The sequence below is a fragment of the Martes martes genome, assembly GCF_963455335.1.
Source record: "Martes martes genome assembly, chromosome: 2".
NCBI classification, from domain to species: domain Eukaryota; kingdom Metazoa; phylum Chordata; class Mammalia; order Carnivora; family Mustelidae; genus Martes; species Martes martes.
In genome coordinates, this window is record NC_137889.1 from 37,322,887 (window position 1) to 37,383,834 (window position 60,948).

Here is a 60,948-nt window from a genome sequence, read left to right on the forward strand (position 1 = left end):
CTTTAAATAATCTCTATCCCTTTCTGTCTCTCATTTCTTTCTGGGACTCCCATGATGCATATGTTGGTCCCCTCGATGAGGTTATGTTTGCTTTTCTTTCTTTTTTTTTTTTTTTTTCTGTTCTTTGGCCTCAATAATTTCCATTGGCCTGTCTTCAATTCGCTGAATCTTTCTTCTGCTGTTCAAATCTGCTTTTGAATCTGCCAGTGAATTTTTCATTTCAGTTACTGAATTTTTCATCTCCAGAGTTTCCTTTTTGGATTCTTTTAAAGTTTTCCCTATCTTCGCTATTTCCATTCTGTTCACACATCATTTTCTTGACTTTCTACATATCTTCTTCTAGTTCTTCGAGCACCTGTAAGACAGTTTTTTTAAGTCTTTGTCTAGATTACTAGGTCTTTTTCAGGGACAGTTTCTATTATTTTTTCCTTTGAATAGGTCATAATTTCCTGGGGGGGTTTTGTATGCCTTGTAATTTTTGCATTGAACACTGGACTTTTGAAACTAATAATGCAGTAACTGTGTAAATCAGACACCCCTTTTCCCCAGAGTTTGCTGTTTTTTGTTATTGTTTGTGTTTATCGGTTTTGGTTTTTTGTTTGTTGTAGGCTGTCTCAGTGCCAAGGAGTGACCTGAGGTATAAACTTAATGTCTTCTCAGGTCTTTTCTGAGCCTTTCTCTGGGCATGCACAGTCACTTTCTAGTATTCCCAACATATGAGATTATTTTTGAATGTCCTAGTTTTTAAGTCTAGCTCCCAAGTAGGGAAAAAATGAAAAACAAATGGGGAAAGAAAAGGCAACAGCCCTTTAAGTCCCTTGGAAGTCACCTCAAACAGAGGGAAAGGGCTTGCAACAGAGAGGGGAGGTTCAATAATGGCTGTCTGCCTCTTTACACCTCTGGGATCAGAAGAACCAATCAGCAGTCAGAGCACAGAACCCCCTGTATTTAGAGAATTTGGGTCTTTTTTACCCACACGTGGAGTGCAAGCTGCTCCAGGAACACTTGTACAACTACCTACAACATGGCTAGGAGTGAAGGATGGATAACTGCTACTGAACTAAGAGCCGAAACTGACCAAAATTAACTGTGATTTACCATGCAAGGGTTCCCTAGAAGTTGTAAGCCTTCAACAGACTCCAGGGTTCCAAAATAGTTACGAAAGACAGATTCTGCCAGTGTAATTACTATCTAGGAAGAGAGACAGATTCCTGATGCTTCCTACTCTACCATCTTCCCAGAATCCTCTGAGAACTGATTTTTTTAATCTGTCTAATAAACCAGCTCTGAAAATACTCTCACTTGTCAAAACAACTTCATTTTTTAAAAAGCAAAATCAGTATCCTTTATTTACAACTTGGTTTCAAATAACATAGTTGTTTCTATGTTAGAACAGCTCTTCCATGGCTGAAAAACAATTACTGAGTGCTGTGAAAACTAATAAAGGAAAACCTCAGTGAAGTGGAGTTGGGAAGCCAGAAGAGAGCAGCACCATGCAACATCAATTATCAACACCAATAGAAGAGTTCCTAATGGGAAAGAATCATCAATTCCAAGTCCCAATAGGAAAAGATGTACATTGCATCTCCCATAAGACCTCTCTTACCCCTGCAGCTCACCCAGTGGGAAACTGTCATCACCTTGGACTCTTACTTTTCTCCACTAGACTTTTGTTCAAACAACCCCTCCCAGCTTTCTCCTCCATAATATAACATTCCTCTCCTTGCTTTGGACATGCTTGGTGGACATGCTTATGGTTTCACCCTAGCTTGACATGCTCCTAAATTGCAGTTTTCTGTTACTCTTAAGTAAGCACATTTTTGCTGGTAAAATAACTGTTTTCGGTTTTTTTTTTTAAGATTAACAGGGTATTCAAAGGACTGTACTACAGATTCTGAAGGCAATAATGATCAAATATTTACTATGAGTCATACTATTCTATGCCTTCAGTAGGATAGACTTGTAAATCTTCACAGCAACTTTTTTTTTTTTCTCAGTAACTTTATTTGCTTACAAATTCTTCTAGCTTGTTAAGGAAAACTATTCAAAATAAATTCACACAGTTACCTAAGCCTTGTTTTTTGTCCCAGTTCTATTGGGTTCTATGAGAATAAAAGTAAATGACTATTTCTGCCAGCAAGGAATTTACAATGAATCCTGAGAGAACCCCCCAAGTGTAAATCTGAAAATATGAGATTGTTTGACTCAGGAAAAAGATTGTCTAAAGAGCCAGGACTATGATGTTTGAAAGGAAATTATTTGCTTGGGTTCAAAGCTTTGTATATGAGAGGATTTTTAAGCCTCATAAGTGGGGTATTCCTTGGGACCCAAAGTTGTTCCCAGCTCCAATATAAATTTTTTTAAACTTCAAGTTCCTGCTTCTGTTATCTCTGAAGCTGCAATTTTCCTCAAGTATAATTCTGGCCATTTCGTTGCCTCTCTTAAAAAGCTTTAGTGGCGGGGCACCTGGGTGGCTCACTTGTTAAGCGTCTGCCTTCAGCTCAGGTCATGATCCCAGGGTCCTGGGATCAAGCCCCGCATCAGGCTCCCAGCTCAGCGGGAAGCCTGCTTCTTCCTCTCCCACTCCCCCTACTTGTGTTCCCTCTCTCACTCACTGTATCTTTCTCTGTCAAATAATAAATAAAAATCTTAAAAAAAAAAAAAAAAGCTTTAGTGGCTACACACTGCCTACAGAAAAGGAAGGGAGTAAAGGAGGTTAATATTTTTTATGCACCTGTGTCCAGGACAATGTATATGAACTGCTCTCCACAAACTACCTCGTTTAATCTTCTTACTCACATTGTCTCCCAGTTGAATCACCCTTTCTGGTTGAATCACCCTTTCTCTTTCCCTAAATCATTTCTAATCTTTTTATACTCACAGTTTTTCTATTTTCTGTTCATTAAAATCCCACCAAAATTCTTTGGAGAATTAAGTAAGGTATAAATAATTTTATATTAGGAACACTGGCACAAACAAGATGATTTAAGCATGACTGCAATCTCATTTCCTGAATAGATCATGAAAACATGATGAGAAACGGCATATGGCTCATCTAATTTCATTTGTTAGCAAACGCGGCGTGTGTGCACCCACTTGGCTGCTTTTGCAGGCGTGGCTGCCGTCAACCTCCAGACAAGGCAGTTGGCCTTCAGTCTTGGTGAGGCTGCAGTCCACCTCCGTCATTTTTATAATAGATCACCAACTTCGCCATCTCCTGGTATCTAAAGCTTTCTGATCTGCAGTCAACACTATCACATGTGTACACTTGCATGAACTCAGTCGTGAGTAACAGACTGCCAACCATGGGGTGTCAACAGTTTAATAAACAAAACAAGAGAGATACTGAGGGCCATATCAACAGTCACTTTCTCTTGGTTCCACAACTTTTATTGCTGTATCGAACTTGGTCCAGAAAGCAGTTGCCCTGGGCTAATGGGAATGTATTAGTTCCTTGATTTTAGCAGAGAAATAGCTATGTGAATAACATCTCCATGTCTTCTAAAAGTTAGAGTCAAAGACATTCTCACTTATGTCAACTTTTGTCATATTTATAAGAAGTTTTATAACAAAAATAAGAAATTTTTCTCAAAATTTAGTACAAGTAAAAATTTGTCTCTTCAGCCTTCTGTGATTCATTATATCAGAGAGAGGAGTCCTACTGGTTCCCATTTTTAGCCTTCCTGCCAGGGAGCTCAGAGCCAATTACTGTGTCCATTGCCTCCCCATGGCTTCCCATCACATTGCCCTGGGTCTTTCCTTCAATAGCTTCTGATCTTTTTATACCTACAATTTTACTATTTTGTCTTAATTTAAAAAGCTATGCCAAATCTTGAGGAGAATTAAGAATAAATAAGTACATCGTAGTAACTTGGACATATATTAGTAAACTGATGTTCCCAGTTTTTAAAACATGTGGAATAATGAGCCATTTCACGGAATACAAATTCCTGGGTGAGGAACATAAACAAAAGTGGTACTGAAGGCGAGACATGGTGTCCTATTACTCTAGAATTTTACAAAGAGTGGCTAGATCATAAAAATAATAGTATGCCGTATGCTTCATCTAAAATTCAATAGTAGGGGCACCTGGGTGGCTCTGTGGGTTAAACCTCTGCCTTTGGCTCAAGTCATAATCTCAGGGTCCTGGGATCAAGTCCCACACCAGGCTCTCTGCTCAGCAGGGAGCCTGCTTCCCCCCACCTCTGCCTACTTGTGATCTCTCTCTGTCAAATAAATAAATAAAATCTTTTTAAAAAAATAAAATTCAATAGTAAAAAAAAAAGGTGTGAAGTTTAAAAAGTTAATATTAAAAGAAAAGTAGTATGCCAAGTGCAACTCCTCTCAATTTTGTGAACAAACATAAGGTCAGACACTGTAGTGTGCAACCTGTATGGAACCTGGGCCTCAGAGGAAGAAAGAGTATCACCCAGTGGGGGAAATCAACAAGAAGACAATCACAGAATCCTATGCTTTTGTAAAAGTAGGAAAAGGCAGGAAGTGGTGCAAAAGAACACAGGAAGGACTCCAAGGACAAGAAATCACAAAAGCTTCCTGGAAAGGGTAGCCTAAGCCAAGACCTGAAACACGAGAGCAGTTAGCCAAGCCACAGAGGGAAGAGGAGATGACTACTTGGGGTAGAAATACCAAGAGCAAGGCACAGAGCCATATGGCACATACAGCACAGCACGGTAGGTGCTCCAAGAAGCGGGGCATGGTAATACATTAGGATAAGAGTGGGTTGTGGGAGGAGGGCAGCTTCCCATCCTATACGGTCCCATAGGAGACACGTGGGAGTCTCTGAAGGACTTGAAGCTCAGATTCGAAAGGATTAGAATTATATTTTAAAATCTGATTTGCATTTAGAAAAATGCTTCTGGTGACTATGGAGAATGGAGGTCACACCACAGGTAGAAATCAGTGGCCATACTGGGTGTCCAAGTGAGAAGAAATAAGGACCCTACAGCACATGAGGATGGGGATGGCAAGGCAATGGCCAGGCAGCTCCGCTTCCTCTAATGGCAGACTAGTTCATTCGGGTCAATTCACACTGAAGACGATTTAAAAACTGGTTAAAATATAGACACATTTTTCTGAAGACATCAAATTGCTAACAAGCCAGTGAGAACCAGTTGCACCAAGATCTAGGAGAAAACAGAAGCCCAGAGAAGTGAGTTCAGCATTTGCCCAGGCCAGGTGTTAACCAAGAGACTGAACAGCACTGCCAACAACCAAATGCAGTGATCCTGTATCTGAGGTTCACAGACCCTTCAATTCAGGGGGTCTATGACCTTGGTTAAGAAAAAAAAAAATTACATCTTTCTTTTCCTTACCCACAATGAAGCTTAGACATTTCTTCTATTATTAATCTAGGCCACAAGCCATAGTAATAGCCACAGTACTTGAGACATTTGGCATCAACGGAAAACAGATATTTTCATGCCACATTTACAGTTGTTGCAGATCCCTCCAAATGTCATTTACGTTCATCACAATTCTAAATTGCAGTTGGTATTCAACCTGCTGCTAGCACTTGGTATTTAATACATTAACCGAGAAGTACATGTATTACCATATCACAAATTTTAAATCAGTGTTTTTATAACTTTATTTCAATATAATAGGTTTCCTTTGTAATCCTACTTAATGATTTTAGGGGGCACCTGCTGGTCTCAGTTGGTTAGGTATCTGACTCTTGATCTCAGCTCAGGTCTTGATCTCAGGGTGATGAGCTCTGGCCCTGTGTTGGGCTCCACACCTACTTAAAAAACTTAAAACAAAACGTTGTTCCAAGGAGTCCATAGCTCCATCAGATTGTCAAAGGGCAAAAAAGGTTAAGTACCTCTTGCCTGGTGGGAGTAGTGGCACAAAACTTAGAGTTCTGGGCCTGTGAAGGTTGAGACTTCTGGTAAACCAACCTCCTTTGGGATCAGAACTCAGGGAGCAAAAGAGAATCAGAAGCAAACTAAGCAAACTAATCATACACAGATTCTGATCAGCTTTGAATCATCTGGATGGTCCTGTAATTTTTAACCTCGTAAATTGTATTAAAGCAATCCAGACTGCTGGTGAACAGAACTAAAATCATCTCTGAGGAAAGAGAACATCCTAAGCCTCAAATGATTTCTATAAATAATTTTTCAAATGTAACATCTGGCATAAAGTAACGAGGCACATAAAGAGAAAAGATAACATGTGTGAGAACCAATAGAAGCAACAGATAACAGAAAGTCGAGTATTCCAAACAGTGGAATTAATTGGCACAGACTATAAAAAAAAAATCCTCCATATTCATGGGGATAAAAGATAAACTCAAAAATTTCATTGAGGAACTAGAAGCAATAAAAAACATTGCAGTTTGGGGGCGGGGGGAAGGGGAGCAGGGTTAGCAATGATTGAGTCTAAAGAAGTAGATGACCTTTTATATTGGAGGTGAGTGGAAATTACAGTAGGGGAGAGAGAAGTCTAAATGACATCCAATCTGGGAAACTGTGAAAATAAAGACTACATTAATTGGTATAGGAAAATATAAAAAAATTTTGTTAGTTGGAAGTAGAGTGAAGGAAATGATGATGTCATGGACATATGGACCTTAATGTATTCATGGGACATTAAAGTGGAAATTCCTGCAGAAATATGACTGGCTGGAGCTCAGAAAGGAGGTGTGGCATGGAATATAACATGGAAGTCATTAGTATTCAGGTGAAGTTGAAGTCCTAGGAGCAGATGAGATAACCAAAGGACAAGTGTAGACTAGAGGGTATGGAGAGAGTTCCATAGATCAAGGATTCTGGTTACAAGTGATGAAACTCAATCTGAGTTAACTTCAGGAAAAGGAATTTACTGGCTCTTGTAACCAAAAATGGCAGCTGGCCTCCAATGACCAACTAGGTCCACAGATCCCAACACTACTTTGAGAGGGATATGTGTGCACGTGTGTGCACGTGTATGTGTGTGTACAGTTTCTTTTCTCCTGCATCTCCTTGTCTTTGACCTTATTCTCTCCTGCAGATGGGGTTTCTCTTGAACAGGAAATAGAGCTGCAGGCAGCTTCATGGTTACTCCACTCCAGTTTAGTGAATTCAGGTGTTAAATTCCCACCCCTCTAAAGTGATGCTATTTGGAGGTGGGCTCTTTGAGAGGTAATAAGGGTAGAGGAGGTCATGAGGGTGAAGCTTCAATGATGGGATTAGTGCTCTTATAAGAAGAGAGGGAGATCAGAGATACCGCCCTTTCCACCATGGGAGGGCACAGCAAGAATGCAAGGAGGTAACCAACTACAAACCAGGAAGTGGGCTTTCACTAGGATCCATCTAATGCTGGCATCTTGATCTCAGACTTCCAGCCTCCACACCTATGAGAAATAGTTGTCTGTTTTTTAAGCCACCCAGATTATGGTACTTGCTTTGGCAGCCTGAACTAAGACAGCATACACAAGTTCCATGGAATTTCCATTCTGGGAGTCTCTGAGAAAGATGTAGATGTGTCCTCCATCATCGGGAAATTGGGAATTCCTTGCTGCTTATGATTCACAGCCAACCAAGATGCTTTAGACTCCAGTAACATTTAAAATGAAACTGCTTAAAAATAAACTATCGGGACTACATCAAAATAAAAAATTTCTGCAGAGTAAAGGAAACAATCAAAACCAAAAGACAACTCACTGAATGGGAGAAGATATTTGCAAATGATATCTCCAGTAAGGGGTTAGTATCCAAAATGTATAACGAACTTATACAACTCAACACCAAAAAACACCCAAATAATCCAATTTAAAAATGTTCAGAAGACCCGAACAGATATTTTTCTAACAAAGACATAAAGATGGGCCAACGGTATATGAACAGATCATCCACATCACTCATCTTCAGGGAAATGCAAATCAAAAACACAACGAGATAGGACCTCACACCTGTTAGAACAGCTAAAATCAAAACCACAAAAAACAACAATTGTTGGCAAGGATGTGGAGAAAAAAGGAACCCTCATACACTGTTGGTGGGAATGCAAACTGCTGTAACCACTGTGGGAAACAGTGGGGAAGCTGAACTACCATGTGATCCAATAATTCCACTACTGGGTATTTTCCCAAAGAATACCCAAATGCTAATTTGAAAAGATATATGCACCTTTATGTATATTGCTGCATTATTTACAACAGCCAAGTTATGGAAGCAAGCCAATCGTCCATCTATAGAGGAATAGATCAAGAAGATGTGGTATAGGGGTCCCTGGGTGGCTCAGTCGGTTAAGCATCTGCTTTTGGCTCAGGTCATGATCCAGGGTCCTGGGGTAGAGCCCGCCATTGGACTCCTTGCTCTGTGAGGAGCCTGCTTCTCCCTTTCGCTTTGCCCACCACTCCCCCTACTTGTTCTCACTCTCTACCTTTCTGTCAAATAAAGAAGAAGGAAGAGGAGGAGAAGTTGTATGTATACAACAGAATATTACTCAACCATAAAAAAGAATGAAATTTTGCCATTTGCAATAAAATGGATCGATCTACAGAGTATAATGCTAAGTGAAATGTCTGAGTCAGAGAAAGACAAATACCATATGCTTTCACTCAAACAAATTTGAGTAGAATTTCACTTAAACAAAGGAAACAAAAAAGAGACAAACAAAAAAAAAGACTCTTAACTACAGAGAACAAACTGATGGTTACCAGAGGGATGGTGGATGGGGCATGGGTGAAGTAGGTGAAGAGGATTAAGAGAACACTTATCATGATGAGCACTGAGTAATGTATAGAATCGTTGAATTACTGTATTGTACACCTGAAATTAATATAACACTGTATGCTAATTATACTGGAATTAAAATTTTTTAAAAATGAAATTACTTAATTTTACTGAATTAAACAGAACAGACAGGAGTCTGGACATGATGACCAACAATGAAGCCATCAGCTTGTATGTGGCAATTAGAGGCATAAACTAGATCTGATGACCAATTTGGTCCTGGTTTTTAAGGGATAAATTAGTTTTATGGGATAAAAAATGCAGGAGGAAATGGTTGGGAAATTATGTAATTGAAAGGAAGAGGAAGGAATTAAGCAGCTTTTCTAAAAAAATGAATGTTAAAAGACCAAAATTCTCTTATATTATCATTAGCAGGGGAGAAAGCAATGGAAAAGAAATGGAAGCTCATAAAAATCAAACTTTTCCTAAAGTATAAGTCAGCACAGTCAGGAACATATATAAAGAACAAAAGAATCAGAAAAGTGATGAGTGACAAAGAAAGCCAAACCTAGAACTTTTTACAAAGAGGAAAGAGACCTATATGGTATCATGAAGAAAAGGCTTTTTGTCACAATACTGGATCAGTCTACCAAAGAAGTTGTAGAAGCTAAGATCTTGGAGATGCAAAAAAAAAAAAAAAAAGTCACAGATACTATTCTGTTCCTGAACGCTTTCAACACTTGATTGCCTCATGCTTGCAAGGGCTTGGACCAAAATCTCCCAAATTCCCTTGTAGTTTTCAACCTGCCTGCAGCCCAGCAATCTTCTGCAATTTTATGCCCAGACCCACACATGCCTCTTACAGAAAATTAACACAAAATCCTTACATCTACAAGGTGCTTTTTGTTTATCAAGATGTTTTCACAAGGAACAGGTTACCATGAAATGATGCCAGGATTTGGAGTCAAACTTAGGCTCAAGTCCTGAATCTGCATTTTTTTAAGATTTTATTTATTTTTTGACAGGGAGAATGAGAGAGCATAAGCAAGGGGAGGAGCAGAAGGAGAGGGAGAGGGAGAACCAGGCTCCCCTGATGCAAGGCTCAATCCCAGGACCCTGGGATCATGACCTGAGCTGAAGGCAGACACTTAACTGACTGAGCCACCCAGGCTCTGCATTTTTACCAACTCAGGAACCGTGGAGAAATCACTTCCTTATATGTGAAAGAGGGAGAATAGTAACACCAACAAAGCAGGGTTGTCATAAGGAAAAATTGAGATGAGGTGTGAAAAGGTTTTTGAAAATTCTAAAATATTAATGCGTATGTAAATTGTTCTGTTATTGCTGTCTTCTTCTACAATATATTGATGCAGACAGAGGTCCCTTTCCCATTTGTAGACTATCATGGATGTTCGTAATTACCCATAAGTGGTTTGATCAAGACTGGAACCTAGCACTTTTGACGCAGAAAATCAGTTTTCTTTCCTGAGCCCACGTCACTTGTCCAGCAGAAATATGTTCTAGCCTTCTGCTCTTCAGACAGCAGTCACACAGACAACGCCCACCCAACTCCCCAGTTTCTGTGTTCTGTGTAATAAGTAGTAAGGTTGTTTATCTTGTGGTAGATCTTTTCCACTTCTAACTTTGGTTCAATATGTTCTTCCAACTCAACGTCTCTTTGTGGGTGAAAGGTCTTTTAAAATCTTTGAGACTTTTGCATGACTGTATGCACAGTGTATTTCTGTGTTTACCAGATAAGGGAAATTTAGGTGTATGGGATAAATGCATGTAATCCTGACAGAAGGAGTTCTGGTTCATAGCCAGAAACTCCCCTTTCAGTCCACATTAGCTTTGACAGCAGTGCTAGGATCTCGTTGAACTAGATGCTTGGCATTAGACAATGAGGATGGAGAAAAACCAACTCTTATGTAGTGTAGGTCAACTGAAAACCTACAGCTTATTGAAAGGACCAAAAACAAGAGGAAAAGAAGAGAAATCTAGAAAAACACAGTCCAGCTATTTCTGTTCCTTCCAAATAACCTCACACTTAAAATAATAGAAAAATAATAGAAAAGTAGGTAGTAAGTACTAAATACAGCTGTAACAGACTGACATTAATGAAGCAAAATAGGGGTACTGTTAGAATTATCAATGTAGACTACAAGGCAGAAATTAAATAGGACAAAAAGGGATGGGTGCCTGGGTGGCTCAGTGGGTTAAGTCTCTGCCGTCCGCTCAGGTCACGATCTCAGGGTCCTGGGATCGAGACCTGCATCGGGCTCTCTGCTCAGTGAGGAGCGTGCTTCCCCCGCCCCCATGCCTGCCTCTCTGCCTACTTGTGATTTTTCTTTCTGTAAAAAAATAAATAAATAAAATCTTTAAAAAAGGGGTGGGGGGTTATCACTCTATATAAGATAGACTCACCAAGAAGGAATAATAGCACTGAGCTTCCATGCACCAAACAAGGCAGTATTGCAGTGATATAAAGCTTAGTTATCAGAGAGTATATGAATTTGATAAAAACACTATTATCATAGAAGATTGGAACACTCGTTCCTCAGAATTTTCATTCAAGTGAGGGAATTTTATTTTAACAAAAGAAGAAAACACTTTTTTTACAGGAAAATTTGTTCACATTTTGGCCAACAAAGAAAATCTCAATAAATTCCCCAAGATAAAGGTAATAAAGAGCACATTTTCTGAATGCTAGAAGCTAAACCCTGCGTGGTCAGCAACCTTGCTGTTTCTGTTCACCTGTGCACCTCGGCACCTAACACACCCTCTACCTACAACGTGGTAATCCAGAGTATTGATGCATAAGAAAGAAAGGGAAGGTGACCCACAATAGAACTTAAAATCAAGATGAAAAATATCCTCCCCAAGGATCATCCCTTAGAAATTTCAATAACATGCTTAAGAATAATTCTCATGGGGGCGCCTGGCTGGCTTAGTCCATTAAGTGCCTGCCTTCTGTTCAGGTCATGATCCCAGGATGCTGGGATCCAGCCCCACTTTGGCGGGCTCTCTGCTCATCGAGGAGCCTGCTTCTCCCACTCCACACCGCCCCCCCGCCATGCTCTCTCTCACTATCTCTGTCTCTCTCAAATAAATAAACAAAATCTTAAAAAAAAAAAAAGACAGCCCACTGTGCCAACGTTATTCATTAACCCAAGAACTACTACTTTGTTTAAAAATATACAAATGGCTTACTGTAAACTTGGCAGATTTGACTATGTATTTCACGGAAAGGAAATGGAAACGGCAGAAAATATATGAGAAAAATGCTACATGCCATTTTCATTCAAAAATATGATCACGGGGCGCCTGGGTGGCTCAGTCGTTGAGTGTCTGCCTTCAGCTCAGGTCATGATCCCACGGTGCTGGGATCGAGCCCCGGGCATCGGGCTCCTTGCTTGGCAGGGAAGCCAGCTTCTCTCTCTCCCACTCCCCCTGCTTGTGTTCCCTCTCTCATTGTGTCTCTCCCTGTCAAATAAATAAATAAAAACTTTAAAAATAAATAAATAAATAAATAAAAATGTGATCAGGGCGCCTGGGTGGTGCAATAAGGTGAGTGTCCTACTTTTGATTACGGCTCAGGTCGTGATCTCCGGGTCACTAGATTGAGCCCCACATGGGGCTCTGCTCTGGGTGAGGAACCTGCTTAAGATTCTCTCTCTCCCTCTCCCTCTGCTCCTCTCCCCCGCTGTTCTCTCTCTCTCTAAAATAAATAAATAAATATTTAAGAAAAAAATCATGAGATACTGTTTTTCACCTTTCATATTGGAAAACATTTTGAAGTGCGATCACTGTAGTGATGGTGAAGCTATGGAAAGAGGACAACTCTTGAAGGTTATTGGTGAAATTGTAAACTGACACAATCTTTCTGGAGGCAATATGGGGTGCCCTGTGAACTAACGAGTCCTCATTCTCAATATCTGTCATGAAGAAATTCTCACACAAGTACACAAGTGTATGCATGCAAGAGTTTTTATGGGGGCGTGGTTTTTTTTTTTTTTTAAAAGAGTTTATTCATTTATTTGACAGAGAAAGAGAGCACAAGCAGGGAGAGCTGCAGAGGGAGAAACAGGCTCCCCACTGAGCAGGGACTCCAAAGTAGGTCTCAATCTCAGAACCCTGGGATCATGACCCCAGCTGAAGGCAGACACTTAACTGACTGAGCCACCCAGGAGCCCCAGTATGTATGTGCCCCAGTATGCAACAGTTTTAGTTGCACTACTTTACTGGCAAAAAAAAAAAAAAAAAAAAAAAATTGAGAATCACCTACGGGGCGCCTGGACGGCTCAGTCGGTTAAGCATCCAACTCTTGGTTTCAGCTCAGGTCATGATCTCCGGGCTGTGAGATTGAGCCCCGCCTCAGGATCTGCGCTCAGTAGGCAGTCCGCTTCTTCCCTCTCCCTCTGCCCCTTCCCCCGCTCCTACTCGTGCTCTCTCTCTCTAAATTAAACAAATTAATCTTTTAAAAATATTTAGAATCAACGAACTGTGTGTGATAGAGTATGGTGGACCCTAATGCTAGAATACCATGCCCCATGGGTGAAAAATGAGCCACGTTTATAATACGAAATGTTCACTGCTGTATATATTAAGTTTAAAATACATATTGACTTTATACATATCCATTCTGAGGCCATTTTTGTAAGAATAAAATCTCCAAACCCCTATATAATTAATAATTTTACCTCCTTGCTGGTTTTTTTCTTTATTTTTCTTTATTTTTAAAAGATTTTATTTATTTATTTGACACAGAGAGAGAGATCACAAGTAGGCAGAGAGGCAGGCAGAGAGAGAGGGGGAAGCAGGCTCCCTGCTGAGCAGACAGCCTGATGTGGGGCTCGATTCCAGGACCCTGAGACCATGACCTGAGCCGAAGGCAGAGACTTACCCTCTGAGCCACCCAGGCACCCCTTCTTTATTTTTTAAAAGATTTTATTTATTTGAGAGAGAAAAAAAGAGAGTGAGAGGGGAAGGGAGAAGCAGGATCCCCAATGAGCTGGGGCTCCAACCAAGACCCTAGGATCACAACCTGAGCCAAAGGCAGACGCTTAACGGACTGAGCCATCCATGAGCCCAGTTTTTCTTCCTTGAAATAAACCTTTGATTGATTGAAGACAAAATTACAAAGTGAACTCACCTGTGGTACCACCACCCAGATCAAGAAGTAGAACCATTATCAGGGAGTCTGGAGTGCAATGAGAGAAAGGTCTAATCTAGACCTAGATGTGCAAGTCAGCGTATGAAAGTAATTGAACAATTGTCAAAATTGGATCAGGATCTCCAAGGAAAAGGTCTAAAGTGAAAAATGCAGAGTGCTGAGGACTTGGGGTGCATTAAGATTGAAGGGATTGTGGGGCGCCTGGGTGGCTCAGTGGGTTAAAGCCTCTGCCTTTGGCTCGGGTCATGATCCCAGGGTCCTGGGATGGAGCCCCACATCCGGCTCTCTGCTCAGCGGGGAGCCTGCTTCCCCCTCTCTCTCTGCTGCCCCTCTGCCTACTTGTGATCTCTCTCTGTCAAATAAATAAATAAAATCTTTGAAAAAAAAAAAAGATTGAGGGAATGGAGAAAACACAGCAGTCTGCAGAGGAGGCTGGAGAAGGATGCCAGAGGTGAGAACACAGGGGAAGTTGTCCAGCCCCTGAGGCAATCTGATCTGATCATGTCTGGCACAGGTGTGCCATGCCCGCCTGCCCGGTGGGATTCCTTATGGAGGGACTTTGTAGCCTGTGACCCTGTCACTCGGGCCACAACTGACTGGACCAGAGATCCAAGCCCCAGGCCCTGCAGGAGTGATATTGGCCAATGAGTGCCTCACCCAGTGATCCTCCTGTCTTCTCTGGATCACACCCACATACACACCGAGGGGTACAGAGTAATAAATCGTCGCAGAAACAGAAACACAGAAAGAAGGGAGTGGCAAGTGTGATTGGGAAGAAACCCTGAGGTGGAGAGAAGGGCAGCCAAAAAGTGGACAGCGGGTCACCGCGCAGGGGAGCGCGGCAGAGCAGACCGTCAAGGGAAGAGGCAGAGAAGAGTCTGTCTCCCGGGGGGAAACCAGCGGCAGTGCGCTGGAAACCCTCTCCTCCCTGGAAGCCTGGGCCCGTGTCATCGCCCTGCCTCTCCTCGCCCTCGACCACAACCACGGATAACCCCAGAGTGACCCCTCGGGCTGTCTGGTCAGGGGTGGAGTTCTGGCGGCCCCGGGCAAAGTGTCTGAGTCACACTCTCGTCACATCCTTTCGCTTCCCCAAGCGGTTCGGACGCGAAAGGCCCTTCTGATTGGCTGCCTCCAGGGGCCAGTGTCCCGCCGCGGCTGGCCGGCGGGGGGTCAGGAGCGCATAAGTACTTGCCGCTGGGGAGGGTGGTCCCAGACGTCGGGAGCTGCCGCTGCCGGGAGCGGCGGGGGGTAAGTGCTCCAGCCTTCGGGAACCGATGGGCTCCCCCGTGGCGCCCGGCCCACAGCCCCCGCTTGCCTGTGCTTCCTTTTACCCAGTTTCATCAGACATTTGCGGGCAGGGGACCCCAGGGGAGGAGAAGCGCAGCGATGGGGCAGGGAGGAGGGGCAGGCTGGGCTCCCGTGGGGAATGCCAGGTCCTTCTGTCCCGTCTTCAGAATGTCCCTGCCCTCTTGTCGAAGGTCCCAGTGCTGCCGGCCTGTCTCCTGTGCCTCGCCCCATGCACCTCTGCCTCGGCCACAGCCGGTCCCCGCAGCAGCTCCCGCGATCCGGCCAAAACCAGCTGCGGCCCCTGCGGCCCTCGCGCTCCTGCCTGGCACGACCTCCTAACCCCCAGGGCCCCAAGAAGCAGGTGGTGTTTGCAGACACCAAGGGGCTCTCGCTGACATCTGTGCACATGTTTGAGGACGCTGTGGGCGGAGACTCCGAGGAGGGCTCGTGTCACCCGTCCAACTTGCGCCTTGCACCACCGCCATCCCCCTGCGCCCCTGGCCTCCCGGCACCTGGGCGGGACTCGGGGTTTCCGGGGACGCCGGCAGATCCGGAGAGGGTGCCCCGAGCTGAGCGCGGGGCAAGAGGGCTCCCTGCGAGGCACCCTGCGGGCGCGCGCTCTGGCTTTCCAGAAGGCCATGCGGGTGCGCACCACCTTTGATGCCCGCGCCTGGTTCCAAGAAGCGCCGTGTTCACACCACCTGCCCTCGCAGAGGCGAGACTGAGAGCCTCGGCTTCCAGGTGGCGAGGCCACCTAGAGTCCCGCGCCCTGGGGGACGCCATCCGGTTCTGCTCGTCTTTAGGGTGTGCTCAGCAGCTTTGCGTGGTGCGCAGCTCACAGTCCCGCTCGTCAGACTGAAACTGAACTCTCTTGAGGGCCCACCGGCTGCGCCCGGTGGAATTACTTTTTCTGCACAGGCAGAGCTTGATTTTCTTGCCCAGGTGGTGCGTGTTTCCTCTCTCTCCAGGAGCCTCACCCAGACTATTTCTACCCGCGAATTCACACTGGGGGGGAATCGGCATGGAGGCAACTCCAGGCGCGCCCCTCTTCTCGGGCCCCTACCCTTGAATGCCTTGCGTTCTTCTTTCTAGGGGGACAGGCTCACTTTCTGACCGAATGGATGAGATTTCCTTTCGGAAGATGCTCGGAAGGTCACCCTTTACCCTTCGCAGGGAAGGAAGCCTTGGGAATGTGGAACAGAAGGACCGTAAAGTTTTTACATGTAATTCTGTAAAAGGCCTGGCAGAGAGGGTCTCGCAGAGCTGTGTGGGTGTGCGGGAGAGGTCAGGAGGAGTTCCTTACGTTGAAGATAAAGATGCAGCACAGAAATGTGCTCTTTTACCTCCCTCTCTATCCTGAAAGGGCTAGTTTTCTAGTAACTCAAAATCGTCTTGCCTCTTCAATTTGTTCCAATAAATAAATAAACAAATAAATAAATTCGTTAAAGCATCTTCAGGAGTTCATCTTGTATCATCTACCAACACCAGACCCTTTCCCCCTCTTCCAGCCAGTAAGAGTCTGGGAAAACTCTGTCTACCTTAAAATAAATGTACTTTAAAAACAAACATTTTTAACGGCTTAGAACATTCTTTGAAGTGTAATTTACCTAGACCCAGAAGCCAGACCTTTGTTCCTAGTTCCCGGTCCCTCCCCCACACACTTTCCCTCTTGCATTTATCCCCCCATAAATACAATTATCTTGTATTAAACTGACTGAAACTGCTTATTGAACTGTTTGCTCCCCTCAGGCCCTGGGAAGCCTGGGACAGTCCCGACCATGTACATTGCTGGCCCACAGGCTGGCCACACCTGGGACACTCAAGACATTTGGGTTCAAATCATGCAGGAGTATTCAATTTATAATATTCTGAGATCCTCGGTCTTTGGAAGATTTTAACCTCTTTTCAGAGGTTGTTCATTCTCTCAGATTATCGTTCATTAGATGACAAATTTTTAACATAAGTGTTTTGTTTTGTTTTTTGAAATCTTTATCTCCTCTGATCCTTGACTTCTTGGGCTACATTTGTTGAGCAAGCAACATTTGCTTTATTTATTTATTTTTTTGTCCCTTAGAGGGCCTGCCCCTGGGTCACTCGCTCTGTGCTAAGACACCCAGGTGGTTAACAGGGTAAAGATAGGAGTCCACCAAGCAACCTTCGAGCTGCAGCTTCCTCATCTGATAAGGGATCCTACAGCACCTCCACTGTTTCCTCCCCATCCCCCACCTGGAGCTTCTAGTCTTGACTCCTTTTTTTTTTTTTTTTAAAGATTTTATTTATTTATTTGACAGCGAGAGAGATCACAAGTAGGCAGCGGCAGGCAGAGAGAGAGAGAGGGACACGGGCTCCCCGCTGAGCAGAGAGTCCCACGTGGGGCTCTGTCCCAGGATCCTGAGATCAGGACCTGAGCAGAAGGCAGAGGCTTAACCCACTGAGCCATCCAGGCGCCCCTCTAGTCTTGACTCCTTAAGAGATAATCTTGAATAGGGTGGGCAGTCCCCACAGGGTATGCTGTTAGGACTGGGAGTCAGTCTCCAAAATTAAAGCTAGTAAGAATCAACAGAAAAAATGCGCAGTCAGCTGTAAAGTGGCTTAGCCCTAGAATGTGTTGTGATACAGTTCTCATGAGACTAGCGTCTTCTGCAATCTCCCTGATGAGCTTTTCAGAAAATAAAGTTGAGGTCAGGGCCCACCACTGGAGATGGGAAGTCTTGGAAGACCATGTAGGTCAGATCTCACAGTTTGGGGGCGCTGAGGAATCTAGACTTAAGATATTATCTCCAGCGACGTGCTCCTGCAACTACAGAGAGAGCTAACAGGATTGAAAAGAGATGCTGCTCCTTAGTCAGCTTTGAATTCCACATGTTTCAATGCCAGATCACAAAGTATACCATTGAATTAATATTTGATATTTTTATAAAGACTTAGTTTATAAATAGCATAACAGTGTTTGTAAATTTTGGAAAGACACACATGAACTGTACACCGCAGTTGTAATCCTCTAATTCTTTTTTCTCTTTTATAGTGATAATCCTGGAAAAACAAAAGTGGCCCAGAACTCTTGACCTCTCAAAAGTCAGACTAAGACAAGCTGGCTTAATTTATGATGACCTTTCCTATGCAGGTAATTTTTCCATTCAGTGACCCCTTTTACTGTCTTTCCCCCACACACCCTGTATTGTCTACCAAATTTCATGCATTAGGTACTAGTTCATTCATGACTTTATTAAATACATGCATACTTTGTCAAGTTTCTGGTAGTCATCATGTAGTTTTAAGTCATTCAACAAATATTTTCTGACCAACCACGATGTGCCAGACATCATGTTAACTATTGCGGCTAGAAAGATGAATAAACCAAAATTCACAGTCTAGTGAAAGGAGCCATACATATAGATGATTGATAAAAATAATGCGAGAGGCATCAGGCAGTGTTAGACACACATGGAGAGGAGAAAAAAAAGGGGGGGGGGAAGAAGAAGAAAAACCACACAGAGTGAATGAGCACTTAAGAAATCAGAGAAAATGTCTTATTGGAGTTGACCCCCGAAGTGAGTGCCTGAAAGATGAGTAGTTGTTTGCCAAAATTACATTTCAATTAGTTTAAGTAGCCTTACTTATATATGTGATTTCCACAAGACTTGAATTGTTGTTACACTAATTGGAAACTTCCCTTTTCTTCCCCTGAGGATCCCAGAAAGGCAGCCATTGTGTTAATGGGGGTGATAATGGCAGGCAGGAGTGAATTTTGGAAACTAGAGAGCTGGGCAAAGAGGAGGGGATGGCTGTATTCATCCAAGAGGACATTCTGCTCAGCCAAGTGTTTTTGGTTGTTTGGCAGGTAGAACCCCACACAAGCACGACTCCTGGGGTATATCAAATTGCCAGATTCTTTAGAGTTAAATATTTTCTTTTCTTTCTTTATGTCTTTCTTTCTTTTTTTTTCTAACTTTATCATCAACGTATTGATGTTGATTTGGCTTCCCAAGGAGACATTGCCAAAAGGGTATGAACTGACTTATGGATTCTAGTATTCCAGTTAATTTTGCATTTTCAATTATCCACCTAATTTAATTTTTAAAAAGCCCCCTTTATCAGTGTCTCCTGCAGATTTGATTACTACAAATCAGTCCCCAGAAACAGAAAATCATCTTGCTGTGAATTGACAAATTTGGGTCTGTGAATTTTCAAGTTGAGGACCACAGTGTGGATGCAGTCAGAAAACCTGTCTTCTTCAGTTTGCTCTTAACCACAAAGTCTCTGCTTCTTAAGTCAGAGTGTGCTTGTATTGATCTGACCCAACACGTGTATTGGCCATATTCTGATGACTCTCAGATTTAAATCACTGGAGCTCTCCTCCCACCTTCAGACTCCTACATCAAAGAAGAGCATCACAATTGGTGGTTCCCTCCAAAATTAAATACAGAATTACAACATGATCTGGTAATCCCACTTTGGGGAATAGATCCAAAAGGATTGAAGGCAGCATCTCAGATATTTGTATATTCATGTTTGCAGCAGCATTATTCATAACAACCGACAGGTGGAAACAACTCCGACGCACACCAGGGGATGAGTGGGTAAAGTAAACGTGGCGTACTCTTACAGCATGACATTATTCAGCCTTCAGGAGGAAGGAAATGCTGACGCCTTACAACATGGATGAACCTGGAAGGCATTAGGCTAAGTGAAATATACCAGCCATGAAAAGACAAATATTCTATGATTTCACGAGATGAAAGAGGTATGAGTAATTAAACTCCAAAACAGAAGTAGAATGGTGGTTGCCTAGGGCTAGGGGAGAGGGAATGGGTAGTTTTGTTTTGTTTTGTTTTGTTTTATTTGACAGACAGAGATCACAAGTAGGCAGAGAGGCAGGCAGAGAGAGAGGGAAAGCAGGCTCCCTGCTGAGCAGAGAGCCTGATGTGGGGCTCGATTCCAGGACCCTGAGACCATGACCTGAGCCGAAGGCAGAGGCTTTAACCCACTGAGCCACCCAGGTGCCCCGGAATGGGTAGTTTTTGTTTAATGGGTACAAGTTTTGGTTTTTCAAGATGAAAACTTGTAAAGATTGATCGCATAATAATGTGAATATACTTAACACTACTGAACGGTACACTTAGAAATGGTTAAGAAGGTCAATTTTATGTGTATTTTACCATTATTAAAAACATTTTTTTTGTAAAGAACATGGCTTGGGATGCCTGGGTGGCTGTCAGTTAACTATCTGCCTTCAGCTTGAGTCATGATCCCAGGGTCCTGGTATAGAGCCCCATCTAGGACTCCCTGCTCAGTGGGGGTGTCTGCTTCTCCCTCTCCCTCTGTCCCTACCCCTGCTTGTACTCTTTATCAAATAAATAAATAAAATCTTTAAAAAATAAAAATAAAATAAAAAGAATACACCTTTGCTTAATTTGTCTTTTTCTCTTGGTACTTAGAAATTAACATTGGTCTTGTTAGTTGTTCAATAAATAGTTGTGGTTCACCTCTTAATGTCAAAGACTTTATACATGAAAAGATATCTGTGGAAGACAGGGAAGTTATGCAGCACACTTACAGGATTATTCTACTGGGGGAAGGAGTATCTTTTAAAAGGAGTATCTTCCCAGGTTCATAGCACCATTTGCCATACACACAGCAAACACAATGATTATAGATGCACATTTTGGGAAATTAGCTCAAAGTGGGGGTTGTTAACACTGTGATCCCCTTTTTACATTTATTTATTTATTTTTAAAGATTTATTTATTTCTTTGAGAGAGAGTGTGTGTGCATGCACAGGGTTTGGTGGGGGAGAGGCAGAGGGAGAGAGAGAATCTCAAGCAGACTCCTGCTGATTGCAGTGCCCAGGTGGGGCTCCATCTCATGACCCTGAGATTATAACCTGAGCTCAGATCAAGAGCCAGACACTTGACCGAATAAGCCAGCCAGGTGCCCCAAGATCCCCCTTTCTTAATGGACTATCCTTCATCAGGTTTTTAAGATTACTCACACAGTTTTTGTATTAAAAGAGCATTTTCATTCTAAAATGTGGGAGTACCTCAACAACAATCTAAAGACAGTCCAAATTCAGAGTGACAAGGAATTTCACGTCGAAGGTAAGCCTAGTTGTGCTATATATAGGGAGTGGGCTATATAAATGTACTTTGTGTCTAACTTTTCAAGCATTACTTACTCATCTTATCTCTCCTGTTTGTATTTCTCTGCCTAGAAGTGCATATGACACTGATGTGCCCAGATCATTGACCTTTGCAAACAAAATTCTGGAGCCAGAGGGAACCATTCCGGCTCCCTCTTCAAAAGGAAGTTCGATTGCCTTCCTGCACTAAAGAAGTTTAGAGAATGCATCAACGAGTGTGCGTGTGTGTGTGTGTGTGTGTGTGTGTTTATACCCAACAACTGAGTCTACTATTTGGCTGGGCAAAGAATCAATCAGTGTCATTTGCATTGAGTCTCTAAAATGTGTGAAACATTTTTTAATTTCAAAATTATCGTCCGGAAAGAATGGTAATATATGGTGAGAATTGTAAGAAAATGTAAACACAGGGAGCCTGGGTGGCTCAGTGGGTTAAGTCTCTGCCTTCGGCTCGGGTCATGATCTCTGGGTCCTGGGATCAAGCCCTGCATCCAGCTCTCTGCTCAGCGGGAAGCCTGCCTCCTGACCCCCACTCTGCCAACTTGAGATCTCTGTATGTCAAACAAATAAATAAATAAATCTTAAAAAAAGAAAAGAAAATGTAAACACGAATACACAAAAGCAGAGCACAAACTATTTCTAGCAGCAGGAAAGGAGACCAGATATCCGAATCCAAAAAGCATTTAAGATGGTGGTGACCACTTCAAAACTCTAGCCCTAGGACTGAGTAGGACATACAAATGTATGATGTCCACTTTCCTTTGTGGAATTTAATCTAGTTGAAGATTTCCCATGGCCATGCATTATTCAACTTTGTATTGTCATTGGGACAATGGGGAAAACTGGCCACATGGGAAGAACTCCGTGAAGATTCGTTAAATGAATAGATAAATGATTGAGTTTAAAATATGGGGTAAGTCTCAAGCAGGTGTGGTGATGAGTAGGGATGAGTGCTCCAGTGTTCTGGAACAAAGCCATCATTCTTTTTTTTTTTTAAGATTTTATTTATTTGACACACAGACAGAGATCACAAGTAGGCAGAGAGACAGGGAAGCAGGCTCCCTGCTGAGCAGAGAGCCTGATATGGGGCTCGATCCCAGGACCCTGAGATCAGGACCTGAGCTGAGGGCAGAGGCTTAACCCACTGAGCCACCCTGGCGCCCCCAGAGCCCTCACTCTAATAGTTAGATTTTGAGGCCTAAGAATGTGGACCTTACCCTGAAGATTTATTATCAAGTTATTTAGCATGGAATGGCAATCTGACACTAGCACGCAGAATAAACTGGGGGTTGGGTGGAGGTAAAAATGTCTTTTAACATTTAACATAAACTGGGGGTTGGTATTGGAGGTAAAAATGTCTTTTAAGAACAGGGGGAAGGGCTGATTTTTTTCCTAAGGAGAATCCATTTGAGGGAAGATGATAAACTTGGGTTCTTGGGTGAAGCATTTGGAGTCTGAAGTGCTGGTGAGATATACACAGGCAAACTCCGGCAGACAGCAGCTGGACTTGAGCAGAGATCCCTTCCGAGTTGAGGTAGACATTGGAAAGTTCCAGCTGCGAGGGAACACGGAGGTGCACAAACCCCTTGCATTCCCCGGCTTCATTAGCAAGACCAATGAGACTCGGGGATGATGATGGTGGTTTCGAAGATGGTGGTGACGGTGGTGTCAGTGACGGCGATGTGACGGCAGCTAATGTTTCTTGAACGTGCCAGGCCTTGAGCTAAGTTCTTTACATGCAGAACTGTATCTCACTGCATACTCACAACTGACCCAAGATGACAAGATAATTTAGGGACTCAAGACTTTCTCGCGGATCTGGGCTGATCTCACCCTCTCCAGAACCCACACGAATGTGCGTTGGGGGAAGTAACCAGTATTCGAGCCCGGGCACAGCTCAGAAACGTGGGGACCCCTCTTAGGGAGCGCCCCCCTTGTCAGAGCGGGAATCCCCGGGGAACGAGCGCCACGGTGAGGGGCAGGGGACCAGGGCCCTGGAAGCACCGTATCAGCCTCTGCGGCGCCCGGCCAGCCCGAGGTAACAGCTCCTCGCCCGCCAGGGGGCGCCTCGGTCCGTCCTAGGCGCGCCCGGCCGAGGGCAGGTGACGCGGCGCCCCGCCCCTGGGGGGGTCCCCGCCCGGCGCGCGCCCGGCGCGCGGGCGCCGGGCGAGAGATTAAACGGCGGGAGGGGTGGGGATGGGACGCGAGGGGTCACGTCAAAGCGGCGTAGACAAAGGGCGGGCGCGCGCACGTCTTTACGCACGCCTCGGCCGGCGGCGGCGGCCAAGGGCGGGAGGGATCGTCCGCGGAGGGATTGGGAGATTTGGAGCCTCACGGTCGGTGAGTATGGCCGGGTTCCCGCCGGTCCTGAAGGTCACTGGCCCCAGGGGAGCCGACTGCGGGCCGGGGGGTTCGGGGCCAGGCACTCCGCGAGCGGCCTGCGGGCTGGGAACCCCCTCCCTACGCCGCTCCGGCGTCAGGAGACACCATCGCCGCTTCCCGGGGTTTCCCGGCCTGTCGGAACGTTCCGCCCCTCGGCCGCAGTGGAACCGTCCGCGCCCCTCCCCGGCGAGCGTTTGCAGCGCGGCGCTCCGGTCCCGCCGCAGCGGCCCGGAGCCTCGCGCCCCGCACTCCCGGAGGCCGGTGCCGGGCGGCTCCTGCCACTCCCTGCTCCGTCTGGCCCCGCGCCGGATGGGCTCTCCGGGTTTCTCCCGCATCCCGGGTGCTCCGCCGCCCGTCGTCCGCGAGCGTGGAGGCGTGGAGCTTGGGACGGCTGAGGGATTGCGGATCACGAGGAGGCGCCTCACCTGTAATTTCTTTTATGCCCTTCGGCTTCCCTGGGATGTGGATTTGCCTCGCTGCTTCTCCAGAGGAACCCATTTTTCTTTCTTGAATTTAACCCCGAAATCCTTCACCTTCCCGTTTTGATACCGCGCCCTGCAAGGCGTCCTTCCAGAGGGTCTTGTTGATGTTCTCCCTTCTGATTCATGTAGAGTTTTAACTTTCGCAGTTTCAAAGTTAGGGAAAATATACTCTGTGAAACATATGGTATCGCTCTAGAAATAAGTTCCATACTGCACTAGATTGAGTGCCTCTCACTGCTCCTGCCGGCAGGGCCGTGGATCTTCTCAGGGATAACCTCCTGGAGAGCATTTCCTTTTTGGTTCATTTTCCTTAATTTTGACTGAACTCTGCGTGCCTCTGCTCAGTTTCATCTCCTGTAGTTACTGTCCCAACCCAAGGGAAATGGTGTGAAAGCAGTTATCCCTATGCCAGAGACTGTAGAAATGAGTCCTGTCGTAAACGCCAGTCTGGTATTCTCCTCTCACTTGATAGTGGGTGGTGGTTTTTTTTTTTTTTTTTTTTTTTTTTTTTCCTTTCTGCCAACTTTGTATTATGGAGACTTTCAGATATACAAAAATAGATAAAATGGTAAGCCAGCATGTATCCATCATCCAGCCTCAACAACTGATTTTCGGGTTAAGCCTGTCCCATCCATTTCCCCCTCCCCTAAGCTCTGGGATAAATCCTTGATGTCAACAATAGCTTGAGATTCAAAATAAAAATCGTACTGTTGTGTAAAGTCATAATGTACTTTTCTGGGACAAAGTCTACTATTCGCATTTCTTTAAGAAATACGTAATAGCGTTGGAGAAGGGCCAGAAGAGGGCACCTAAAATGATCAAGGTGCTGGAGGACAGGTTGAAAGAAAAAGTCTATCAGATGTGAATGAGAACTTCCAGGTCATCTTTCTTTTTCATTTTTGCTGCACCCTCAGGGTCCTAAAGGTTCGGTGACTTGTCTAGATCAACTAGGAATAAGAGTCCAGCTGAGGCTGGAAACCTTTCCCAACTCCACATTCAGTCTTCTTTCTCCTAATACTGCCTTTATGTTGTTTCTTTCAGGAAAGGGAAATGTGTGGAAGGGCTATAACAATGAAAGGTTTGGATGGGTTAATAGGAACTTTTCCATCAATTTCTGGAATAATGAAACTAGGGGATATGTCTTAAAATATTTCTTATGTCAGATATAGGACGAATGAGAAATTCTAATCACAGTTTTAGTAAACATGGGAAAAGTGTGACCTTAGAAGGGGAATACCAGCTGAGAATAATTACAAACTTTAAAAGATGTAGATAACATTCAGAAAGAGCAGGGAAACGAATGATTTGGCATACACTCCTGATTTTGCTCTTGATAGCAGAACAATAGAACCTTTCTATGAAACATCCTTTCTTGACATTTAAAGATGAAAATCCTCAGCTAGACGTAACATGGATTAGGTGTTTGCTTTCTTTTCTTTTTCTTTTTTTTGTTTTTGTTTTTAACAAAACCGTAGTATGTATTTCTTAGCACACTTTGTGCTGTGAAGTTTCCTTATCTCAGGAAAGATGGGTAAATTCAGTACTTGTACCTCAGTCTTCACCCTTAAAATTGGAGAGGATATTTTACCTCCAAGGAATACTGTGAGCAAAGGAATCTCTGTATATAGAGTTCATTGAGTTTGCTTTTAAGTTGTGTTTATATGATGTGACATAGTGTTTATAAATTATTTTCAAGATTTACTTTTGTTAGCTTGTGATTTAAATACAGTGGTCGTCAGATGCATTCAGCTTATGAAACTAAGGGCTGAGAGAAAGCATCGGGGTGTCTTGGTAAATCATTACCCTGAAGACATGGATGCAGGGAGAACTTTTATGTTTTTGTGTGGGTTTTGTGGGGTTTTTGTTTTTATTTGTTTTTTTTAGAGAGGGGGGGAGGGAAAGAATCTTAAGCAGGCTCCACACTTAAGTGCAGAGCCTTACAGTCAGGACCCTGAGATCATGACCTGAGCCAAAATCAAGATCAGCACTTAACAGACTGAGTCACCCAGGTGCCCCTAGTGTGGGTTTGTGTGTGTGTTTGTGGTATCAGAAAGAGTGCTAGGATTCTAGCCTCGTAACTAGTTTCTGCTGAAGAATAAACCACTTCTCTTATGTGTATGAACGTCACAAAATGTTACCTTTTATTAAAAATCTTTCTGGAGATAAAAGCCAGAGATGATCTGATCCTGATTGAACTGTACTACGAAATTGTTTCTTCAAGTAAAGTAGAACCTTATTATGGCTTGGCATTTACTTCTTTCTGTATCATTGTGCTCAAGGGAGGACTTGATCAAATATCAATTCCGTGTATCACTAAACTACAGAATACTTAGGATAGCTTGAAGAACGCTTTTTAAAAAGCACTGAATTTTAGAGTTTGTAGGAATGTTCTAAAGCTTGCAGTTTTTCCTAACTCCTTTAAGGGTACTCTCTCTCCTTTAAAATATACATACCCATGCACCTGCCACCCAGTCACAGCCTTGTCTTGTTTCTTTGGGCACTCTTTGAGTGTGCATTGCACCTCCTCTTAAACTATAAGCCCAGGATCTACAATATTAGAATGATGCTTTGTAAAAAGGAGGAACATAATAAGTTTTTGTTGACCTTTTGAATTAAAATTCCAAAAAAATTGGTGAGGAAATTGAAATCCAGAGAAGCTGAATGACGTACAGACCAGGTAGTAACAAGTTGTAACAAGTTGTGCCTGAGCTCTTAGCTAAGGAGACTCCAGAGTTCCAGTTCTAAGCTCCTCTATGGTACCATTTTCTTGACACAGCAGAGGAATGGGGAGGGAAAAAATATTTATGTTTATGTTATTTATGTACATATTTTATTTTCAGGGTCTTCTTTAAATGTTTCAGATCTGGGGCGCCTGGGTGGCTTAGTTGGTTAAGCATCCGACTCTTGATCTCGGGATCCTGAGTTTGAACCCGGCATTGGGCTCCACTCTGGGTGTGGAGTCTATTTAAATAAAAATAAATAGGGACGCCTGGGTGGCTCAGTCTTTAAGCAGCTGCCTTCAGCTCAGTTCATGATCCCAGGGTCCTGGAATCAGAGCCCTGCATTGGGCTTTCTGCTCAGCGGGGAGCTTGCTTCTCCCTGTCCCGCTCCCCCTGCTTGTGTTCCCCCCCTCGCTGTGTCTCTCTGTCAAATAAATAAATAAAATATTTAAAAATAAATAAATAAACATATTTGATCGGTGTTAACCAATAGAAATAGAGAACACATCGTATATATAATTTTACATTTTGTAATAGCTACTTTTTAAAAGTAGCTATTTAAAAAAATTTTTTTTTAAATTTTTTTTAAAAATTTTTAAAAAATTTTTAAAAAAAATTTTTTTTCCTCAAAGATTTTATTTATTTGTCAGAGAGAGAGAGCGCACACGCAAGCACTCGCATGCGCACAAGCAGAGGGAGTGGCAGGCAAAGAAGCAGGTTCCTTGCTGAGCGAGGAGCCTGATGGTGGGACTGGATCCCAGAATGGTGAGACCATGACCTGAGCTGAAGGCGGAGGCTTAACCAGCTGAGCCATCCAGGCATCCCATGTAAGAGCCACTTTTAAAAAAGTACAAAGAAACATGAAAATAATTTTAATCATGTATTTTATTTAACCCAAATTATCCAGAATGTCACTTAAATATGTAATCAAGATACAGATTATTAATGAGGTCTTTTACATTTAGTTTTTCATAGAACATTTAAATCCAGTGTGTATCTTATTTACATTTACAACATATTTCAATTTGGACTACCCACATTTCAGGTGCTCAAGAGTTATATGTGATTAGTGGCTGCTGTGTTGGACAACACAGAATCACTGTCAGCTGAGCATAAAGATAAAGGAGGATTTTAGGTTCTTAGTAATACTCAATTCTGAGGTTAAAATAGTTTGTGGTTGTGGGACGCCTGGGTGGCTCAGTTGGTTAAGCAGCTGCCTTCGGCTCAGGTCATGATCCCAGCGTCCTGGGATCGAGTCCCGCATCGGGCTCCTTGCTCGGCAGGGAGCCTGCTTCTCCCTCTGACTCTGCCTGCCACTCTGTCTCCCTGTGCTCTCTCGCTCTTTCTCTCTCTGACAAATAAATAAATAAAATCTTTAAAAAAAAAAAAAATAGTTTGTGGTTGTGATCATTGGTTTTTTTGTTTCATGTCTTAGTGATTTTTCTCTGCATAATTAGGATTGTTTCAAGTTTGTAGCAAGTTGAATAGAGAAGTCTGATGGTCCACAAATTTTCACCTTTGTGATGAAATGCTTTCTTGTCCTTTTTTTTGGGGGGGGGGTCTGTGGGATCAATCTTCTCTCTCTCTCTCTCTCTCTCTCTCTCTTTTTAACCATCTTGACCATTTTAAAGTGTATAGGCCAGGAATAATGCTCTCTCATTTTAAAATAACACTATTTAGTTGTGGGTGGTGTGGGGGGCTTGATTTTTAAAAAACAGTCAGTAGCAAAACTAATAAAATAACCTAATAAAAAATGGGTAAAGATTTGAACACTTCACCAAAGAAGATAGACGGATAGCGAATAAGCACAAAAGATATTCGATATCATTGGTCATTGGGGAAATGCAAATTAAAACTATGAGATACCACTTCACATCAATTCGTGTGTCTAAAACTAAAAAGACTGATCCTGTCAAGTGGTGGTGAGGTTGTAGAGCAAATAGAACTTTCGTACATTGCTGGTGAGGATGCAAAATGATGGTACAACCCTTTAGAAAGCAGTTTGGCGGGATGCCTTGGAGGCTCAGTCAGTTAAGTCTGCCTTAGGCTCAGTTCACCACCCTGGGCTGCTGGGATCCAGTCCTGCAGAGTCCTGCGTGGGCTCCTTGCTCAACAGGAAGCCCGCTTCTCCCTCTGCCTGCCACTCCCCTGGCTTCTGCTCTTTCTCTGACAGATAAATAAAATCGTTGAAAGCAAGCAAGCAAGCAGTTTGGCAGGTAAACATACACCTGCTTTAGGCTCCGTCCATACACTCCTAGGTATTTATTTACCCAAGAGAAATTAAACTGTTTGTCCGTGTAAAGACTTGTAGATAGCTTTATTCGTAACAGTTCCAAACCGGAACAGTCCAGTTGTTGGTCAGTAGGTGAATGCGTAAGCGAATGTGATGTACGCGTACATTGGACTCCCGCTCAGCAGTAAAAAGGAATGAACTCGTGACATGTGCAGCAACATGAGGGACTCTCAGAATAATTATGCGGAGTGAAATAAGCCAGACAGAAAAAAGTTAAAAAGTAAATAAATAAAAGGCCAGGAAGTTGCTTCCAATTACATATATGGAGCTCTCAGAGCAGCGTTCAGGTCAGGTAATGAAATGTCGTGGGTCTTAAAACTCCAGCAAGTCAAATTGTCCTTTCTTAGGCTGATTGAACCCAGATACCAAATATCCTGTGTCCTTTGTCTGTTTTTTTCTTTTCCAGCTTCGGAGACTTCATGTTACTTTGGGGGATCTTGGTACCAGGTTTCCTATTACCCGTTTCCAAGTCGGGTTAGTCCTTTGTAGGCAAGGGGAAAGTTATGTAAGGTCAGTGACTTAGTTAAGACCAAGACCCCACAACTGACCGTATTACTGTCTTCTTTCTGGTGAGTTGAGTTATCCTTTAGCTTACTGTATCTTGACTTGGTCTTGAACCATTTATTTTATTTAGGATCGATGTCAGCTCTGTGTTTAGTCTTGGTTTTTTTAGCACTTCAGATTCACTTCAGCCTAGTAGCTCTGAGTGCTGCCCTGTTCCCTTGGAAACACTGTATACTTCCTCTGAAGCACGGGCCTTCCATTCAAGCAAATTTCTTCTACTCCACTACTCTGATACACTTGACATTCAGTTCACTCAGCACTATTACCTATTCAAAATGGTAAATAAGATTTTAAAGGTAGCAAAAAGATAAAGTGACCTCTCCCTTACACTCCTAGAGGCAGCAACTATAGCCATTTTGTATCTTTCCAGAGATCTGTATCTTTGCAAATACATATAAACTGTATATATTTTTCCTTTTCCTCCCTCTCAGTTGGTATTTACTGGGGGCATTGTTCGCATCTAACTGGTAGATTGTTTATCAGTGCACAAGTAAATGTCTTTTTTCACTTAACAGATGAATAGCATTCCATTGTATCTTCTGTTGATTGTAGCCGGTGATGTTTCCTTGGCTATTAGAGACAGTGCTGCAGTCAGTAACTGTGCACACACATCATCTTGTATATTCATCGGTACAGGGTTTCTCAGCCTCAGCACCCTTGTCATTTGGGGCCGAGTAATTCTTCGCTGCCAGAGGTGACCTACGTATTACAGGATGTTTAGCAATATCCTTGTCATCTTTGTACTCATTGCCAGTAGCTCTCCGCCCCAAGTCCTGACAACTAAAAAGGTCTGCAGACATTACCAAATGGTGGGGAGAGTGTTGAGGGAAAGGTTAGGGGGCAAATGGCCCCTGGTTGAAAACTACTGCTCTAATTTATGGGGTTTTTTGTTTGTTTCTTTGTTTTTTGTTTAGAGAGAGAGTATGCAAGCAGGAAGGGGCCTAGAGAGAAGGAGAGAGAGAATCTTAAGCAGGCTCGATGCCCATGATGGAGATCATGACCCTGAGATCATGACCTGAGCCAAAATCAGGAGTTGAATGGTCAGCTGACTAAGCCATCCAGGCACCCCTCTAATTAATCTTTTTTTATCTATTTTAAGATACATTTTTAGAGGTAGAATTGCTGGAGCTGAGGTTGTGTGCATTTAAAATTCTGATGGCCGGGGCGCCCAGGTGGCTCAGTCGTTAAGCAGCTGCCTTTGGCTCAGGTCATGGTTGTCCCAGGGTTCTAGGATCCAGCACCTGCATCGGGCTCCCTGCTCAGCTGGAGGCCTGCTTCTCCCTCTCCCATTCCCCCTGCTTATGTTCCCTCTCTCACTGTCAAATAAATAAAATCTTAAAATAAAATTTAAAAATTCTGGTGGCCTTTACTGAGTTCTCTAAAGAGGTTGTACCATGTTTACACTCCAGCCAGCAGGATTTGAGAATATTTTCTCATCATCACCAGTATGGTGGTTTATAAAATAATTTTTTTTTCTGTCTCACTTGTTAAGTCACATTTCTGTGCCTTACATCTAACCTTTTTATTGTTTTATTGAGCACCTAGTGCTTGTTAGGCATGTAGTATGTTTTGGCGGGTGGGTTTTGTGACATATTTTGAAATGCTTTCCTCCCTCTCTAGCTCTCTTAAGATTTGGTATTTATAACTGAAGACAGGAGTGCCTGGGTGACTCAGTCAGTTAAGCAGCCCGCTCTTGATTTTGGCTCAGGTCATGATCTCAGGGTCCTGGGATCGAGCCCAATGTTGGACTCTGGGCTCAGCAGAGAGTCTGCTTGGGGTTCTTTTACTCTCCCTCCCTCTCCCTCTGCCACACACCGCCCCCCCAACTCACACATGTGCTCTTGCTCTCTCTAAAGTAAATAAATGCTCATGTGCTCTCTCTAAAGTAAATAAATCCTTAAAGAAAAAAACTTAAGACAATACCCTGGGTTTCTTCTGATCCTAAAAGATTGATGGTACATACCATTTATTGAAATCTAATACGTGACACACATTGTGCCTTGTGTACTTAAAAAACGCATTATCCTTGTGTTGCCTAACATTTATGTTTAAGAAAATTGTGTATTTTCTTCCTTTGAGTTGGTATGTGGCATCTCTCTGATCATATTCTGGTAGTTCTGGTCTCCTGAAGTAGGGTGTGTCTCAGAGAGGTAACAGAAGAAATGCAGTTGGCCCTTTAACAACATGGTTCTTAAAAACACCAACTCCCTATTCAGTCGAAAAATCTGTGTGTAACTTTTAATCCTCCTAAAACTTAACTAACAGCCTACTGACTGGAAGCTTTACTGATACAGTCGGTTAGATTAGCACATACTTTGTATATGTACCATATGTTGTGTTCTTATAAAAAAGGAAGCTAGAAAAAGAAAATGTTACTAAGAAAATCATAACGAGGGGAGCCTGGGTGGCTCATTTGGTTTGTTAAGTGTCCATCTTTTAGTTTTGTTTTTTTTTTTTAAGATTGTGTTTATTTATTTGACAGAGAGAGGGAATACAAGCAGGGGGAGTGGGAGGAGAAGCAGGCAGAAGGAGCAGGAGAAGGAGCCTGATGTGGGGCTTGATCCCAGGACCCTGGGATCATGACCCAAGCCAAAGGCAGACACCCAACAACTGAGCCACCCAGGCGCCCCCACCCCCTGCCCCCAGCTCTTGGTTTACGCTCAGGTAATGGTCTCAGGGTTTTAAGATCTAGCCCTGCTCTGGGCTCTGCCCTGAGCATGGAGTCTGCTTGAGATTCTCTCCCTTTTCCTCTCCCTCCCCCTCTGCTCCCTCCTGCGTGTGCATGCACAGATTCTGTCTCAAATAAATAACATTTTTTAAAAATTATAAGGAAGTGGGGGGCCTCGGTGGCTCAGTGGGTTAAGCCTCTGCCTTCGGCTCAGGTCATGATCTCAGGGTCTTGGGATTGAGCCCCACTTCCAGGTCTCTGCTCAGCAGGGAGCCTGCTTCCCTCTCTGTCTCTCTCTCTGCCTGCTTCTCTGCCTACTTGTGATCTGTCTGTCAAATAAATAAATAAAATCTTTTAAAAAATCATAAGGAAGAGAAAATACATTTTTGGCACTATATTTTTCCAAAAAATTCATATGTAAGTGGACCTGCACAATTCAGACCTGTATTGCTGTTCAAGGGTCAGCTGTATTTGGTGCTGTAGTTAGAATCATAATAGTCCTTATCTTGTGATTGGGTCAGAATTGGTTTAAATGAGCTGCTATAAATGAAGTTCCCTCTGTTATTTTCTCTTCCAGGATCCTCTTTTTCTTGTTAACAATCATCAAAGTATGAAATTTTGCGTATGCTTATTTGCTTAACACCTGTCTCTAGGCATATTTGTTCACCTCTAAATACCACCTGACCTAATGTGTGGCATATATAATGTGCCCAGTGAATATATGTTGAATGAATGAACTTGTCACTCTGAGAACTGAGGAGCACTGGAAATTGGGTCATTTGGGGGCCTAAAGCCTGAAGGCCCCATTTGCCATTCAGTGGGCTGAAGAGTTTAGCTAGTGGTGGGTTGTGTCTTCTAAGAGGCTCATAACCACTTGGTTCTTAGGTTTTTCTCTGGACCCTCTGGGCTGTTAGGGGAACTTTGGTGCAAATAACTCTCTGTGAGTTTGGCTGAAAGCTGTGGAAGTTAAGAGAAATGAGCAAATACTACCTCATGGTTATGGAGCCATAGTTATATTTAGTTGAAGCAAAGGGATATCCTCTCCTAAGTGAGATTATTCTCCTAAGTGAAATTATCCAGATAATTTATCCACAATTAACTGGAAATTGTGGTGTGGTAGAGCTCTGCCGTGACTAATTTTCTGATATTATTTCCAGATATCAAAGTTTGTGTTAAGGGGGCCTAAGACAGCAGTCTTCTGGTTTCAGTGGCTGCTCTGCTAATCCAGCAAGATGTTGGGAACTCTGATAACTGCAGTTTGCTTGCTTTTTCTCTTTACTTCTAAGAATTTATGTGAGGATTGTTCAGTGTTGGCCAGATAACTTGTTTGGCTAGGTGACTGTTCTCTTTGTTCTGGAGTCTGGCACTCACAAACATGAACTCAAGGGGTGGGGCAGGACCGTAGAGGGGAATTCAGTGCCCCTGGGTCAGGGGGAAAAGAGTGGCTGGGTCATGGGTTGGCAAACTGTAGGGTCAGATAGTATTTTAGGCTTTGCTGGCCGTGATCTCTGTCACAAATTATTCTTTGTTTTTTTACAATTCTTTAAAGATATAAAAACCATTCCTAGCTTGCAAGTCTTAGAAAAACAGGCCAAAGCCAGATTTGGCCCACAGGCCTTGGTTCTCCAACCCCTGAACTAAGTGAAGAAATTAGTTTATTGCTAAATGTGTTTAATGTTTGGCGTCATGAACCCAGAATAACCTTGGGAATTGTCAGTTGATTGTGATTCAAAGAAAAGAGATCTAAACTATTGGATGGGAAGTCACAGTGACCCCAGTGTCTGTCACCTTGTGTCCATGAAACTCAGGGTAACCATGGCCAGTGGGGCGGAGGGATTTTGCGCTGCTTTCCCAGGGGAATGCTGGGCAAGGGAGACAGGGACAGAAGAGTGGAAGAGATGTGGCCCTAGAATTAGGCAGGGATTAGGTTTAAAGAATAGAGTGACTCAGCAAATTAATCAGGAATATTTCTAATTTCCTCAACCTCTGCTGGGTTGTTGTTAGAAATCTGGCATGTAGGGGTGCCTGGGTGGCTCAGTGGGTTAAAGCCTCTGCCTTCGGCTCAGGTCATGATCCCGGGGTCCTGGGATCGAGCCCCACATCAGGCTCTCTGCTCAGCGGGAAGCCTGCTTCCTCCTCTCTCTCTCTGTCTGCCTCTCTGCCTACTTGTGATCTCTGTCAAATAAATAAATAAAATCTTTAAAAAAAAAAAAAAGAAATCTGGCATGTAGAGTCAGTTTGGCCAGTTTATATAAAAGAGCAGGTTTGTACCTGGGATTCTGAGAACACCAAATTCTGATACGTGAATCCAGATTGGCCTTGTGGTTTTTCCCTGACCACAGAAAGTTCTGTAGAGCAGGCCTGGCACAAAGGAAGTGTTAATTTATTCCAGGGTAGTATGGGAGCTAGGAGGGCATACTGGTTAAAGAGCATGGGCTGAGAGACAGATCCCCTGCTCCAGATTCCCGCTCTGCTACTTAGCAGCTGTGTCATTCTGGGTAACGTACTTAATCCTCTAAGCCTTGGTTTCGTCCTGTGTCAGAGAGCAGTGGTAGTAAAACTCCACCATAGGGTTGTGAGACTTAGGTGAGGGTCAGATATGGAAAATGTTTGCCACGTCAGCTCAGGCTCTGTCGTGTTGTTAGCATGCAGTAAAAAGTTAGCAGTGGTGATGACCATGTGAATGTGGAAGAACTAGAGGATCCAAAATAGGAACTGCTGCTTGTGACTCAGCGCCATGAAATACCTTGTCCTTTTGATTTAATCATTAAATGTGTGGGAATGTAATGGGAGCAGTACTGGGTTAGGAGTCGGAAGAACTAGATCTGTCTCTCTCTGCCTTCATTTCCTAATTGGTAAAACGGAAATAATACCATTGGCAGGTTATAAAAGAACCTATGAAAGGGCTCTAAGAGTTCTAAAAAGTCACTGGACAAAATTTAAGGTAAATTTTGGTAAGCAGGTAAGCAGGTAAACCTCCTCATTTCTTCAATTTCTTGACCTTCTGAATGTGTAGGAACTGAGCCAGAAGATGATTGGTGTGAAGCTGCAGGGTTTGCCAGAGATTTGAAAGGACTTTCCCAAGTGCAGGACTTGCATTGGTAACTTGTGGTTAGGGATAAGTAATATAAAATTGAAATGCTTTTGTAAGATATTTAAAATAGTGGAGTTCATGAGAGGCTGTATTAAGTGGAAAAAGCCAATCTGAAAATACGACTCCAATTATAAGACATTCGGGAAAAGGCAAAACTACCCAGACAGTAAAAGAGCAGTGGTGGCCAGGGTAGGGCCTCAGGAAAGGGGGGAATGAATAATCAGAGCCCAGGGGATTTTTAGGGCAATGAAAATACTAAATGATACTGTCATGGTGGATACATGTCATTATACTTTTGTCCAGACTTCTAAAATGTGCAGCACCGGGGGTGAGCCCTGATGTAAGCTGTGGACTTTGGGTGACTCTGATGTGTCAGTGTAGGTTTGTCAACACTTGTAACAAATGTACCCTTCTGGTGGGGCTGTTGATAATGGGGTGACTGTACATATGTTAGTCATGTTAGGGATGGGGGTATGTGGGAAATCTCTCTATCTTCCTTTTAGTTTTTCTGTGAACCCCAAACCGTTCTAAGGAAAATAGTTTTTAAAACAAAAAAGAGTGACCATTGTGGGAGATAGACAGCTGGAGTTTAATCTACATGTAGAAAATGAGATAATATCTTATAAAATTATAACTGTGTTTCCTTTTCCCCTGCAATTCCATTTCTAGGAATTTATCCTGAAAATATATTTATATTTCCATGTGCATTTTGTATGCTAAATCACGTATGCACAGGGTTGTTCATTACATTACTTAAATAACAAAAAAATGGAAACATTGGTGTCCAACCTCAGGAAACCAGTTAACTAACTTATGGTACAGTCTTCCTTCCTTCCTTCCTTCCTTTCTTTCTTTCTTAATTAATTCATTTGTTTGAGAGAGAGTAGAGTGCAGGCATGCATGCGAATGGGGAGGGTCAGAGGGAGAGAGCTCTTAAGCAGAATCCCTGCTAAGTGTGGACCCTGCCACAAGGTTCAGTCCCACGACCCTAAGATCGCAACCTGAGCCGAAACCAGGAGTTGGCCACTTAACCGACTGAGCCACCCACATGCCCCTCTGATGTATATAGTCTTAAAGTTGAGAATTGTGCACCTGGAGAGAGTGAGGGAGCCCTGCATGTGCTGATGGAGTATTCGTCCAAGACACACTAAGCTAAAGACACAAACCAAAACACGAGTTGAAGAACAGTGCGCAGAATATGGCATCATTATTGTTGTCAGGGTGAGGGGGTAAGTAGAAAAGCAAGTTATGATTTCCTCCTAAGCACAGAATACCTTGGGAAGAATATGAAGCTGGTAACATGGTTGCATCTGCAGACGAGGACTCTGGGTAGCTGAGAACAAGTAGGAGGGAAATCTCTTTCCGTAGTATAAATGAAATGTGGTGTATATCCATACATGATGGATCTTTTGTCCAGACTTCTAAAATGTGGCATATATCCATATATTTTCTCTTCAAAAAGTTGGCCACAGATTATTTGTTGGAATTGAAAGCCATATGAAACATCTCCATTTGCTTTCTGCGTTTGCGTCTGCCACCTGTTGCTTTGCCTGCTCCCTTTGACCTTGATGACTTGAGAAGCTGGCACTGACTCTAGGCTTACTCTACAACAGGCCCCCCCACCTCCAAAGCATATTGATGTTTCTCCTCTTGATTTGTGTGACTGATGGTGTTTCTGTTTCCACCCCCAGCTTTGGCAGCATGTAAGCAACTTCTTGCCAAGAACCCAGGTCACCGCTGAGAAGGGGGCCTTAGGGAGAAGAATATCCAGAGGAAACCAATGCCAGACACGTCTGGAGTTACACTTAACGCAGGCAGCATGAGACATTCTGTGCCAGCATCTGTGTCCTGCTGGCAAAGACTGTAGCTCTCCCAGTTGGAGGGTCCTGGAAGCAGCACGCACCAGGAGCCTCTCGAGAGGAAGAATGGGGCCAGATGTGAACTCTCTACAATGAACACAGTTTTCAGCTTATGAAGGAGTTTTAAGTAAAACAATTATTTAATTTCCACATATTCAAGTTCAGTAGTCTTCTGTGTGAAGAGCCAGCAGTCACCCCCCCTCCACAAAAGTTATCAGGATTGTTCTGGCACCAAGTTGAACTCTTCTTGGTACTTCTGGCAATGACAGATCTTCAGGACAGATTTATCTTTTAAATGCTCTTGAGCAGGAAAGAAAAAGTAAAACTTCTGGAAGGAGCGGAAAGTAGCAGAGCAGAGGTCCCTCCTTCACTACTCACTTTCACAGAAACTCTGCCTGGACTCGGATGCTTGTACTGAAGATTGGTCCTGCCTCATTCACTTCCAAAGTCCATCAGTTCTGGGGAGAGCTGGCATTTTCGGGCTGCCTCCTGTGGCCCTTTTTACTGTCCTTCTGCCTGCAGGCAGTTGAATAATGTGACTTGGAACAGGGTTTGCTATCCTATGGGGACTCGCTTTCTTTCCCAGGCCAGTGCTGTCTGACGGGACCATCTGAAGACGGTGGTTTGTTCTCGGGGGAGGGCGCTCGCCTTGCCTGGATCCTCCACCATGTTCCTGTTGCTGCCTTTTGATAGCCTGATTGTGAACCTTCTGGGCATCTCCCTGACTGTCCTCTTCACCCTCCTCCTTGTTTTCATCATAGTCCCTGCCATTTTTGGAGTCTCCTTTGGCATCCGAAAGCTCTACATGAAAACTTTGTTAAAAATTTTTGCGGTAAGTTGTACTGTTTACAAATGGTTGCTTCACGGAGGAAGAGAGAAATGCTGTTATTAGTAAAGAGTTTTTCTTTTCTTTTTTTTTCTTTAAGGTTATTTATTTATTTATTTATTTGACGGAGAGAAAGAGGCACAAGTAGGCAGAGCAGCAGGCAGAGGAAGAGGGAGAAGCAGACTCACCGCTGAGCAGGGACACCCCCCCCCCCATGTGGGGCTCGATCCCAGGACTCTGGGATCATGACCTGAGCCAAAGCAGATGCTTAATGGACTGAGCCACCCAGGCACCCCAGTAAAGAGTTTTTCTTATTTGGAAAATAGTATCTATTGCATACAGAGAAAGTTGGGAGAGTGGGAAGTAGCATTTTTAGTAAAAACTTCCCTAAATGTGTACCTGTGAAAGCATTTAACAGACCTTTTCTTTCTGAGCTAAGGTACTTGTATGTATGCTTGATTCTTCCAAGCAAAGGAACCTATTCCATAACTCCATACCTTTAAAGAGAGGGGCTTAGCGTTTAAGAAAAAATCACTGCCAGACTCTGCCTTATCTTATGTAGCAGATAATGAAACACAGAGCTGCTGCTCACATATTCCCTCACTAATAGGTTTGGGAGAGACTTTTCTCTTTTTAGACTTAAATATCTCAAATAGGTTCTTTTTTTTTTTTTTTAAGATTTTATTTATTTGTCAGAGAGAGTGAGCACAGGCAGACAGAGTGTCAGGCAGAGGCAGAGGGAGAAGCAGGCTCCCTGCTGAGCAAGGAGCCCAATGTGGGACTCCATCCCAGGACCCTGGGATCATGACCTGAGCCGAAGGCAGCCACTTAACCAACTGAGCCACCCAGGCGTCCCTTAAATAGGTTCTTGCATTTCAGGTGAAAGATATTAACGGGGCAGGGCATTTGATGAATTGTTTGATTTTCTTAAAGATACAGGAGAAGGACAATCAACTTCTTAACATATGTCAGAAGTAGCTAATGATATCCTGAACAAAATAGTCCACAGTGTAAAGGAACTATTTCTGGAAGTTGATCTTTGCCACAGGACTTTTAATATCTATCCAGAAAGTTGGTACTTTATTAGCAATATCTGTTTTCAGTAGTCACCAAATCCTCAGGTATTCTTTTTCATAGCTGAGACCATATATAATTTGAGAAAACAAAAAATTTAAGAAGTTATTTGTTCTTATAGTATGTTATGGTTCAGAATAAATTCATGCATCTTCCTTTGGTTCCTTATAATTCTTCAGTGGACAGGGTATCAACATTTTGTCAGTGAGAAAACAGAGAGTCCGAATGATTAAGTGAGCTCTAGAAATGTTACTTTATAGTGAGAACTGTTTTTTATTGGGTATTATTGAATATTGGGTTTTGGTATTTAATATTCCTGTAAGAATGTTTTTGTCACATGTAAGAGTGGCTTTTATTACATTCACAGTATTGTACAGCCATCATCTCTGCTGAGTTCCCTGACACTTTCATCTCTGCAGGGGGAGACCCCATACCCATGAAGCAGCTGTCCTCCATTGTCCCCTGCTCCAGCCACCATGAGTTTATGTTCCAGCTCTGGATTTGCCTGTGCTGGACAGTCCATATTCGTGGAGTTCTAGCAGATGTGCTCTCTTGTGGTTGCCTTCTTCCAGTTAGCGTCTTTTTTTTTTTTCTTTTTAAAGATTTTATTTATTTATTTGACAGAGATTGCAAGTAGGCAGAGAGGCAGGCAGAGAGAGAGGAGGAAGCAGGCTCCCTGCTGAGCAGATAGCCCAATGTGGGGCTCGATCCCAGAACCCTGGGATCATGACCTGAGCCGAAGGCAGAGGCTTTAACCCACTGAGCCACCCAGGTGCCCCCAGTTAGCGTCTTTTTGAGATTCATCCACATTATAATGTATTTCAGTACTTCTGCTTTTTTTAATGGCTGAATAATATTCCACTTTGTTTCTGTACCATGGTTTGTTTATCCATTCCTGCACCAGGGGAAGTGGCTGCGCCTGTTTGTACCTTCTGGCTGTTGTCAGTAGTGCTGCTAGAGTGTACGTGTTTGTGTCTGAGTACCTGTTTTCAATTGTATGATTTTTGAGCCCTGCAGATGGTCTCTGAGGTTATCTAGTTACTTGCTTCTCGGAGAGGAGTATGGATGCCAGCAGCTTGAGTTTCACCTAAGAGCAGGTTAGAAATGGAAGTCTCGGGCCCACTCCACACCTGCTAAATTAGAATCTGCATTCCCGCAAGATCCAGGTGATGGATGTGCACGCTGAAGTTTGAGAAGTGGTGACCTAGTCGGTCTTTGGACCCGCTACTTTGCTTATGTGTAGTATTTATTTTAATTAATCAGGAAATGTGATTTTCTTATATTTCAGTCCAAGAAAATCTTCATTAGAGCCCAGGATTCCTGTGGGCCATATAACTTAATACTCGTTTTGCCACTGTGAAAAACCAGTAGAGGGGCAGTAGAACAGCTGGTAAACTTTTCAGGAGACAACATTGAGTGATGGCTAGCTTTCATTCAAGTTTAGAAGCAAGTGGCTAACTCACAAATCTATGGAATAATCTTTATTTTTAAAACATAGAAATCATAGCATTAGCCTTTGAGTTATTCCGTAGTAGCTAAAATTTTCTAACTTGCATCACTTTGGGCCACAGAAGGCCTAGCATCCATGTATATTCTCTATTCTGTTTTGAATATGTCTCCTCAAATTAATATTTTAAAGTTCAGTCAACTAAAATTCTTCTATTTATGACTATATTTCTAAATGTATATTCTTGTAACATTTAATATAGATTATAATTACATAGCTGAAATTCATTAAATATATATAGTTGGGTCGATCCATGGGATAGGTAATCTTGGGCCATCAGAGAACTTTCTTTGCTGATCACGTCTCGAAAATTGCTAGTTTAAGGCACAGTGATTTAGAAGTGATTTTGGTATATGTGTGTGTATTTATGTATGTACTCATTTTTGACCTCAAGATTTAGGATTTCAAGAACCGGATTTGTACTTCCTATTTCCTAGAGATGTGTATATCAGGCACTGAAAGGATTCTGGGTACTCTGGGTGCTGTCCTGTTGAGCTGCATGGATAATTACAACGTGGCGTATAAGCTAGAGTCAGGGGTGGGCTAGGAAGGACTGATACCATTCCAGCAAGGTTATAGGTGGCTCTGCAGGAATGTCTGGTCTTTTCTGACTCTTACTGTTCTGAGTTGACCTTAATGGACAGTAAGAACTGAATGCTATCAGGATTAGTATTAGACTCAAGTTGGATTTGGCCAAACTGGTTTTATTTTATTTTTTTAAAGTTTTTTTTAAAGATTTTATTTATTTATTAGAGACAGCAAGAGAGGGAATACAAGCGGGGGGGGGGGGGGCAGGGGAGAGGGAGAAGCAGGCTTCCTGAGGAGCAGGGAGCCCCATGTGGGGCTCATTCCCAGAACCCTGGGATCATGACATGAGCCAAAGGCAGACACTTAAGAACTGGGCCACCCAGGCACCCCTTATTTTAATTATTTTTAGAAGATTTTATTTATCTGTCAGAGCACAAGCAGGAAGAGCGTCAGGCAGGGGGAGAAGCAGGTACCTCCCTGCTGAGCAAGGAGCACAATGGGGAACTCAGTCCTGGGAGCCTGGTATCATGACGCTCAACCAACTGAGCCACCCAGGAGCCCCAATTGTAGGTGTTTTTTGTCCTGTTTTGTTTTGTTTTAAATTCTAGCAATATTAATTCCATTTCCTTTACTATCCTTTGAATTATTATTGTCAAGCATTTTACTTCTACATATGTGGGTGTTTTTTAATAGACTTATTTTACCTTTTTTAGCCTCTTTATCCTTCCTAAATCAGACTGCTATGTATAATTTTGGAGCTGGAGGAAAGCTCAGAGAGCAGCTTAATTCTGTGGGTCTATCCCCCACTACATATGAATTACCTGGGGAAGCATTTTAAAAGTACTTATTTGGGAGCGGTAGAATCTCCCCAGATATCCTGACTTAATTGGTCTAGATGGGTATATTTTTAAAACTCCCCAAGTGATTCTGAGGTCTGCCATCAAAAGGTGGAATCTGATTGACTTCCTCTTGAATAGGGAGGGGGTCCTGCTGTGTGACTTGATTCTAACAAACAGAATGTAGTGGACATGAATTATACTGTGTAATAGGTGAGATTAGGTTAGAAATGGCAGTATAACTTCTGCCTGTTGGGGTGCTTGCCCCTGGCACCCAGCCGCCGTGTTGTGAGGAAGCCTAGGCCAAGTGTTCTGTATTCCAGCTCACAGCCCCAGGAAGGCCCTGACAGCCAGCATCGAGTGCTACATGCAGGAGCGAGCAGTCTGCAGAGGACCCCAGTCCTTAGTCTTCCAGCCACATAGCCGATGGCAAACCTCATGCAGTTTGCGGGTTCATGAACAAAATAAGTGGTGGTGGTGTTTTAGGCCACCACAGTTTTAGGGGGTAGTTTGTTATGTAGCAATAGATAATAGATAATATAATGTTAAAGAATTTCAATATAAAGAATTTCAAATATCCATTCATGTTTACATAGCTTCTAATACCTTAACATTTTTGTACATGTATTACCTTTCAGTATTTGACAACTACATTCATTTTTAATGGTTATGTTAATAGTGTGTACATCTAATTTTGTATCTGTATTTGCTTTTGGGATTTTATTGGCCATTTTTAATAAGTAATCTTCATAATGCATATCCTGTTGGTCCACGCAGTACCTGGACTTGCGCTTTTGGCAGAACTGAGCAAGCCCTGGCTTAACAGCTAGTTTCCCACAATCAGCGCATCCTTGTATAAAAATGAATCCCGGTATCCCTGCCAAGGGGAGAAGGTGGGTGGGTCACTGTCTTCTCGGTTCCCTGTCCTGGAAGACTTAGTCGACTGAGTGTAGGTCCTGTCTGGTGCTGAGTTGCAGAAGGTTTTTGTGCGCAGAGGGCAGCAGTGTTTTTTACAAGTGTTGTTTTCTTAATGTTGGTGCTTCACATTTACCCTCAATATAGTAATGATGGTATTACTGGGGTACAAGTCCTGGAAGTGGCTTTCCATTGAGTTGGAGGTTTCCAATGGTTTGGAGGTTTCCAGTGGTTTGGAGGAGAAAGTAGGAAGCCTGGAAACAGAGATGGAAAGAAATGACCTGGGTGATTTTGCCTCATGGGCAAGGGCTTGATCAGGTCAGGTCAGAGACCATTGTAAACATTACAGCAATTGTAAACAGGAGACTCTAGAGTGGAAGTGGCTGATGGAGAGTCCTAGAAAGCCAGTGGTGGTTGTGAGAAAATTGAAGAGGCTGTACAGTGGGAGTGTGTAGTGGGATGGGCATGAGTTTTTGAGTTAGTGGCCCTTAGCTTGAAATCCTGGGCTCTTTGATGAGCTCTGAAACTTGACCTGAGTCGTTAGACTTTCCCATGTGCTGCTTCATCTGCAGAGTAGAAGCCATAACCCCTGCTTCATATGCTTCTAGTGAAAGCAGTCCTGTCAATCAGGCATGTCCTTCCTACCCCAGTGAAAAGGGGTGACTTTGACATAACCCTGATGAGCTGAGAGGATGAACTGAAGGTGAGAGTATGACTCTGGCAGGGAAGGTGATGGGAAGAAGTTGTAGGTTGTATCCTTTCCGCTCTTACCTTTTCACGTGGAGACCTTGATGGAGAGAAACACTGGGAGTTAAAGGCAGCCCTTAGCAACTGCCTACTAAGTGCAAGACCCTCTATCAGATTGCTGGAGTGAGAACACAGGTTGCTTCTGGCTCCTGTTCCTCAGGTTTTACAGTCTAGTAAGAAAGACAAGTATACGCATACATAACTAATTCACAACTGGATGCTAATTCATATACACCGGGAAGGACAAGCGCCACAGGAATTAGGTAGGTAACATCTCATAGCAGAGTTGGCATTTGAACTGGAATCTTTAAAAGGAAAAGCCATTCTAGAAGTGCAGATAAGAAAGTACAGTCTTACTTAGAAACTATACTTCAGAGACTTACTTTAATTAGGGACTTACTTAATTAGAGGCTTAGAGACTGTACATAGCTTAGTGGAGCAAAAACATTGTGTGCACAGAAGGGTGAGGTCAATTATAAAAGCAAATGTTTCTCTAGGCATTGAAAAGCCATTGAAGGTTTTTGAGCAAGGATGTGACATGATCAGGATGGCAGCATGTGTCAGGTGGCTTGAAGGGAGGAAAGAGCAGTTGAATTGCCATGGCATTAATACAGGCAAGAGAATAAGCTAGGGAGCGAACGTGACGCCATCACCCAGGAGGCAGCTGGGGAAGAGTGCCCTTTCAGGGGAGGATCGATAGGACTTGGTGACAGATGGGAAACTTGAAAGCTTGGATGACCAGAGGGATAGTGATCCCACTGCCACAGGAGGTGGGCCAGAGGGAGGGGAGCACTTTCGGGGTTGGGAGGAGGTGTGCTGTCTTTAATTTGCAACATGCTCGTGAGGGCTGGTTGGACTTGCATGGGGAGATGCCCAGCAGGCGATCGGGAATGTGCGGTTGGCACTTCAGTGAAGTAAAGATTTGCACATTTGCTAGTAGCTACTTAGAGGTTACAGCCGAAGCAGGGAGAGTAAGAGAGAGTTGTTAAAAGAGGTGGTGTTTGCAGGGGACTAGACGTGCTGGATGATGGGAGCCTGAATTTTCTAAGGGTCTTGTTCTTTGGGATATATATGGTTAGTTCATGGGACAGTGTAGCGGGGCTGACTGAAAAGGAGGTGGATTCTGCGGAGATTAGGTTGCGAAGTCTGTGACTTGTGGTTAATTCCTAAATTGTAGTGTTCAATAGAATGAATAACTAGCAAAAGTACACCATTTCACCCTCTGCCTTTCAGGGAGCTAGGCCTGCCTTTCACCTGCCAAGGTCTGCCTTGGCTTTGATGTTACCTAAGAGTGCAGCATTGTTAATGCCCTTAAATGGTCTCTTCTCTGTCTGGGAGAGGCTGAGGCTGGAGTAATTTAGTAATCTGATGCTGAATAGCTCAGTAAATGGCATCTCACGTCAGGGGGAGGAGAGGAGGTTTATAGGAATGAGCTCTGAACCTAGGCTTCTCAGTTTTGTTCTGCATGTCTGAACGCTATAGTTCTGCAAGTGACCACTCAGAGAAGCCGGCTGTGGAGTTACCAGACGCTGCTCATGGGCGGCACCCCTTTCCTTCGGTCTTCTGCATTGGGCTGCGGCTTTCTGGTTCACCCATCAGCCTGTCCTCCCGAACAGGCTCTTCCCAGCTAACAACCAGGTCCCTCCAGCCTTGTGACTGGGCACTTCTCTCCTAAACACAGAAGCACTTTGTAACATACCTGAAGTGTGAAAAAGGGAGGGTCAGGTGATGTTGGTGACAGCTCTGTGGTAGAGCTAGGAGATGGAGGGGCTCATTTAACCCACACCTTTCCAGTTCAGACACCACAGCCATCTTGAATTTTGAAGAGTGAAGCAGTCCTCACAGACTTAAATTCTAGTGCTCAGAGGCTGGATGTCCTATATGGCAGCCTCCTCTGAGTTTCAGAATTGTGATGGAACCAGGTTTTTCTGGTTCTGACTGTGGTTGCAGACTTGGCCAGAATGGAAACCCGCAAACTCCAGCTGAGAGGCCTGTGTCTGTATGTCAGCCTTGCTAGATCCTCTTGTCCCTGGTCACCTGTTCACCTCTTCCCTAGACGGAATTCCCAAGTAGAGTGTACCTTCCTCCATTGTAGGAGTTTTGTTTACATTTTCTTCTAGAAGAGATCATCCGTGCGTAGAGCCAGAAAACATCAGCGCTAAATATCCGAAGTATAGAAAATGGGCCGTGGGTTTTGTTGCCTTAGACCCCTTCTGAGCGAGTGACTCTAAGCTGTGTTTTTTCTAGATAGTGGTGTCTGAAGAAATTTCCAGATGAGGTCAGATCACTGATGAAAAACTCACGTCCTGCTTTTGGCTCTGCCAGACCACCCAGAGCCGTCTGCTGATACTTGAGGCTCTGCCAGCAGAATATACACCAAATGCTTCGGGCTGTGTGGGTTTTGCTGCATCATGGGATGACAGGGTTCTCTCTCACCTTGCATAACTGTGGAAACAAGTTTGAAAAGATGCCTTTTAAAATATCTGTTCTGTTTCTTCGACTTGCCATGGACTTCACTCTCTATACAGTGATAACATACTCCAGTTAGGGATAAGCGAGCGCGTTTTCACCTGTGCTTACGGGGTAGTGGGTGAGATCCTGGCTCGCTTACTGCAGGTAGACGGATGGTAAGGAAGGGAGGCTCCAGGAAGAGGCTTCTTTTCTAGATGTCTTGAAGAGGCCATCATTATTTCAGTCACAGTGAGGACGGTTAGGGTGTTTCGCAGTTTCCCAAGTTCTGTCACATATATGGTCTCATTTGATCTTAAGCGACCCCGTGAAGCAGGAGGCTGACATACTATCAGTCCTATTTTATAGATAGAAAAGATGAGTTGGGATGAGTTGCTTAAGGGACTTAGCATTAGTGTCCAATTAGATTTTTTTTTTTGAATCTCCAAATGGTGTTTTTGTGTATTTTTGTTTAACACTAAGCCCTTCTGTATCAGGTTGGGGCATCCTTCTATTACAAGGCTGCTCAGAGCTGGATGGACAGTCTAGACATATATATTATTTAAATTGTTGCTTCTGGAATAATTGGGGAGGTAGGCAGCGTCAGGTGGTGGGCGGTTGCTTAAAGGATGCTTGGTTCTGCTGTTTGAGAATAACTGCTGTTCAGCAGTGAGAGAAACACTAGAGGTCTGTGTGCTGCCAGCCTGTGGACTCCTTAGGTGCCCTGAAGACAGATGTAGGTGGAGAGAACCTAGGCCTGAGAAATCTACCCAAGCTTCTGAAGTCTCCAGGCCTCTATTCTAGGTGACTCATCTTCTGTTCCTTGTCATCAAGGAGGGAGATGGCTCCAGAAGGAGAAGCTTTGACTTTCCTTTTAGAGTGGGTGCTTTCTCAGCTACAGTCCGATCTCAGGTGACTGGGATTGAGGCTTTCCCAAAATGGATATGGAGTCAGTTGCTGTATGAAGAAGGGTCTCATTCTCTATGTTGTCATTTCTTCCTACAGTGGGCCACCTTGAGGATGGAGAGAGGCGCCAAGGAGAAGAACCACCAACTTTACAAGCCCTATACCAATGGTAGGACTGGCTCTTTCTCCTTATCTCACAAAGTCCTTTTGACATATGTTCCTGAGTGCTTTTAATTCCACACATACTCTTCACTCTATCAAAGGGAGTGTATGGACTCTGTATATTTTAGAGACTTTTATTCTTTATTTATTTACTTGAGAGACAGAGAGAGTGTGAGCAGGGGGAGGACCAGAGGGAGAGGGACAAGCAGACTCCATGCTGAGCACAGAGACTGACGAGGGATCCTGAAATTGTAACCTGAGCTGAAACCAAAGAGTTGGCTGCTTAACTCACGGAGCCACCAGGTGCCCCTGGACTCTGAATATTTTTAACATGCTTCCTCCCAGCATGCTGCTTGACACGGGTGTTCTCTGTTACAGGAATCATTGCAAAAGATCCCACTTCGCTAGAAGAAGAGATCAAAGAAATCCGTCGAAGTGGTAGTAGTAAGGCTCTGGATAACACTCCAGAGTTTGAGCTCTCTGACATTTTCTACTTTTGCCGGAAGGGAATGGAGACCATCATGGATGATGAGGTGACAAAGAGGTTCTCAGCAGAGGAGTTGGAGTCCTGGAACCTGCTGAGCAGGACCAACTATAACTTCCAGTACATCAGCCTTCGGCTCACTGTCTTGTGGGGCTTAGGAGTGCTGATTCGCTATTGCTTCCTTCTGCCACTCAGGTGAGGGCAGGCCTGATGGGGACAAATGGCTTGAGCAGCTGCTGCCTAAGCCCGAGGCGTGGCTGACCTCCCTGTGTCTCTCTGCTTTGGTTTCCCCCTTAAGAAAGGAGCAGAGTTTGATTCTGTCACTGGCCAGTCCATCCAACTCTTGGAAGGGTACGCTGGGGGTGATCTTTTAAAGGCCCTTGGATTCTCTGCAAATCAGACAGAAATCGTGGGGTTTCTTAAAATGCTCGTCTAGGTGGCCTAAACACAGGGACAGGGAACATGGTGTACTTTCTGGCCACTCCTCCCTGGACATGACCAAGTCTTTCCTGTAAGCCTCTCTAATACAGAGGCAATATTGAACTCTCAGGTTTTCTGTACCATGTGCTATTCTGAGTATGCCTTGCCGGCTGCCGGTACCTTCAGGCTCTACTTCCTGTTGCTCCACAGAGAAGCTCTGCTTTCGCCAGGGTGTGGAGCCAAAGGGAAGGCTAAGACAGCAGGACAGCAGGTGCCTGGGGGCAGAGCAGCCAACAGCAGGCTTTTCCATCCTTCTGGCTGCCTGATGTTGGGGGAGATAGCATCCGCTGAGAGCCAGATCCATAGCCTACTGTCAGTTTGGAATTAAAATGATATCTGGGTATGCTAATCCTGCTCTCATTTCTAGATGAAACTCTTACCTAGATCCTAGGTGATCTGATGGTCTTGGGGGTGGTTTTCGTGATGTCCACTTTCATCGTCACATGTTCCAGTCTATCTGTAGTGCAAGGGTTTGTTTGCTGTGTTTTCACGTGTCTTCTTCTTACAGGATAGCTCTTGCTTTTACTGGGATTAGCCTTCTGGTGGTAGGCACGACCGTGGTGGGATACCTGCCAAATGGGAGGTGAGTTGTTTACGAGAGTCCGTGTCTGGAGGGCACTTAGCTCCGAAGCTGTGGCTCCAGCCACACTACTCCTCTGGGCACAGCCAGACCTGCAGCATCTTAGGTAGATAAGATAACCCAGTGATAACAATGGCGTCAGCATTGTTACTTTTCACCAGTCTTGATCTGTGACTTTGCGCTTTACCCTCTAACACTGACACTCTTATCCCTCTAAGACAAGGGAGGAACCTCCCAACTGTGGAGTCCGGGGCCAGCAGATTTAACAGCATGTCATTTAGTTTTGAGCATTCTACTGTGTTGATAAATTGGTAAAAGGAAAAGAAATATAGGTAGGGCTTTTTTGTGTTTTGTTTTTTTAAGATTTTATTTATTTGACAGAGATCACAAGTAGGCAGAGAGGCAGGCAGAGAAGTGGGGGGAAGCAGGCTCCCTGCCGAGCAGAGAACCCGACGGAGGGCTTGATTCCAGGACCCGAGATCATGACCTGGGCCAAAGGCAGAGGCTTAACCCACTGAGCCACCCAGACGCCCCTTGTGTTGTTTTTTTTGTTTGTTTGTTTTTTTTTTTTTTAAAGAGAAGTGTGTTCCTTCTGGAAGTTCTGGGGCTAGCTCTCTTCTTCCCCAGGCTGGTGAGGTTAGAGACTCTGTCCTTTGCCCTGCCTGTAGGCATTGACTGGAAGGAAAACAATCAAGGAGGCTCACCTTTGCTGGAAATTTGAGGGCTATATAAATTCTGAACCCAGTCACTTCGGTAAATTGAAGCAATTCTTGTCATTTCTCTGTTTCCTCATATGTAGGCATAAAGACGCTCTTGCACTGTAGAGTTTTACCATATGCACTAATGTTTATAAAAATAGCCTGCAATCATAAAGGGCTATAGGCAGGGATGGTTACATTGTTCCAGCCTGTAACTTCTCCCGACTTCCTGTGTGTAAAGTAAAAATAAAAATCTTGTGTCCTGTCGTACCAGGTTTAAGGAGTTCCTGAGTAAACACGTTCACTTAATGTGTTACCGGATCTGCGTGCGAGCCCTGACAGCCATCATTACCTACCACGACAGGTGAGGGCACCTTGTGTGACATGGGGAACTGGCACTGGCCAACCACGGCTCACCTGAACCTCACCAGTGAGGGCTCTTCTGAGCTCCCGGAGCCCATGAGGTGGGTGATCCGTTGTTTCACATGGATTTTATTGCTTTGCATTCTTTCTAAACATAGAGAAAACAGGCCCAGAAACGGTGGCATCTGCGTGGCCAATCACACCTCTCCAATCGACGTCATCATTTTGGCCAGCGATGGCTATTATGCCATGGTAAGACCTTTCTCTGTTGCTTTCTTGGGCAAGTAAGACCTTTAGCATGCTTAGGGCTGGGATGTTTCTGGACCCTTCAGAGAGCTCTTACTGAAGAATATAAACATGGGAACATGTAAGACTGTTGCCTCTGTTTCTGTTGCTTTGAGAACTCCGTGGGACTTTGATAGGAGGTCTTCTGAGTAGGTTGATAACGAAGAGCGAGGTTGGAGGTTAGCCTTTGTTGAGGCAGACCACGGAAGGGGGTGAAGGACAGGGAAGGAGGATTTGAAAGGACTGGGTTCAAGGGCATTAGAGAATCTGCCCAGGAAAAGCACTTTTACACAGGTATTACTCAGCTTCATTATTTCTTTTTCGGGTTTTTAGCAATGCTTTTAATGATGTATCTTTGATATCACTGAATAAAAGGCAAAATTAAAGATTCAGAGTCTAATAATGGTTTCTTAATAGTGAGAAACTTATGCTTGTCAGTAAAATGTTAGAGGGTGAGAGGTTGGGATACTTACCTTTTGGGATCTGGGGCTGTCTCCACATAGTGGGGATTTTGTGTGAGGGTGGCTTCACTCCCGGTTATTCCTTTGTGTGAGATTAGGTGGGTCAAGTGCACGGGGGACTCATGGGTGTGATTCAGAGAGCCATGGTGAAGGCCTGCCCGCACGTCTGGTTTGAACGGTCTGAAGTGAAAGATCGCCACCTGGTGGCTAAGAGGTAAATCCACAAAATGCCGGTTGCTCTCTGTGATCAGTTAGAATGTATGTGCTTTAAGGGTGGTTATCCCTCCACGGTAGAATCATAGTGTCTTCTACACTGAGTCCTCACTGCTTTCACAATAAAACATTTTTTCCCTAAAATATGGAATAGAAGAAGTATAGAAATCTTGATATTATTTGTCAAGTTTGTAATCTCTCTTAACCTTTTTTATTCCTTATACTCATTGTAATGAACTACATATGAACTTTTAATGCTATTTGAAATCTTAGGATGAATTCATTATCACAAATAAAAACAAACTTAAGGCAGCGGGAAAAAGGTAGAGCTGATGTACATAATGGCAAGAGCTTTGCAGGAAACTGAGAGGAATGAAGGCTCAGTTGGGACCATCTTCTTCAGGGACAGACAAGCCTGCCCCTGGATTCCCTTTACTGCTTCTCTCAGGGACATTATTAAGCCAGGTGGACTGCAGGTTCAATCCAGCATGGCTCTCCGGAAGTCCAGCGACAAGTGTTTCTTGAGGGTACTGTTAGTAAGGCCCTGTAGCAGGCACGTCCTTTAGGTTGTCCCAGGTCTGAGCAGTGTCCTGTACATAGACCTTAATACTTCACTGAACAGCTGTATGAGTTAAACTGCAGTCATCTGATTTTCCCTGTCTTTATATGTTTTGTCTTTAGGAGGTTCAGACTGGGGTTTGTAAAAGATCATCACATTTGTGATTTGTGTGACATCCATGTAGCATATTTATAAGTACATTTTGGTGATGATGGATGTAAAGCTTTCTGAACCTCTGTGTTCTTTTTCCCTTCCAAAGACTGACTGAGCATGTGCAGGATAAAAGCAAGCTACCCATCCTCATTTTCCCAGAGGGTAAGAAGGGGTGGGGCCCTGCAGAGGGTTTCTGTGTGGGAGGGTGGGGAGGCCATGCAGGATGGTGACTCTGCTGTTGCCTCAGAACCAAGTCCCTCAACCCTGGATGGGGTTACCTGTTTTCACTGAATGATGTTCAGTCCCCCACTAAACTGGTTGTGGGACTAAAAACTCTGAGAAGTTCAGCATTTGGACTGGGAGTGCCAAAGTGCAACCTTCCCAGTACAGGAATCCCTTCTGTAATATGCCAGTGGGGTCTCAGCTTCTTCTCGAGCTCTTCATGAGACCTCCCAAGTCTGCTCAGTGGCTCTGGCCTTTTATTGAGGCTGGGTGTGTTAATTGGGGAAAGTGATCTTGTAATAGCAGAATGAGAAACAGTACAGTGTTTTGCTTATCCCTGTCAAGTGTTCATTCCTAAGCTAGGGAGATTATCCTATTTGAAGAATTTTTCTTACTATATTTAGTTCTTAAACTCCTAATCTCTGAGGTGAAGGACCAAAAGAAATCGCATTTTACTCTCTTCTGTGTTTTAGGAACCTGCATCAATAATACATCAGTGATGATGTTCAAAAAGGGAAGTTTTGAAATTGGAGCCACAGTTTACCCTGTTGCTATCAAGGTACGAGACCTCTGAGGGCGCATGTGGTCATTGTCGCAGCTGCTGTGAATGGGACGCAGCAAGAGAAAGGGGAGGAAGAAGGTGGCATCACCAGTCAGCGGGTTGACCCTCCAGCGGGCAGCTTGGCCAGCCTAGTGTGGATAGAGTGTGCTAGAGGAAGAGAAGGGGTGTGTTCACGGTTCAGAACCCACTGGGCTAGAAGGGACGGGAGTGTCCGAAGGAGGACCAGCCAGTCCCAGCCCACGCCTCGCTGCCATCAGCAGATCACAAGCTTGCATATTGTCCCCCACTTATGACCGCTTCATAAGCCTCCCAGGTGGGGAAGGTACTCCGCTACAGAGGGGCGTGCTGTGGGGAGCAGGGGTGTAGCCCTGCTGGATGTGTACATTTGGTGGAGAGGTGAGCACGTGTGGCTGCGGATATGTCCTAATACTGAAGGAAGAAGCAGCCTCACAGCTTTGGGCTTTGGTATCACTGTAAATACCAGGAGCCACTGATAAAGATGAAATACATCTTAAGAGCTTGTCTAGGCTGTCCCCCACTTTTAGGAGCTTGTACTTCAAACTCACTGGGAAGATGGGATTCAGTCAATCATTTTCCTCTTTTCTTCCTCTCTCCGCCTTTACATCCATCTGGTTTTATGAAGGCGTACATTGCGCTGTTTCTAAAAGAACGTTATTACTCACGTTATTACGTCTACACAGCACAGGCTGTTGTTGGTGTGTTTAGTGCTTAAGCTGAAATCGCAGATAGGTAGAACAGCAAGGGTGTATGTGCCCGTTATACTTAGCATTTAGTGTCCATCCTCTCACGGGGTCTGCGTGCCATGTGCAGAGCTTTCTGTTGAAAGAATCAGTGTCACTTAGCACAGCCAGTGCAGGGGAGGCAGGGTGTTTCTCTTGGGAAAGCCAGTGCTTCCCATCCAGCGCTCCCCTCTACCAGGGAGGCAGAGCACTGGGGCAGGAGTGCCAGATGCATAGTGGCTGGAGGAGAACTGACTGATCCATGGGTTCGCACTCCCCAAGCCACCTGTTGAGGGTCCTGTCTCCCAGAACAGCAAGAAAGCAAGCAGTCTGGTAGCAGTGTCTGCCGGGGGAGGAGAGCCTGGGGACTGCTGTCCGTGTCACCTGCATCCCATTTTGCATTCAGTATCCAGTGCTCCCCATCCATGTGCATTAAAAACATTACAAGAAGAGCCCTTCCTTATCGTTCGCTCCAGAACATCATTTCTTTGTAGCTGTATCAGTGTCACCTGGTGGGACTAGGAAAATGCAGATTGCTGGCTGTTTCCAAACTTGTGTTTCTGACCTGTTCCTGGGTGCTACGGATGGGCCAGTGGGAACCACACTTGGGGAGCCCTGCTGTGGAGCAGTGGGTCTTAAACAGTTTTGAGACATGGGCCCTTAGGACAGTTATGGCTCCTCTCCAAACAAAAAGTCCCGTCAGTTTTACATATAATTTCATTCTGTCCAGATTTATTAAAGCCCATTCAGGATTAAGAACTTCTTTACAACAACTTTGCTAGTTTTTATAAAGCCTTCATTGGTAACCAAATTTAGATAACCTTAGCAGTTTCAAGGCTGTTATATTTCCACTGAAATTAAGCCATTATTTGATTTTGAGAAATTTATTGCGATTTTGAGTTTTTGCCTTGTTTTTCTCTCTACACTATCAGCCCAGCATGGAACAGAGATTCTGCTCTAAACAAAGGGCTCTCACGTACAATGTCAGCTATTTTATACACATAGTGCTTTATCAAAGATAACACCACTTTCTTCAAAACATGGGCATTAGTTTCTATTTAAAACTCATTCTTCAGGGTGCCTGGGTGGCTCAGTGGATTAAGCCTCTGCCCTTGGCTCAGGTCATGATCTCAGGGTCCTGAGATCGAGCCCCGCATCAGGCTCTCTGCTCATCGGGGAGCCTGCTTCCTCCTCTCTCTCTCTGCCTGCCTCTCTGCCTACTTGTGATCTCTGTCTGTCAAATAAACAAATTAAAAAAAATCTTTAAAAAAAAATAAAATAGGGGTGCCTGGGTGGCTCAGTGGGTTGCGCCTCTGCCTTCGGCTCAGGTCATGATCTCAGGGTCCTGGGATCGAGCCCCGCATCGGGCTCTCTGCTCAGCAGGGAGCCTGTTTCTCCCTCTCACTGTGCCTGCCTCTCTGCTTACTTGTGATCTCTCTCTCTGTCAAATAAATAAATAAAATCTTTAAAAAAAATAAAATAAAACTCATTCTTCTCCCCAATTTCCCTTTGCTATTTATAATGTAATAGTTGAATCTAAATTTCTTCATTTAGTCCATAATTCAGTTTAAATGTCTTCGTTCCTGTGTAGTCAGGTCCACAGCTAGGCATAATTATCCAGTCTCTGTTCGAGAATCATAAAATCTAAGCTTGAGGAGCCTGCAAGGCCTGCGGTTCGCGCCCAGCCCCGACCCCTCACGTGGGGCTCTCATGGGGCTCCCGCCGGTGCTCCTTTCAGGCTGCTCCAGGGGGAGAGGAGCAGCCCGAGAAGCTCACCAAGCCTGTGAGCCTTTCTGACACCAGCGGCAGCTTGCTCCTGGGCCATCACTCTTGCCATTCCGTCTCGTCCTGTTTCCACACTCTGGTCCTCCTCTTTGCGTTACAGTCACAGCCTGAGGTCGTGTCTGTGGTGGTGCCTCAGAGGTTTGCTGGCAGTTGCAGGACACTCCGTTCAGGTGTTCTCTTCCAGGACTCCGTTCCTTTTGTTGCTTCTTACATAACTTCTTCCCACACCTCTCCCCCCGCCTTGCTTACCTGCCGCTTAAATTTCTCTTCTGTTGGGTGAGACTGCAGGTCACAGCTTCAGCCACATTTCCCACAGAATGCCACTGACGTACAGCCTTTGCTTCCATTAGAGTCACTGGCAAAGGACAGTGTCTAGTGGGCCTGCTGCTTGGTGGGAAGCGCGGCACTTGCATGGCGGAGGCCTCGGGAGCTGTCGTGCTCGCGCATTCGCCAAGGAGGAATGCCAGCGATGCGATCAGAGCAGAGCCTCCTGCTCGCACAGTCAGCTTTGTTAGTGGTGTCATCACAGAAGCCTCTCAGAAGCTTTGTCGTTTTCTCCTTGGTCAGGGGCACCAGAAATACTAACAAGTTGGTGTCTTTGGGTGAGGTACGTGTAGCAGCAGGGATGAGTGAGCGACGCGGTGTTGGCGATAGGCAAGGCCTGTGTGTGTGGTGGAATGTTCTAAAGGTTAAATCTGGGGAATGGAGGTATGAGAGTATCTTACCCTGTTCTCTTTGGTTTGGGATATGCTTGAACATGTTTAAGTATTACACCTGTGAGTGAGGAAGACGTGAAATGGGTCAAAGAGGGGGCTCACTTGTTTGAGAAAAGCAGGTAGGGAAGTCCTCCCTCATGACCTACAGCAAAATCTTGAGTCCATCTGGGGGGCTCATGTTGCTAGAGTTCAGAACTGCGCGGGCATAGAATGGCTTCAGAAGTGTTCGTGGAGGGGGTCTGGGTGCTGCTTTTTGGAACTGATACTGCCCCAGGTGAGCAGTCACACAAGTTGCTGTCGACACCCACGTTTTGTTAGAACTACTGACTTCTTACCGTCCAGTTTTCCACTGCTTTTCAGTATGACCCTCAATTTGGTGACGCCTTCTGGAACAGCAGCAAATACGGGATGGTAACATACCTGCTGAGAATGATGACCAGCTGGGCCATTGTCTGCAGCGTTTGGTACCTGCCTCCCATGACCAGAGAGGTGGGTCCTCACACTGACACCATGCACAGGTCTTTGCTGCCTTCTGTGTGACGCTAGCCTGTGTTGAATGGTCTCATTTATGCTTTCTTACAGACAGATGAAGATGCCGTCCAGTTTGCCAATAGGGTGAAATCCGCCATTGCCAGGCAGGGGGGGCTTGTGGACCTGCTGTGGTGAGTCAGAGCCAGGTTTTATCAGCAGAGTCGAGCAGGATGTGAATTTCTGAAGTAGAAGCTGAATTGTTGACTCCTTTTACAAAGAATCCTCCTCTCCCTGGTGTGGAAAATTAAGCTCACCAGCCTTAGAGAGTGAGCAGTGTGACTGCTTTCTCCTAGTGCCAGCTCAGAAGTGCCCCATGCTGCCTTGACCTTAGAGACACAGAGCCCAGAATGCTGGGGCTGAAGCAGTTGATTCTTCGTACCTTCTGGGGTTTGTACCCATCTGCCAGGGCACCCAGACAGTCCTTGTCTCTTTAGGTGGGGGTGACTGGATGCTGGTCTGGAAGCTGCATTAACTGGGCCCTCTGATCTTGTATATTTGGTAAAACTGGGCCATCCTTAGAAAGGCGGAAGTTTCATTAATTACATTTAGTTTGTTAATCTACTAGAGCAGGCGTTGGCAGACTCTCTCTGAAGAGTCAGTAAATATTTTGGGCTTTGTGTATCGTGTGGCCGCTGTTGCAGCTGCTTTAATCTGCCCCTGCAGAGTGACAGCAATCGGACACCATACAGAAACACACGAGCGTGGCTGGGTCCCAGTAAAACGTTCTCAGGGCAGGTGTGAGACTAGGTTTGGCCCATGGGTCATAGGTGCGGACTCGCACACTGGAGTACGAGACAGTGACACTCCGAATAACAGGGGCTGAATTGGGAGCAGTGCTGGCTCGGGGAGGTCATTCCACCCTCTGGGACCCTTCATTTTAAGCACAAAGGTCAGCTCTGTTGGGCATTTGACTAAAGTGGGCATTTAGGGAAAAGGATGTAGAGATTCAAATTTTAAACTGACATGGGGATTCTTAGGTAATGGCATGGTCCTCAGGTATGGCCTTTTAAAAAAGTTCACGTTCCTCCAGCTCTCGTGGTGAGCCAGGCTCCGTGCCACTGGTGCCGGAGAGGATGGCCTCCCTCCACCCTTGCCGTAGACCCACGCGGGATGGGGTTGTCACTCCCATTTCACAAGTGAGACACCAGAGCTCAAAGAGGTCAGGTGACTGTTTTCCAGAGTCACCGAGTAATTAGTGGAGCCAGATTCCGAACACAGGTCTGACAGGCTGCTCGAGCTGGATTGTCAGTCCACACTCCCTGGCCACAGGGCCCCAAGAAGACAAGTAGGGCTCCCTTTAAAAGAGTGCCTTTGCTGTGGATCGTAAAGGGTATCGCACATACAAGAGCGTTGGGTGTAAGGTCTGTCCATTGATGGGGGCGGGCTTCATCATACCTCAGAGGGGAGGTCCGGGTGTAGCAGAAATCCTGAAAAGGGACTGGGGTTTCTGTTAGTCACTGAAGGTAGGTGATGCTAATTCTAGGGTGAAGGCGAGCAGTCGGGGTGCCGGGTAGGAATGGGACTTTGAAGAAACAGATCCCAGTGTGGGGATAGCAGAGGGAGGTCTCGCCGGGGGCCATGAGCACAGGAGTATGGGCGTGACTTGGATTCCTCTCCAGCACCATCCCTCAAGCACAGAAGAAGTAAGGACACGCAGTTCCCCTTATATTCATTGTTGGCATGAATCTCTGGGTCTGAATTTTACAGACTTCATTTCACAGATCACATTTATAGATTCATTACAGTTTCAGTCGTCCTTAAAGCTGGCTCACCTCCCATGATGCCAGAATGCCTCCTTTATCTTCAGTAAGGTGAGGGTGAAGGTTTGAGTAGAAAGCGTTGTAAACTCCTTGGTAGGTAGGTTTGAGCAATGACAAAGTACCCTGAACGTGAGTACTGACTTCTGACCCCAGGGCAGGAATGAGAGATTTAAGGCAGAAGTGGTAAAATTGGGGAGGGCCAGGTCAGTATGTGAGGTCACCCCGAGGAGGGAGAGAGCCGTGGAGTGCTTTTGTTTCGGAAGGGTTCTTCTGGGGTTTTGAGCAGCATGGTGCTGTGATCTAAGGGTGGATAGGAGGCCTTCTTTGCTGTGACACCAGACTTTTCTCTCATCAGGGATGGTGGTCTGAAGAGGGAGAAGGTGAAAGACACGTTCAAAGAGGAGCAGCAGAAGCTGTACAGCAAGATGATCGTTGGGAACCACGAGGACAGGAGCCGGTCCTGAGCCCGCGCCTTGCGCTGGCGGGAGCCACCGCTCGCAGATCCTGACCCGCGAGCCAGCTGGAGTTGCTGCCGCCGCCGCCCCTGCTGCCCCCACTGCTGCATCCTTTCCAACTCCGGGGCTGAAGATCCCAGGACTCCAGCCGCTTCAAAACTGCCCCAGGGATCCCTGGGCGCACCATCTGCAGTGGGCACTGCCGGGGGTTGCTGCCCAGGACGAGATGCCTTCTTGTTTCTTTTACACTAAGTCCATTGGAGGAATGCCATTAAAGTCAGCTCTCCACCTGTGCACGTGTGGGGCTGAGTGGTTGGGAAGCCTTGGCCACGGGCCCGTGTTCAGGACGTGAGGGTGTCAAGTCTGTTACAGATGCCATGTGCCAGGGACTTTGCTGAGGAAAGGGCCCCCCCCCCCCCCCGCTTGTGAGGAGAGGCAGTGCCAAGGCAGTGTGACTTGCTTCAGCCCAAACATCGCCGCCCCGAGCCTCGGAGCTCTGCAGACTGGATGAAAGGAAACCTGTTGTCTGCGGGGGCTTTTGGCAAAATGAGGTTTTAAATCCTGTGCTCCTGCCCACGAGCAGTCACCAAAGGCGAGGGCGGGAAGCAAGGTGGACCAGTGACTAGGGCGCGGTGGGAACCAAGAGTCATTTTGTGTTCAGACTCCAGTGCTAATCCTGAACTCCCATGTGACTTGCTCTCTGTTAACTTGTGCCTCAGTTTCCCCATCTGTTACCTGGATCAGGAGGGGAAGGTGGTCATACCTACCTCACAGGGTTGTTGTGGGGATCGAAGTGCTACTTTGAAGGACAAGTTGCTCAGTGTTACAAGTATAGGTCCGTGAAACGTGGCAGGAAAGGTCTGAACTCAGAGCTGCTACGAAGGGCTTTGAGTTTGTTTTTGTGAGTAAATAAAATTGTCTTTGATGGTCAATTAATTGAGGGGTTTTCCCTTCACTCTTTTCCCCTATAAGTAGCCCTAAGCAACATGCTTCATAGAGCAGTTACAGTCCTCTGACTTGACCATAACCCTGAGACTGTCGGGAATCCATTTGGCTTCTGGAATGAGGAATAGTACCGTTCATAAGAAGCTACTCCCCCTGTCAGATGTTTGCCTGTCTCTCGGATGCACTTAGAATTTCCAGCACAGACAGGTGTGGAGTTCTCCACCGATGGGTGCCTGGGATTAGAGGCGTGTGAAGAGGCGCCATTTGTTGGGGACAAGGGTAGGGCAGTCTAGATGTAAGGACTGTGGGAAGCAGCAAGGTAGGAACAGAGGCTCTGGAAGGGTTAGTGAGGGGACAGGATGGGCAGGTGGTGCACCGTGGGCTTCCACACAGCCGGAGGAAAGCTGTGAGCTTCCTGGGTCTCCTGTGCCCAGCTGCAGTCACTGTGAAGGCGGATCCCAAGCCAAGCAACCCTCACCAGTTCTGGCTCTCAGGGTGTACCTGTTTCACGTCCCCCCCACCCCCCATCTACCCATCTGTCCATCCCTTCCCGCTCCTGCCCCTGGCTCCAGCAAGGCATAGCTGTGACACCTGTGAGGATTTGCACCAGCTGCTGTAAGCGTCGCCTCTCCCAGGCGGTCCTGGGCCTGTGCCGGGGTCTGGGGCGGGAGGGCAGCCCTGCTCCTGAGACACTGACTTGATAGCACTTTGTCTTCCCCGCCCTGACTGCTTCCTCTTCCTTTACCTCCCTTACTGGCCTCCCGTTTGCTCTCACCTGGCCTGTTGCTAACCAGTGAGAAACGATTTTTCTTTCCAATAAAAACCCTGTTTTGACTGTAAGGAACAGCCTCTTATGAACTTTTACAAAGAGTGAACTGGTTTTCAGCTTTTAGAGGAGACAATATAGTGTTTAAAAACCATCCGGAATGATCTTTAAAATCAGTTTTTGAAGCTCAAGTTCCCTTTTTTTAAAAGTTCTTTTTAAAAAAGCTCTCTGTTTAGTACGTTTACATCATGATTTTCATAGGTATGCTGAAAAGAATGTGAAAAAACTAAAAACAGAATATTAAAAATATGCCTGTCAGTTACCTAGCTGAGTATTGCAAGAGCCTGGGTTAGAATCAACTACTGTGTAAAAAAATACTTGTGGAAACTAAGCAAGGGTTATTTTACTGTTTTACAAAGAGAAGAGATGTGCATTACGCCCCCCGCCAGAAAAGCAATTTCTAAAATTTTTATTTGGTTCTTGTTGAAAGTATGGAGACTCATCCAACTACACCACCTTTTTAAATTGGGGACCTGCAGGCCCTCCATTACCCCTAAATCACATGCTTGGTTTGGGATGGCTGGACAGGTTTTGGGTGATAAAGCCTTACAACACACGTAGGAACAACCATAGAATCATGTAAAGCAAAGCCAAGTACAGAAGACTCAGGATCCTAGCAGCAGTGAGGATGGTTCTGGAATAAAACCAACGGCATCAGTTGGTGGGATGAGCCCTGGCCAACCTCTAATCCCACTTCTAAACCGGCTACTCACTTGCTGTTTTGACTTTATTTCTCCATTCCCTGACCCACAATTAAGGACTTGGGCTAGATGGCCTCCAAACCTCTTTCCATGTCTGTAAGTTTAAAAACCATGGTTCTAACTTTAGCTCTCATTTCCCAAGTC

At 44.7% G+C, this 60,948-nt stretch overlaps 1 protein-coding gene across 2 annotated transcripts; it reads left to right on the plus strand.

Moving 5' to 3' along the window:
• Nucleotides 1–23,358: 23,358 nt before the first annotated feature.
• Nucleotides 23,359–60,115, plus strand: GPAT4 (glycerol-3-phosphate acyltransferase 4). 2 transcript variants are annotated; one of them, XM_080797036.1, is made up of 13 exons: nt 23,359–23,614; nt 37,169–38,168; nt 47,223–47,292; nt 47,664–47,964; nt 48,758–48,832; nt 49,802–49,891; nt 50,049–50,142; nt 50,735–50,850; nt 51,668–51,723; nt 52,257–52,342; nt 55,947–56,075; nt 56,169–56,248; nt 58,233–60,115. In XM_080797036.1, the coding sequence occupies exons 2-13, from the start codon at nt 38,004–38,006 to the stop codon at nt 58,339–58,341; spliced, it is 1,371 nt and encodes a 456-aa protein (XP_080653162.1). In that variant the 5' UTR covers nt 23,359–23,614; nt 37,169–38,003; the 3' UTR covers nt 58,342–60,115. The 2 variants fall into 2 exon arrangements, with proteins under 2 accessions (XP_080653162.1, XP_080653163.1); XM_080797037.1 differs by lacking the exon at nt 37,169–38,168 and having other exon boundaries at nt 23,524–23,614.
• The last annotated feature ends 833 nt before the right edge of the window (nt 60,116–60,948 follow it).

Coding starts and splice junctions, on each gene's coding strand:
- GPAT4 (XM_080797036.1), top strand. CDS start 38,004: ATGTTCCTGTTGCTGCCTTTTGATAGCCTGATTGTGAACCTTCTGGGC. Junction 50,143..50,734: donor GCGATGGCTATTATGCCATG/GTAAGACCTTTC, acceptor GTGTGAGATTAG/GTGGGTCAAGTGCACGGGGG. Junction 50,851..51,667: donor CGCCACCTGGTGGCTAAGAG/GTAAATCCACAA, acceptor TCCCTTCCAAAG/ACTGACTGAGCATGTGCAGG.